This window comes from Lactuca saligna, chromosome 8 (assembly GCF_052625555.1).
Source record: "Lactuca saligna cultivar CGN05327 chromosome 8, ASM5262555v1, whole genome shotgun sequence".
Taxonomy (NCBI): Eukaryota; Viridiplantae; Streptophyta; class Magnoliopsida; order Asterales; family Asteraceae; genus Lactuca; species Lactuca saligna.
The window spans coordinates 164,759,502-164,831,590 of NC_136424.1; positions in this window are offsets into that span (position 1 = coordinate 164,759,502).

Sequence of the window (72,089 nt, forward strand, 5' to 3'; positions counted from 1 at the left end):
CTAGAGTTTCGATGATCTATTGGTTCCTTAGTCAAGGCAACGGTCCTTCATTATGGCAGAAATTTTCCCTTAGCTCCTAAATGGTTGGGATAACTCCAATATTTTTGATGAAGTTCTTCAACTAAGATGAATCCTTAGATGATTCACTTGCATCTATGTACTATGATTCACATTCTGAATCAACCACCATATCCTGTTTGGAACTCTTCTAAGTTAATGATCCACCATATAGAGTGAACACCCAGCCTGACTGAGAACAAAAGTTGTATCTGTTTGTCTGAAGGATGGTGTTAGTTTACCCACTCACTCTCAATGTGTCACTTCCACCAAGGACTAGAATCTTGTCCTTTGACGTACATAAATACTTGAGAATGTTCTTAAACGATGTCCAATGAACACTACCATTATTTCCCTGATAGTGATTGACCGTGCTCAAGGAAAATGACACATCAGGGCGAGTACATGTCATTGCATACATGATCGACCCTACAATCGGAGAGTAATGTACCCGAATCATATAAAATATCTCTTGATATGTACAAGGGATTTGAGTCTTCCTCAATATGTTATTGCTCTAGATAGGTAGCTCTCCTTTCTTGGAATTTTCCAAACTAAACCTCTTTAGTAGTTTATCCAAGTATGTACTTTGACTAAGTCCAATTAGTCTCATCTTTCTAACTATCAAGATTCTTATCTCGAGAATATAGGCTGCTTCTCCATGGTCTTTCATGGAAAAACACTTTCCAAACCCAAACATAACTTCTTGTAAGGTTGGAATGTCGTTTTCCATGAGTGGTATGTCATCGACATACAACACCAGAAATGTCACTATACTCCCACTAGCCTTGATATAAACACAGGACTCATCTTCACTCCTAGAGAAACCAAACTCTTTTACTTTCTCATGGAAGCAAAGATTCCAGTTGCAAGATGATTTATAAATCCATAGATGGATTTCTCAAGCTTGCAAACTCTATTTAAAAACTTTGCATCTAAAAAACCCTCTGGCTGACTCATGTAAACATCTTCAACCAACTTACCGTTAAGGGAAGCAGTTTTGACATCCATCTACCATATTTTATAGTCATGAAAGGCAGCTATGGCAAACATTATCCTAATAGATTTTATCTTGGATACTGACAAAAAGGTCTCATCATAGTCAATCCTCAGGGTTTGAGTGAATCTATTTGCAACCAATCGAGCCTTGAAGGTGTCTAGTTTTCCATCCATGTCGGTTTTCTTCTTGAAGATCCACTTGCACCCAACTATCTTTCAACCTGGTACATGATCAACCAAATTCCAAACTTGGTTGTCATACATGGAATTTCTCTTGCTATCCATTTAGCAGCCTCAAGGGCTGCCATTACTTACTTGTAGCTAGCTGGCTCATCCAAATTTATCAGCTTCCTATCACTGACAAACATGTCACCATCTGTAGTAATATGGAAGCTATATAACTCAGGTGGCATGCTAACTCTACTGGAACACCTAAGAGGTAATGACTGGTCTATCGGGTCAACATGAACTTCTTCATCTGGTTGAGTACTAGTATCTTTTAAGGTTCCTTCATTGGTTGACTCTTGGTACCACTGATAGGATTTAGGTAAAAAAACTAAACTTAAAACCCTTAAGTTTGCATGCAAACTATATATGATCTATCTTTTCCCCATTAATCTTATAACTAAGAACATCAAATAAGAAACCCAAACAACCCTAGGTAATTTATTAAAAATACAGATTAGGGTTTAGGATTACATACATTAATTGTTATTATAGTAAATGACAATGATTCTTTCTTTTAGATCTCTTGGAAGCAAGCACCACAAGTGTCATGCCTCTAAAGTTTCGCACCCAAGCTAGCAAGAGGATGACTTAAGAAAGAGGATTGGGGAGAGTAACAGTTTTCGTCCAAGCCTTAGGGAAGAGAGGAATGGATGAAATATGGGGCTAGGGATGACCTTATATAGTTAAGGAATCTTGGGACAAAGCTAGGGTTCAAGGGATAAGCTCTAGATTGATTTACTTGGTGACCAAGAAGCCCAATCTCCTTATCCAAGGAGACTTGGATGAAATCTTCTAGGCTTGCACTAGAGGATTTCCGTATACCTCATCCTATGAGGTTCTAGAGCCTTCATTCTTCAACTTTCAATAAATAAATAAACAATCCCTTCACATTTAATTAATCCAATTAATCGTAAAATTAATTTCTGATTAATTATTAATTAAATAACATTATCTAATAAATATATTATTTCCATAATACCTTAATAGCTTTATTTTAATTTATTAATCATATAATTAATTAATCACTCTATAAAAGTCATCTTGTCCAATTGCTAGGTTCGAGGGAAACCTAAAAGGATTGTGCTACTATCAGTTCAAGTATATACGAATCTTAGTTATGGGCTTAGACACCTAATCCAACATCATCATCATGCATTTTACCCTGATTAGATTCATAAAAGTCGCTGATAGCACTAGCTTTTTCTTTCATGGAGACCAAAGCAATATATTTTTCTTTATTAGAGTCTCTCATGATGTCTTTACAAAAATTATTATTATTTTTTTAGTTTTGTAGGTTTCCAAACATAGAATTGAAATCCATGTAGTTGATTTTCTCTCTATTTTTTAGAACATCAGCATGATGTTCCCAGCTTTTCCCAAGCGAGTCCAAAAACTTCAGAACCAACTGAGACGAGTGTTTGGTGATGCCTAAACTACGCATATCATTTAGCAAACAGTTAAACTTGTTAAAGGTTTGGGTTAGAGACTCACCTTGCTGAGTGAAAAAAACATTCATACTGCCGGTTAAGGTTATTGATGGTGGTTACATGAACTTTCACAGTGCCTTCATAGGCCACAATTAGCATCTCCATCATCTCCTGAGTAGACTGTGCCAGTTTTGAATAAGATGATAGACATGATAAGGAAGAGAAATTCCTATGGCCGCCCTTACTCTTACATCAGGAGCTATAAGTCTTTGGATTTTGCATCTTCGGACCAGTTTCTTCATTCTCAAACTTATGTTGATACAAGGGAACATGCGGACTATGTTCGATGATATCGAGCATGTCATAGTCCAAGGTCTCGAGAGCAACCATGGATTTTGTTATCCACATGGCTAAGTTATGCTCATCAAATGGGGGGGGGGGGGATCTTGTTTAGTACATAAGACTTTGGATTATATGAAGAGTACATGATAACTTGAATGTATCAAAAAAGTGCTCTGATACTACTTGAAGGTATGCTTGATCGGATACAAACAAGTATAACCACAAAGAATAGTATTAGAAAATAGAAAAGAAAAAGAATAAAGACTATCACAATGACAGTTTTTCACTAACAAAAACGTTCTCACAAACAGAATAAGGGTGCACAAAGCGGTTAAAAATATGACCACACAGATGCATTAGGGTTTGACCCTAATTCATGACTATATATGAATTTTAGGGATGTTATCTAATCTACATATAGTCTAATCCATATCACTAAGATTACGGATCAAATATCTACTTTATATATACAAAAGTATCTATAATTACGACGGGTTTGACCGACTATTATACAAAAAATATCGAACTATTATACAAAAGATCACACTTTCATTGATACAATGTAGATGTTGGCGCTAACGCTGATACTTAGGTTGGTGCAGGCGCTGATGCAGGCGTTGGTAAACAACGTTTACATAATGTTTAACTCATCAAATCAAAAGGTGTGACCTTACAAGATTTATTTTCAAATAGCTTTTTGAAGGATGATTTTCTATAGATGGTTTCATGAGTTTTTTCATATGTATTAAGAATTTTTTTTATTTTTTTATTTTTTTATTTTTAAATTTGCAGGTTAGTTTTTTATATAAGTTATAGATAACTAATGATAAAAGGTAATTGAGAAAAAAAAACTATTTTAAGTTAAAAAAACAGTGTATTTTAATTTCAGTTATCTTAACAATGTAAAAAGTTTAAAAATAAACAATCTTTTTATTTGCATATTGCATACGTTTAATCCACGTCTTCTTAAGTAGATGTCTGCAGACTATACATTACCTCTTAAAAATAAACAACAAATATATATATATATATATATATATATATATATATATATATATATATATATATATATATATATATATATATATATATATAGAGAGAGAGAGAGAGAGAGAGAGAGAGGAATGATCATTTGAGAACTTAAAGTTTCCCGACAACCCGAGAACTAATTTTAGACTGTTAGATCAAAAAATAGACGGATGAGAATTCTTATGGCAATTTTGTAAATAACTGGGAAAAAAAGACATGGGGGTACCTATGTTTTTTTTTGACCTAAGGGTGTCATTGGCAATTATCCCTAAATTGCTAAATTTAAGGAACCAAATTTCCAAACACTTTCTTTCTCATAGTAAAAAATCAATGTTGCACCTCCAAATCTTCAGCGATCTCTCCTCTTTTCCCTCTGCAATGCCTTCTAATCACTAGCTCCCTCTTCTCTTCAATGGCTACCACTACCACTGTCGACTTCCAATTCACACTCTTTAATATCTGATAATGAATCCACAAACCAAAAAATGATTCAACCTTGTATTGCAGATGAGCAATTGGTTGGGATTCAGTTTCTCCAAGTTGAATTCTTCAAAATTGATTGTCGACATAGACATGCTACTGAAATAGAATATCATGCATTCGCCGGCTTGTTCTTAATGAAATCATATCCTATTTATTAATATTACATCATGCATGTTGGTATCTGAAGGGTTCTTCTCTTCTCCTAAAATCGATCATAGATGCTGGTCAAAATCAAATAGTATAGGCACACCTACCCTCACCTTTTGCAAAATTGATCGTAGGAGCCAAGGAAACAATAAAAAATCACAACTCACTTTGCGTACCTTCTTCCTGCTCTTGCTTCAAGCGATCACATATAAATCACATATGAATTAGATGTGATTCACATCTAATTCACATACGAATTACATATAATTCACATACGAATTACATGTAAATCACATGTAATTCACACATAAATCATATTCACATGTAAATCACAAGTGAATAACATATGATTTACGTGTGATTCACATTTAAATCACATGTGATTCACATGTAAATCACAAGTGAGTCACATATGAAATAAATGTGATTCACATGTAAATCATATGTAATTCACATGTAAATCACATATGATTCGCATGTGAATCACATGTGATTCATATTTGAATCACATATGATTTACATATGATGTCATCTGTAAATGAGATTCATATATGAATCACATGTGATTCATATGTTAATTACATGAAAATCACATATGTATTTTTGTGAGTATTTTTGCATCAATCATATATATATATATATATATATATATATATATATATATATATATATATATATATATATATATATATATATATATATATATTAATTTTCTTGTAGATTTGGAAGAAATTATGGTGAATATTGAAGAAGTGAAAATGATAAATTGAAGAAAATAAAAAATATTGACACGAACACATGAAAATGCATTGATATTTGTAGCGTTAGTGTTTTTTTTAATTTTATTTTGTATTGAATAAAATACTTGTACTATTATATTTATAGATTAATTAATAACAATGAGATTTTTTATGATTTACTTACGAATATTATAATATAAGAAAATATGCATATATGCACCTAAAAGTTTTATTTTTATTGTTAAAAAAATTAGAGTATTTTTTTTAAATATTCTAGTGCTTTTTTTTTTTAATTTATTGATTTTAAAATTTTACTTTTTAAAAAAGAATTGTAGTCTTTAAGAAAAAAATGAATTTTTTTTAAATGCAGTTTTAAAAAAAAAAAAAAATTGCAGTTTTTTTTTTTGAAAAAAACACAGCCTTTTTTTATTTAAAAATGCAATTAAAAAAATTGTCGTTTTTTTAAATGCGGTTTTCTTTAAAAAAAAATAGAAGTTTTATTTTTTGAAAAAAATGCAGTTTTTTTTCAAAAAAAAATGTAGTTTTTTGAAAAAATTTCACTTTAAAAAAAAGTAAAAAAAAAAACTATTTATAAAAGAATTCGAAAATTTGATTTATTATATAAATATTTAGACATTTATATTAATATATTCAATAACACAAAAAATTAAACATCAAATAAGATTTGTAAGATGACGATCATGTCCTCATTTAACGCCTGCTCAAGGTATCATTAAATTCTATAAGTTTTTAGGGTTTTGTGATAGGACTCGACGAGTTGGGGAGCTCCAACTCGTTGAGTAGAGATCATTTATGAAGACGCGAGATTTAGAACCTATTTAATGAGTCAGAAAGCCTTGGCTCGACGAGTAGGCGATGTCAAGGAAAACCCTAATTTTCAGGGTTTTATACCCTATTTAAGGAACTTCTGGCTCATTTATACCCTTTTTTTATCGTTCTTGCAGTCCAGATAGAAAACCTAGTAGCGTTTTGGTGCTTTTGTTGAGTGTGTGAGAGCTTTGGAGAGTGAATCTGGTGCTTTTTGGAAGGAAACTTGAAGGTTGAAGAGATTGAAGTGAGGAGAAGACTTTGGATTTCGCATTTATATGTTGTTAGCATCCATGTGGATATAAAAAGTTGCTACCTTGATATCTATTTTCTTAGATCCCATCTTGTGGAAGAATATGGTCACTTTTTGTGCAAAAAGGGATTCATACTCGGATTTGGACTTGTCATAAGGATATGGTTACAGATCTAGACACCTCTAGGTCTTTAATGACATAAATTTGGCCACTTTATCTCTGTTAGGCCCTTTCCATGCACTAAAACCTTGTATGAACCTTAGTTTTAGTGTTTTAGCCTTGTGAGGCCTTAAATGCACATAAAGCTTGCAACTTTACATGGTAACTACATAGTAAGGGGTTGGACCTATAGTTTAGAGCCTTGGAACCCACTAGAGAAGGACTGAACCCAAAAAGGGCTGAAGGGACTTGGCAAGTTGCTTAGCCAACTCGATGATTCGGGTAGTGTTTTCCTGTTTTTAGGATCCTGAGTGATTTCGCGGAGCTGATTAGAGATTTCGGTCAAGATATTTTGGTTTAGAGTTTTCAACCCTTGGACACTGAAGAAATCGATGAGTTACTCGGGTGAATCAGTGAATTTACTCGGGATTTTGGTTGTATAGACTTTGAAGGAACTCGACGAGTTGTTGGATGCACTCGACAAGTTGGGGTCAACATGGACTGTTGACCATGACTTTGACGGGGGTTGACTTTGAGAGTATTTATGGTATTTCGGGATTTCGATCTTATCTTGTCAATTCAGCATTTTTGAGAGTTGAGTCTCCTCACCATACCAATGGGCCTAAGGCACCAAGGTTGGCCCATTATTGTTATGAGTTATGACTAGTTGGTTATGGGATATGTGGTATGCTAGTTATTTGTGATACTCGCATGAAATACCTCGGGGGAGGGGGGGGGGGGTTCCTGAGGCGCTTGAGTGTAAGACCTTGGAGGGTTTCCATGGCATTCTAGTATATTTGCATTTGTGGTTTGTATGTTATTTCTTGGTAGTAAAGACCGTGTGGGGGTTCCCATGGCAGGAAGACCATGTGGGGGTTCCCATGGCAGGTAGTTAAGACCATGTGGGGGTTTCATTTGCATTAGGTGTAAGACCCTAGAAGGTTTCCATGGCTTCCTTATATGTTTGTATGCATGGCTTATGTAGGTTTTATAGCTAATATGCTGATGTGATTATGTGGGTTGTGTAGGGTATGCTCTGGGGAACTCACTAAGCATTAGCTTACAATTTGTAGATTTTTTTCAGGTACATCTTAGCCTAAGGGCAAGGGCAAGGCTTGTTGACACGACATGCACGGTCTTTCAGGCATTTTTATAGGACACTCTGATGTTTGGAATAATATTATTGATGTTATGAATTTGAAAACAAATGTAATTGAGATTTTATGGTTTATTGTAAATGTTTTTGATTATATAAAAATGAAAATTTTCTTTTGAAAATTGGGTCGTTACAAGTTTGTATCAGAGCCTTGGTTTGAGTGATTCAGGCACACTCTCGGGTGTGTCAGGACTCAAAATAAGGAAATGGTAAATTTGTTTTCAAAAATCAAAGTTGAAATTTCTTAAAACGGAAAAGAGGAGAGTGCAATACGCGTGATCGGTCAATCCAAGTAAGTAGTTTCCCCAATATGTTAGCCGTACTATACTGATATATGAGTTATGATAATTTTATGAATCTTGCTATGTGTATGCTTTCAAAATTGTATACGGTTAGGGTCTTATAGGCTCAGAATGACTGATTTGGCCTTATTTCTTATTCCTTGTCTGGTTGCGGTCTTAGGGTAGAGTCTGTTATTTGAAAGTCTATTTGATCCTGCTCTGTGTATAATTTGCAAGCACAAGGCAACGTGTTATGATTGAGTTCTGGTTCGATATGGATGCAGGAAAACTTAGGTTAGCCTAGGAATTGAGCTATGTGGTATCCTGTGAGATATGATTTGTTCTGGGATGAATTGGAATTATTAGGTAGAGCCATGGTGAAGGTACTGGTAGGTGTGGAAGGTAGTATTGGGCCTATACTACTGAAAGCACAGGATCTGTACACGAACCAACGTTAGATCTGGAAACTCTAAGGATAACTGGTGTAGGAGGATCCCCTCTTTGGACATCCTGATCATTATGTTTTGTGGTATAGCAGTACATATGTGGTGACACGGTCTGGAGCAGGGGGATCAAGATTGGGATCAGAATCTAGATCTGGGACGGGTGACACTACTGAGCCCATTGATGAGAGGCTGCGTGAGCTTACTGCAGCCGAGGCTACGAGGGGCATCCGTGATGCTACCCCAGTGATTTTTGGGACGGTCAAGGAAGGTATGATGGAGATCATGGAGGAGAGGCTAGGGGCATTCAGAGTCGAGATTTCTGTGGGCCAGGTCGAGGCCTGAACTCCCTTGTTCCGGGAGTTCAAGGTGTGCGGGGCACCGGAGTTCTTCAGGGTCAGGGACCCCATAGTTAGCTAACATTTTTGAAGTACATAGAGAACGCCCGACACATGATTTCTTGCCCTGATGTGGCAAAGGTGGGCTTTGCTTCATGTATGCAAAGGGATCGAGCCCGAGATTGGAGTGGGGAGGTGACTGGCTAAGTGGGAGCATCTGGTGTGGATGAGATGATGTGGGTTGAGTTTTTCAAATGCTTTTATTTGGAGTTCACACCATCTATTGAGGTGCAGTGGTTGTTGAGGTAGTTTCATGAGCTCCAACAGACCGCCGAGACTGTGGCAAATATCACCACCATGTTTCGGGATCGGGAATTGTTGATCCTACAGTATGCTACCGATGAGTACATGAGGACTACGAGGTATCAATCCATGTAGATGGATGATATCCGTGAGTTTGTGAGCTTTACAGGGTGCAAAACCATCGATGAGATGGTAGAGAAGGCCCGTGAGTAGGAGATGGATTTGGAGTTCCGCACCAAGCGGAAGCCCGAGCAGGCACAGTCAACAATAGGTAAGGCTAAAAATCCTAAGACCTCGGATTCATCCATTAGCGGCCATCAGGTCCGTGGATGGTGTACCAGGTGTGAGAGATGTCATGGCGGAGCCTTCCGAAGGACGGGCCCGATATGTTATACGTGTGGTCAGCCAGACCACATCAGCAGGGATTTCCCCAAGAAGGGCCTGATTTGTTTCCATTGCAACCATACTAGCCATAAAAGGCTAATTATCCAAGGTTGTAGGGAGGAGGAGCATCCATGGTGATGCGTGCGCCCGCCACGATGAGGATTATCGATGGCCGCCTTGCTAAGCTAGATGCTTCACCAGTGAATGGCCATGCATTTCAGTTGACTACCGAGGAGGCTCGGGCAGCTCCAGACGTTGTGGCTGGTATGCGCTTTATCTTTCTTACTTGATATTGATTTTTATTACTTATATGTTTATATGTGCTCATTTATAGGGACCTTTTTGGTCAATGGTATGTCAGCTGACTTTCTATTCGATTCAGGTGCTACCCGATCGTTTGTATCTCTTATGCTTAGCAAGAAGTTTCGCGATGCGCCCAGAATTTGGGATTCCCCGATTGAGGTTGAGATTGCGGATGACCGTACTATGAGTGTTGAGAGGATGTATCAAAATTGTGTTCTAAATGTTCTTGGGTAGAGGTATCGTGTTGATCTATTCTTGATATCATTACGAGGGCTTAAGGTGATTGTCAGGGTGGACTGGTTCGGGGCTAATGGGGCCATGATTGATTGCGGCACCAGCTGATGAGGGTTTGAACCCCATGTGGGAGAATTGGTTATCCGTGGAGAAATGGCATCGCAGGGGACAACCCTCTGTTCAGCTGCGAGGACTAGGTGGCTTCTCCATCAGTGTTGTTCGAGATTTGTGGCATACATCTCAGATACGAGGGTTGAGCCTATGACGGATTTGGGTAGTGTGCCAGTTGTAAGAGATTTTCGGGATGACTTTCCCGAAGAGTTGTTGGGGGCGCCTCCGGAGAGGCAGGTAGAGTTTTGTATTGATTTGGTACCAGGTGCTGCTTCGATAGCGAAAGCACCATACCGGCTAGCTCCGCCCAAGATGCAGGAGCTATCTATGCAGCTTCAGGAGCTGCTAGTCTGAGGGTTTATCCGTTCAAGCAGTTGCCTGTAGAGAGCACCAATCCTGTTTGTGAAAAAGAAAGACGGATATCATAGGATGTGTATTGATTATCAGGATCTGAACAAGTTAACGGTGAAAAATCGTTATCCGCTTCCCATGATCAATGAAATGTTTGATTAGTTGCAGGGTGCATCTTGGGTTTCCAAGATTGATCTTCGGTTAGGGTACCATCAGATGAGGATTCTAGATGAGGATATACTGAAGACAACTTTCAGGAATCGGTATTGGCACTATGAGTTCGTGGTGATGCCATTTGGTCTCACCAATGCTCTAATAGAATTCATGGATCTCATGAACAGAGTGTATAGACCGATGCTTAATCGGTCGGTGATCCTTTTTATTGATGATATCCTGGTCTATTCTAAGACCAAGGAGCAACATGAGAAGCATTTGTGGGAGGTATTGAAGACACTTAGAACAAAAAGGTTGTATGCCAAGTTCTCAAACTGTGATTTCTGGTTGTGAGAGGTGCAGTTTTTGGGGCACATCATCAACCAGGAGGATATTTTAGTTGATCCAGCCAAGGTTGAGGTAGTGATGCGGTGGGAAGTACCAATGAATGCGTCTGAGATTCGTAGCTTGTTGGGTCTAGCGGGGTACTATCAGAGATTTATCCAGGATTTCTCCAAGATTATGGTGCCTCTGACCCACTTGACCAAGACTAATGTGACATTTTGATGGGGTCTGGATCAACAATTAGCTTTTGAGACCTTGAGGTAGAGGTTATGTGAGGCCCCGATTCTAGCACTACCAAAGGGCCTAGATGACTTGGTAGTGTATTGCGATGTGTCGATCTCAGGGTTAGGGGGTACTGAAGTAGAGGAGGCATGTGATTGCTTATGCCTCGAGGCAGTTGAAGCCTCATGAGGCAAATTACCCCACTCACGACCTGGAATTGGGGGCAGTGGTGTTTCCCCTCAAAATCTGGAGGCATTACTTTTATGGAGTGCGGTGCACTATTTATACTAATAACAAGAGTTTGAAGTATTTGATGGATCAGAAGAACCTCAACATGCGACAAAGGAAGTGGTTGGAAGTACTGAAAATTATGATTACGAGATCTTATACCATCCAGGGAGGGCCAACGTGGTGGCCTATGCCTTGAGCCGCAAGACGGCGGGTTCCCTAATCAGCAACGTTTGTTTGAGGATGACAGTGATCTCTCCATTGTTGGATATGATTAAGGAGGCTCAAGTGGAGTGTTTGAAGAGAGAAAATTGGAAGTTAGAACATATACATGGTCAGATTCCTTTGTATGCCCGGGATGGTCGGGGTCTCTTGACCCAGTGTGGCCGAGTGTGGATTCCAGCATCAGGAGGAGTGAGGCGAAGGGTACTTATGAGTATGGATGCAAGAGATATTTCAGAGGTTTGTCATTATAGGTTGAAAAAGTTTCATTAATCGGTCGGGTAAGGCGAAGGGTCTCTTTATAGCACATGAATTTGGTATGGTGAGGATCAAGCAAGTCCATGTCAAATGACGATGTTGGAACGTGTTATTACAATAGATGTTAAGTCGATTTGGAAGGGGGATGGAAATTGGTATGGTGAGGATCAAACAAATCTGTCACACCCCCAAACTAGAAAGCTACAACGTCTGGGGTTGGATGGAGTGTATATCATGTACAATATCATAACAGTTGAATATAAATGAAACAAAGCAACACAAACATTCATGCATTAATATTTCAAGTATTAAATTGTTTACAAAACTCTGTTTCTTCAAAAGTTGAGAACAAATAACTGAAAAGTAGAAAAAAAACATAAGACGACGACGTCGGCTCTTAAGAAGGGTTGAGTTCATAAGCATTTTATATCTCTTCCTTGTAAATGATAATGTATGTTTCCAGAAAATCCAATATTTTCTTATGCATGAACTGTAGATGGATGTATTTCCTTTATATACTTTCCTTATAATTGTAAAATGCATGTTCCCAGAAAATCCAATATTTTCTGATGTATGAAAACTGTACTCTTAAACCCTAAGACAAAAAAATGTATGAGTGTTGTTGTACTGAATAATAGTATGTAGTTATATCTTTTTAGCTAAAACTAATAAAATGTAAGCTTCCCGTAAACCAAGATAATATGTTAATCACTATGTGAGTTCTTATAACCATGCTAATACGACTGATATGCCTGAATGGCGTTCTTCAGGCATCAGAGCTAGTAAGACATTTGTCACCCTAGATTTGTCGGTCTAACTATAGCGAAGAACTGAGGTGTGGGGTTGTCAATCTCGTATAGATCTATACACAACGGTCTCGCTCTCCTTCAAGGACACTCTAGTTAAAATGCAGGACTTAAGGTGTACGCTAGGTAGGTACGGTGAAGAGAACGTCTCAAAAGAGTATTAACTGATTTAACTGAACTACTTCTCCTTTTTTTCTTGTAAAACGAAATAAATATATCTTTGAACAATATTATGTGTCTTCTAAAATGTAGGTGTAGTTTGTAACTTATAGACTATGCCAATTATAGCATATCTTCATTTGGTTGAAACTATTTGTATATTTTTTTATATAAATGCGGATTTTGTCTGAAATCAAGACATAATATTTTTAGGTTAAAAAACATCAAGTTGGTAAATGGCTATAATGTATTCATTTATGCTAGAAAATCTATCCTTTAGAAAAGTTTCCAAAACCATGTAGTTTTATAATCATAAGTTTTTTTATGGTTTTATATCAAGGATTATGTTTATTTTTAAAAATATGTATCTCACAAATATTTATTCTGAAGACTAGTATAAACCATGACTTATGCAAATAATATTTTACCTTTTAACATAAAGATGTAAACGTGAAATTATTTGTGAGATAAACAAAGTTTTACTTGTATTCCCCCCCCCCCCCCCCCAAACATGAAAAAGCTTGAAAATGTGGGGGTATGAACTTACCTTGGTGATTTTGGTGGGTTGTTGGAAAAAAGATGATGATGATGTCGAGCCTAGGATGAAGAGGATGAACTTGAGGAGCTTCTTGGATGCTAGTATCCTAGTGATTCAAAAATCCAAGGACCACTAATATGAGGAAGATTTTTGGAAAGAACCAAGCTTGTTCTTGAGAGTATTTGAAAACTTAAATCTCGAATGTTAAAGGAAATAAAGGAAGGAAAGAATGAAGGATGTTAGTAACTGGAAAGGGATCTCTTGTCGTGGATTAAATGGAATGAGTGACTATGGATATATGTCAGTTATTTGGGTGTTGTGCATGATAGTTTGTTGGGTAAATCTATGTAAAGATGAGATATCATCTTTTGAGGTCAGTACCTTATTATTTTAAGTAGTCACTTTTCTTGTCTTATCCCCATCTTATGACAGTAAACACTTCTAATTACTTTATGATTGTGGTCCTAGACCTTTTTCCAATGGAGATTTCGGCCTTAATGAACTTAGTTTTGGAGTTTACGCCCTTAGTGCTTTCCAGAATGGTGTTTTCGCCAACAATGATCCACTAAGGTAGTTTCCGGTCAAGGTGGTTAGTTTTGAGGATGATTTTGGTCTTAGGGTCCCACATGGAAGGTTTTTGCGGATCTAACTTGTCCCCACATAGTGTTTTCGGTTTTAATGTGTTATAGGGTGGGTGGGGTATTAGGCTAATTATTATAAAACCATGTTTTAAGTTTATGATTTCTATTCCACAATTTGAATAGTCTTGATGTGTTAAAATTTGTTTACCTTCTCACAATTATGCTTTCCATGATATATATATATATATATATATATATATATATATATATATATGTGTGTGTGTGTGTGTGTGTGTGTTTGTGTGTGTATGAACTTATATACATACACATGCCTCTAATGTCCTTATGGCTTTCAGAGTTTTATTGTAACGAGGTTACATTGTGAATTCACTTGCACAAGGCTACCATCTAGACCTTGCTTGTTCCATATCTTTCGGGTTGTCACATAATCCCCCCATTAGAGGGAATTTCATCCCGAAATTAGTATCTTGGACGGCTCTTGCAACTAGTAGAGCAGTTGCAGGTATTTCTGTTTCGTCTGGCCTCTTTGTCTCGAGGGGAAATTTAGGTCCTTGCTTGGTGTTCCGGCGGACCTTCACTACTAGTATTTAGCTTTATTTCATTCTCTTGATCTACTTACCTATGATCTCGCTTTTTGTAGGTTCTGGTTTATCTGGATTTCTTCGAGTGGGACTAGAAGATTTTCGGCGGACATACACTTCTTAAGTAGAATGGGGGATGTAGTTTGTTGAGTTCTTGTGGTAACCGAAGTCTATACACAATACCTTCCATGTGTCTCAGCTACGGAAGTGTGTCACAGATGAGGCTGTGGTTGTTCCTCTGGATGATATTCAGGTGGACGAGAGCCTGAACTACATTGAGAGGCCTGTTGCAATTCTAGATAGGAAGACCAAGGTTCTTCGAAACAAGGAGGTGAAGTTAGTAAAGGTGCAATGGCAACACTAAAGGGGCTCCAAATGGACATGGGAGCTGGAGGATGAGATGTGAGATCACTATCCGGACTTATTTGTGTCAGCAGACTTCGAGGACGAAGTCTAGTTCAAGTGGGGGAGATTTGTAACGCCTGTTCTAGGTATGATTTAATTCTATAAGTTTTTAGGGTTTTGTGCTAGGAATCGACGAATTTGGGAGTTCCAACTCGTCGAGTAGATATCAATTATGAGGATGTGGAATTTAGAACCTACTTCACGAGTCGGAAGGCCCCGACTCGACGAGTAGGCGCTGTAAAGGAAAACCCTAATTTTTAGGGGCTTGTACCCTATTTAAACAACTTATGGCTCATTTGTAGCCTCTTTCCTCGTTCTTACAGTCCAAAGAGAAACCCTAACCTGATTTTGGTGCTTTCTTGAGTGTCTGTGAGCTTTGTAGAGTGAATCTTGTGCTTTTTGGAAGGAAACTTGAAGGTTGAAGAGATTTAAGTGAGGAGAAGGCTTTGGATCTGACATTTACCTATTGTTAGCATCCATTTAGAAGTAAAAAGTTGCTACCTTGATCTATGTTTTCTTAGATCTTATCTTGTGGAAGAATATCATCACTTTTGGTTCAAAAGGGTATCTTACTAGAATTTTGACATGTCATATAGATATGGTTCCAGATCTGGATACCTCTAGGTCTTTAATGACATAATCTTGCACAATTTATCAAGTTTAGGCCCTTTCCATGCACTAAAACCTTGTCAGAACCTTAGTGTTAGTGTTTTACCCTTGTGAGGCCTTGCATGCACGTAAAGTTTTCAACTTTACGTGGTAACTACACCATAATGGGTTGGATCTATAGTTTGGAGCCTTGGAACCCACTAGAAAGGACTGAACACAAAAAGGGCTGAAGGGACTCGACGAATTGTTAACCAACTCGATGAGTTAGGTAGGGTTTCCCGTTTTCGGTATCCTGAGTGATTTCGGTGAGCTGATTAGAGATTTCTGCCCAGCATTTTTAGAGTTTATAGACCTTAGACACTAAAGAACTCGAAGACTTACTTTGGTGACTCGATGAGTTGACTCAGGATTTCGGTTGTATGGACTCTGAAGGAACTCGATGAGTTGGGGTCAACATAGACTGTTCACCTTGACTTTGACGAGAGTTGACTAGGGTTGACTTTGAGGGTATTTATGGTATTTCGGGATTTTGACAAATTGATCACATGATGATTATAGGCAGTTGAGTTGGAATAGTGCGTTGGGACTTATCCGATCTTATCTTATCAGTTCAGCATTTTCGAGAGGTGAGTGCTCTCATGATAGCAATGGGTCTAAGGCACCATGGTCAGCCCATTATTGTTATGAGTTATGACTAGTTGGTTATAGGATATGTGGTGTGCTAGTTATTTGTGATACTCGCATGAAACACCTCGGGGAGTTCCCGAGGCGCTTATGTGTAAGACGTTGGAGGGTTTCCATGGCATTCTAGTATATTTGCTTGTGTGGTTTGTATGTTATTTCTTGGAAGTAAAGACCGTGTGGGGGTCCCACGGAAGGAAGACCGTGTGGGCGTTCCCATGGAAGGAAGACCGTGTGGGGGTTCCCACGACAGGAAGACCATGTGGGGGTTCCCATGGGAGCTAGTTAATGTTGGATTGGTGTCTAATTTCATTACTATATTTGGTATGTACTTGAGCTAGTTGTAGCATGGTGCTTTCGGGTTGCCTTCACTGGAGCAACTTAACTGGATGATTAGTGTAGAGAGAGGATATTATGGTTTATTAATATATTATATGAATAATATATTAAAAAAGAAATCATATTGATTAATTAATACTTGTCAAAAATTAATTAAGAAATTAATTTTGTGATCAAAAGATATTAATTAAACTCAGGGGAATGGAATGGCAATTATAAGAGTATTGGATATTGGGTTGTGGATCATATGGATAAAGGGATGGACGAAATTAGGTTGAAAGCCCACCTTGAAATCGTTCAAGGCCTTATTCCAGAAAGTTCCATTGGACTGCTTAAGGCCTAAGCTATCCAATTAGGGTTTTGACTGAATCCCTAATAGCTACACTATATAAGGACCCATAGGGCTTCAGAAATCGGCCACCGGAAACCCTAAGAAATCTTAGAGCCGATTTTGAGCCTCTCACCCCCTCTCTCCAAGAGGCATGACATTTGAGGTGCTAGGTTCTCATATGCTAAAGATCTTCAAGCAACAATCAAGGTAACATTCTTAATGGTTATTTATGTTATTTACAAATTTTGTTGTATGCTAGATTAGGGTTTGTAAGCTTTGGATGATTTTCATGTATAATAGGGAAACCTAGATCCAAAGCTTTAAGGTTTGCATATGCACCATATGATTGATGTATTGCTCAAAACCCATAAGTGGTATCAGAGCCTTGACTGGTTTCTATTGTATTTGATTCATTGTATGATTATTCATTGCTTAAAATCAAAATTTTGTGTTTTCTGACTGGCAAAATCGACGAGTCACCTGATGAACACGACGAGTCAGATGAACTCGACGAGTCCAGGTGGTGACTCGGTGAGTCGAAGAGTCAGACAGAGGAAATTTCGAGATTTTGGCCTATTTTGACTTGGGATAATTACCAAAAAAAAAAATTATTGATAAAATCCGATTTTTATTAATATGATGTGATTATCCTTATCAAAATAGAAGATAATTGTCAATTAATTAGATAATTATTGCCTTATATGATAAACTTTAATTATTTAAATTATTTGAAAGAATTATCTAACCATGGAATTCGATTACGTCAAAATTAGATAATCACCAATTAATTGTATAATTAAATTATTTTAATTTTGATCTAGAAAGTTTTTGAAAAGTTTCAAAACTTGTTCTCAAGGTTTGGAATTTAAATTTTCATTAAAAAGTTTAATTGTGAAATATTTAAATTCTAACCCCTAGAATTCTACAAGTTTAAAATTCAACCCTTATACTATTATAATATTATAAGAATAATGATTATATATATATATATATATATATATATATATATATATATATATATATATATATATATATATATATATATATATATATATAAGATTAATGCTAGTCTTACCGTTAGTAGGCCTCATTCACGAAGTCGATCTGTAAGGGGGGGTATAAGGTTGCTGCCTATAAAATGGAAGTTTAATGGGTGTCCACTCTCACCCATCGTTTCCTTGATTGGTGAGGGTCGTTAGGCGAATGGGTATGATAAAGAAACTATTTCCTCATTAAAAGTTTAATGGTTAATAAAGTAACTGAATGTTATTTTATAAAATTCCAAATCTTAGTTACTTTAGGAAAAATGTAAAGATGATGCTATTCAATGAAATTACACTTTGTACCCTATCCAAGACGTTAGTGGAGCGTGTGTGGTTAACCGGCACACTAATTTGGGTCTAGCAAAATTGACAAAGTGTGAATCGATGTTAGTTATACATCAATGGAACGTGTGTGGCTAACCGGCACATTGATTAGGTGACTGTAACATTGAGGGCACCAAGTACATTTGCATGGTTTTTCATACCTTATTTGTGATCCACGATATCCCAGTCACAAACTTGAAGGGCATATCGAGATTTAAACATTCCATTTAAAAGTTCAATGAATCTCAAAAGATCTTGGAGTTTCAATACATTTAAAACTTAAATTTTTTTGTTTTTCATGGTGGCAATTAGTGAATTGTCATTCACTTACCTTCAAATTATTTGCGATTTAGATTACATCATCCCTCTTCTAAATTGTGAATAATGTTGTTGGATTCTAGCCCTAATTTCTCAGTTTGGTGTTTAACTTGGGATTCTTATCTAATCAAACTTTGTCTCTCTTCTTTTTCAGATGTCTACCTTAAACAACAACAACGCTTTTGGCTCGAACTCTTCCGGATGATTCACACTCATGAATTTGTGTGGGAAGGTGATTTTTGATGGGACCAATTTCAATTCTTGGATCCACAACATTCGAATGGTTACCCGCTACGAGGATAAGGAGTATGTCCTCGATAAGGAGCTGAAAGAAGTCAATGTCAACACTGCTACTCCCGAGGAGATCGATTCCTTTGAGGCTCATGAGTGCGATGCTACAAAAGTCCATTGCATCATGATCGCGACTATGACTGCCAAACTCCAAAATTCCTACCCTTATGAGATGCATCAGTATTTACTGGACAGGTACCACCAAAGTGCGATGCAGTAGAGTTACAATATCATCACTTTGATGATCACTACCAAGATGAATGACAGAGACTCCATCACGGTCCACCTGCAGAAAATGCAGAGATATGTCGACCGCCTGCTGAAGCTAAATGTTAAATTCGATGAGGAGCCGGCGAGTGATATCATTCTTCACTCCTTAACTCCTTGTTACAACCGGTTCCGTATGACCTACCACATGAACAAGGAGGAGGTCACTTTGAGTAATCTTCAACGCCTACTGAGGATTGCTGAAAGCAATATAAAGGAGAAATCTGTTGCATCAACTCCTGCTATTGCTGCCCCCGTCTTGGCTATTGGGCAGGGGAAGGGTAAGAAGAGGAAGGCTCCTTCCAAGAGCCACCATAATGGAAAGTCCCAAGTTAGCACGTCTTCTAGTGGAACCAACGTTGGTCCTGCTACACCCTCTTCCAAGCCGAAGGATGCAGAGCGCTACTACTGCCATGAGAGAGGGCATTAGAAACGAAGCTTCCAGAAGTATCTGCAAGACATTAAGGATGGAAAGATAAAACCATCCTTCGTAGGTACTTATACTATTCAATCTAACAACTCATCAAATGCTATTTCTTGGGTTCTCGATACAGGATGTGGTTTTCACATTTTTTCTGATTTGTAGGGCCTAAGAAGAAGTAGGGATGTGGAGCATGGGAAGATAAAAGTGATCATGGGGAATAGAAGAGCGTCACCTATCACCAAGATTGGAGTTTACTCTTTAGTGCTTACTAGTGGGTTAGGACTAGATTTGACTAATTGTTGGTATTCGCTAGAAATGGCAAGAAACATCATTTCTTTTCATTATTTATATAAAAAGGTTTTAGATTTTCGTTTGATAATGAAAAGGGTTCTATTAATGCTTTCTTTAATAGTGTTTTCCATTTTGAAGCATTACCTTGTAATGGAATATATGAAATTGTGATGGTTGTAGACATTTTAGAAAATGATGTGTTGTATATCAATTCTTCCAATGATTTGGATAAAGCATGCTTGTGGCATTGTCGTCTTGGACATGTCAACAACAAACGCATAGCCTAAATCCAAAAGGATGGAGTGTTGGAGTAGTTCGACCTTTGTAATGCCCCGATCCTGGTACGTATTTATTTTGATTAAATGTCCCTTTTTAGAAGAGCTACTCGACGAGTTGTAGCCCTAACTCGCCGAGTAGATGTCGAGTTGGATGCGGGCTTTAAGTGATCTACTCGACGAGTCCACGCTTGGACTCGGCGAGTAGGACAGTCAGGAGGGGACCCTAATCCTTAGGGTTTGCACCCTATTTAAACCTCCTTATATCCCTATCTCAGCCTCCATCACCCTCAGAGCATTACTTACCGAAACCCTAGCCTCTATTGGTAAGATTGAGTGATTTTTGCCTTGTGAAGGGACTTTTGGTGCACATTAGAGCAAGTGAAATAAGGGAGAGGTTGAAGAGGTCAACAAAGGGGACTTAGATCCAGAACACATTCGTTTGCGGTCATCCATTCTGGTAATAAAGTTTCCATCTTGATTATTCATCTATTAGATCTTGTTTGTCCATAAATTGTTGCTTTTAAGCCCTAAAACCTCAAATCCTTGTAGAGAAACCTTATGGTTGGCTTATACTTCAGATATGGACTCTCATTGCCTTCTAGAAGTGTTAAGTTTCAGTCATATTGGTGATCAAGGTCCCTCTTGAGCTTAGAACCCCATTAAGAGCTTAGTTTGGACATTTGAAGCCCCTAGAGCCATGCATGCACGTAAACTTTGCAACTTTACATGATAACGATGCCCTAGAAGCCTAGACCTGTGGTTTGGAGCCGCTGCATGGCTCAAATCAGGTCTGTACGGAAAAAGGACTGAATGAACTCAGCGAGTAGAACTTTGGACTCGGCGAGTCCTATGAAGATAGCCGTGGACTCGACGAGTTGGATGAGCAACTCGGCGAGTCCGATGAAGATTGCCTTAGACTCGACGAGTCGGATGAACTTGGACTTAGTATGTGTGCATCGAAGAAGAACACATCGAGTCTTCGCTAAGCTTGACGAGTAGAAACGGGTAAAGAACTAGAACAGATGGAAGGGACTCGGCGAGTCCGGTCAACCAGGAAGTTGACTTTGACCAAGAAGTTGACTTTGAATAGGGGTAAAAAAGTCATTTTACACTAAGATTAGTTATTAGTATTTGACTTAGTGTTTATGGAAATTGTAGCTGGGGAGTTCCAGTTCAGCAGTCGGGCGCTCAGCAAGTAGACTTTCAGTAGCTACTTCGAGGTGAGTTACCTTCTAGTAGGAGTGGGTCTAAGCCCACAATGCCATCCTACTAGTAGGAATTGTATAATTAGATGATTGTCTCTGTGATATTCATCTAGGGTTGCCACTACCTGTGTTATGTTTACGTGTTTGTACGATATGATGCTATGTGCTAGCGATAGTAGGGGAGATAGTCCCCAGGTTACTGGTCGATAGGGTCGAAGGGGTAGTCATGCCCAACCATGCTAAATAGATTATGTGATACGTGTTATGTGGTAGTGGTAGGGGGTGAAATAGTCCCCAGTATCCAGTCGAAAGGACCGAAGGGGAGACCAGCACCCATATATGCTAGTCAGTATCCGGTCGAAAGAACCGAAGGGGAGACTAGTACCTAGATATGCTAGTCAGTATCCAGTCAAAAGACTGAAGGGGAGACCAACACCTAGATATGCTAGTCAGTATCCGGTCGAGAGGACCGAAGGGGAGACCAGCACCCATATCTGCTAGTCAGTATCCGGTCGAGAGGACCGAAGGGGTAGGTCGGGCATCCAGATATGCCTGACAATATTTGTATGTTATGTGGTTATTTGGTATGCGGTACGATGGGGGAAGTCACTAAGCTTCGTGCTTACGGTTTTTAGTTGTTGTTTCAGGTACCTCTCAGCCAAGGGGAAGGAGCTGGCACGGTAGCAGCATATCACACACACGCTCTTGTTTTTCCGCACTATGAGACATTCTGGGATTTGTACTTTGATATTATTATGATTTACGTTCTGGTTTACAAACGCGAGACATGTTTTATTAAATGATACGGTCGAATGATATTTTGTTACAAACGTTTTGCAAATCACTTAATTAAAAATGAAATTTTTGGTGCATAATTTTTGGGATGTTACAAGTTGGTATCAGAGCCCTGGTTTGAGGGATTCGGGCACACCTTCAGGGGTGTCTGAACTCGAATCAAGGGATCAAAAGATTTTGAAAAAGAAAAATATTTTCTGAAAGGTTAAGTAAAGAGTTTTAAGAAGGAACAAAGTGTGTGATGTGCGCGATCGGCCGAGCTCAAGTATGTATTCGCCAATGTACCCATACAATTTTATGTATGTTTATCAGTTTCAGTAGAACAACATGGTAAAATAAAACTAAGGATCTAGGAGTGATGCCGTCTGTGCCTGCTTTATGTGCTTCAGTATATGAAAATTGCATGCTAGGATTGAGTAGACAACAGTAGGATAGCCTGTTTAGGTTATGCCTGATAACATGAGCTTAGCATTGTATGCTAGTACAATTTCCCCATTATGAGGATAGAATTTCTTGAGTAGTCTCCTATGTCTAAATGCTTCTTGCTTTGTGCTTTGTGGGAATCTAAGTGGTTGGAGTTAGCCATTAGGTGAATGCGTCACGTCACATGCAAACAGGGTTGAATAATCTCAGAGTGCTAGACTTGGCCGTATTGCGCAGCTCTTGTCCGAGTCTAACCACTATAGGGATGAGACTTTCACTTGAAGGAATATTTGCGCCTCGCCGCATGTTATGGTATTCAGGTGATGGCTAATTGGCATCACAAGGAGGCTTTCAGCAACTGAGGACTGGATCAGGTATAGTAAGAGAATTCCCTAGGGCAAGACTAGGATGGGGGTAGCAGAGATTATTAGCAGTGATAGTGACTTGGTGGAGTCAAGGCGGTACTCTAGGAAAGTACGGATAGATGTGGAAGGTAGTATGGGCCCTTACTACCGGAAGCAGAGGATCAGTACTCGAATCAGGGAAAGCTGAGATGAGATCAGGAAGCTTGTCGTAGTAGTGATTCCTTGAGATATATCAGTGTTCCTGACGTTTATTACGTTGTGTTTCAGAACGGTGGTATTACGCCCTAGACCAGCAGTTGGCAGTTTAGGAGAGGGATCTAGTTCGGGATCAGGTTACGAGCTGGTGGATGAGGGGCTACACGATTTCATCACGTCAGAGATCACCAGGGGCATCCTTGAGTCGACACCCATTATCTTCGGGTCGATCAAGGAAGGGATAGTTGAGCTGATGGAGGATCGCCTTCGGGCATTCAGGAGCGACATGGCATCCGTCCAGTCGGGATCTCGGACACTGTTCTTTAAGGACTTCAGGGGCATTGGTGCACCGGATTTTCACAGGGCGAAGGACCCCATAGCTGCATGGTGATGGATTGCATACATTGAGTCTGCACAGTTGACTAGCTTCTGCCCTGAGGGTCGAAGGTGAGATTTGCAGCAGGATGTTTGAGGGATCGAGATAGGGATTGGTGGGAGTCCGTTGGTGACTCGTTGGGAGCCTAAGCTGTCGAGGCTAGGACCTGGTCGGACTTCGTGACCAGGTTCAGGGCAGAGTTTGCACCAACTGTCAAGCTTCAGCACCTGGCCACGAAATTTTTAGATATGAGGTAGACGACGAAGACGGTGGCGGAGATCACCGCCAAGTTCTGGCAGAGGGCGTCGTTGGTGCCCTAGTACGCAGGTGATGAGGATATGAGGAGGAACCACTATCATGACATGTTATGAGTTGATATTCGGGAGCATGTCAGTTTTTCCGCTTGCCCTACCCTGGACTCTATGATTGCTAGGGCAAGGGAGAGGGATTGTACTGCCCCTGCGCCTGTGATACAGATGTCTGAGTTGCTATGTTTCCATTGCAACCAGAGGGGCCACAAGAAGTCCAGTTGCCCCTAGTTGACAACATCATTAGCGCCAGTAAAGGCGCCAGCTCCAGCAACCCTGTGGATCACGAATGGCTGGAAGGGCAAGGCAGAAGCTCTAGTGGTGAGGAGCTGGGCATTTCAGCTAACTACTGAGGAGGCACGCGCCGCACCCGATGTGGTGATAGGTATGGTTCTTTTCCCTCTATTTTATTTATATGATGTTATGATATTGATGTGTGCTCTGTGTATATGCATTAGGATCGTTCCATGTGAACGGTATCCCAGTTCAGGTATTGTTTGACTCGGGTGCCACCCGATCGTTTGTTTTTCTTGCGCTTAGCAAGAAGTTTTCTGAGTCTTCGGCCATGTTGGATTGCCCTCTAGAGGTAGAGATTGCCGATGATCGATCGGTGCGCGCATCAGCAGTGTTCAGGAATTGTGTTCTAAGCTTGTTGGAGGAGCGCTTTTTGGTGGACTTGGTTCCCATTCCATTGCGTGGGAACAAGGTGATCATAGGCATGGATTGGTTGAGCCCTAATGGGGCAGTGATAGATTACGCACAGCAGCTGGTGCGGATCAGGACCCCTAGTGGGGGAGAGTTGGTGATCCACAGCGTAGACCCACAGTATGTTCAGCAGCGAGAGCTAGGCGCTACCTTCAGCAGGGTTGCGCGGGTTATGTCGCGTATGTTATGAATACCCGGGAGGCGGGTAGGGTGACGGTGAGCGAGGTTCCAGTGGTACGAGACTACGCAGATGTGTTCCCAGAGGAGTTTACTGGGATACCTCCGGACCGTCAGGTAGAGTTCAGGATCGACCTAGTCCCTGGTGCGGCTCCGATAGCCAAGGCACCGTACCGGTTGGCTCCTCCCGAGATGAAGGAGTTGTCTACGCAGTTGCAGGAGCTGCTAGACAAGGGATTTATCAGGCCGAGCAGTTCACCCAGGGGAGCCCCGATTTTGTTTGTGAAGAAGAAGGACAGGGTCGCATCGGATGTGTATAGACTATCGGGAGCTGAACAAGGTAACGGTGAAGAACCGTTACCCACTCCCGAGGATTGATGATCTCTTTGAGCAGTTACAGGGAGCATCTTGGTTCTCCAAGATCGATTTGCATTCAGGTTACCATCAGATGAGGGTTAGAGAGGGGGATGTGCAGAAGATCGCGTTTCAAACACGTTATGGCCATTATGAGTTCGTGGTGATGCCTTTTGGGCTCACCAATGCTCTTGCCGCGTTCATGGACCTCATGAACCGCGTGTGCAGATCGATGCTAGATCAGTCTGTGATAGTTTTCATCGATGATATCTTGGTTTACTCCAAGATGCAGGAGGAGAACGAGGAGCATCTGAGAGAGATTTTGGAAACCCTAAGGAGGGAGAGCTTGTACGCCAAGTTCTCCAAGTAGGAGTTTTGGTTGCGCGAGGTGCAATTCCTGGGGCACCTTGTCAACCAGAACGGCATATTGGTTGACCCGGCCAAAATAGAGGCTGTGATGAGATGGGAGATTCCAAAATCTCCATCTGAGATTCAGAGTTTCCTAGGTTTAGCGGGCTACTATCGGAGATTCATTCAAGACTTCTCCAAGATAGCTATACCCCTGACACGGGTGACTAAGAAAGCCGTAGTCTTTTGATGGGGGCCTGAGCAGCAGGAAACATTCGGGGTTCTGAGGCAGAGATTGTGCGAGGCGTCAATCTTAGCCCTACCAGAGGGCGTAGAGGATTTTGTGGTATATTGTGACGTGACCATTTCGGGATTGGGCGCGGTACTGATGCAGAGAGGGCACGTCATTACCTACACTTCGAGGCAACTGAGGCCTCAAGAGGCGAACTACCCGACACATGATTTAGAGTTGGGGACGGTGGTCTTCGCCCTCAAGATTTGGCGACATTACCTCCACGGGGTTCGGTGTACCATTTACATGGACCACAAGAGTTTGAGGTACCTCATGGATTAACCAAATTTGAACATGAGGCAGCATCAGTGGCTTGATGTGGTGAAGGATTATGATTATGAGATCCTTTACCACCCGGGGAAGGCCAATGTGGTGGCCGATGTGCTTAGCTGCAAGGCGGCGCTGATCAGGGATATTTGCATGTGGATGACAGTGGTGACTCCGCTTTTGGAGCGGATTCGGGAGGCCTAGCAGGAGGCCCTGAAGCAGGAACATCGAAAGATTGAGCGCATAGTGGGTCAGGTTTCCTCCTTTGACTATGACATCAGGGGATTATTGACATTACACCGTAGGGTATAGGTGCCATACCTCGGAGGTGTGCGCCTGATTTTGATGGAGGAGGCGCACAAATCCTGATTCTCCATTCATCCCGGGGCGACAAAGATGTATAGGGATCTTCTTCTGGACTATTGGTGGCCCTTCATAAAGCGGGATATTGCTTGGTTCGCGAGCGGTGCTTGACCTACAGGAAGGTCAAGGCCGAGCATCAAAGACCGCACATCAAGATGCAACCGTTGGAAATCACGTTGTCGAAGTGGGAGGATATTACGATGGATTTTATCACGAAGCTTCCCAGGACCGCGCGAGGAGTGGATTCTATATGGGTCATAGTGGATCGATTGACCAAGTGCGCCCATTTTATCCCGATTTAGGAGAGCATCTCGGCCGGGAAGTTGGCTGACATCTATATCAGGGAGATAGTGGCGAGCCACGAGGTGCCAGTGTCAGTGATTTCAGACAGAGATGTGCATTTTACTTCCAGGTTTTGGAAGAAGTTTCATGATGAGTTGGGCACTCGTCTACATCTTAGCACTGCCTTCCACCCGCAGACGGATGGTCAGAGTGAGAAGACCATCCAGACTCTTTATGATATGTTGCGGGCATGCATGCAAGATTTAGATGGCAGTTGAGATACGTATCTTCCGTTCGCCGAATTTTCGTATAACAACAGTTACCATGCGAGTATCGACCGCCCTCCTTTCGAGATGCTCTATGGGAGAAAGTGTAGGACCCCGATTTGTTGGGGCGAGGTCGGTCAGCGTGTCATTGGGAGCACCGAAGTAGTGCTCAAGATGAAAGAGTTGATCCAGTAGGTTCGTAGTAGACTGCAGACTGCTAAGAGTCGGCAGAAGAATTATGACGACAGGAGGCATTCAGACTTGGAGTTTCAGGTGGGTGACATGGTCCTCCTGAAGGTATCACCCTGGAAGGGTGTCATTAGGTTCCAGAAGAGGGGCAAGTTGGGCTCCAAGTTCATTGGTCCTTTTAGGGTTTTGGCACGGGTAGGTCGGGTCGCCTATCAATTGGATCTTCCAGCAGAGCTTAGCCAGATCCACAACACTTTCCATGTTTCTTAGTTGAGAAAGTTTTTGGTGGACGAGTTAGCAGTTGTACCCTTGGAGGATATTCAGGTTGATAGCAACCTAAATTATATCGAGAGACCAGTTGCGATCTTAGATCGAAAGGCGAAGACCTTGAGGAACAAGGTGGTTCAGTTGGTGAATGTGTAGTGGCAGAACCGGAGGGGTTCAGAGTGGACATGGGAGGCGGAGGAGGAGATGAGGGAGCACTACCTAGAGTTGTTTCTGGAGACAACAGACTTCGAGGAAGAAGTCTAAGATAAGCGGGGGAGAATTGTCAACGCCCTGAGCCTGGTACGTATTTATTTTTGTAGGGTTTCAAAGCACTCCATGGATGATGACAATGGGCCCGTTGATGAAGTATAGGTTAAAAGCCCAATATTTGTCTTTTCCCTATAAATAGTCATGTATTATTCATAATTAGGGTTAAGAGTGAGGCAAAATGTACCCGCCACGTTGTGAGGTTTCTATAGAGTTAGATTCTTATTTATTAAGTGTAATTTGTTCCTCACAATTCAATAAATCGAGTGATCATTCGACCTAATCTTCATATTTTTGTTTGTTCATATTTTTCGCATCTTGTTCATCAAATCTCAATTAAGGTTTTAATCCCAACAAGTGGTATCAGAGCGTGTCTTTGAAGATCTATTGATTTTTGAAGTATCGTTTCTTGATTTGATGATTTTCTGCACAAGTTATCGAAGATTTTGATGTTTTGGCGGTATGGAATCAAGATTTCTGTTCAACTTACTGTTTATGGGGATTTATGTTGTTCATTTACTGTTCATCGTGGTACATTTTTTTTCTTCCCTCTTTGGATCTGATTAATTTGTCTTCACATCAATGAATCACATTTGAGGCCATATAATCGACTCTTATTCCATTTTATCACACTATTGATTTGATCCAATAATGTTCCTTTGGCCCAATTATTCGATCTATCACTGTTGATGCGTGTATTTGATGATGATCCAGCTTTTTCTTTGGCCCTAATATTATATCTGGTTTTCGATTGTGTCTTCTATGTTCAACTTGAATATCGATCGTTTCTTTGATGTCATCGTCTTCGACTTCATCTTTCTTCTTTCATTCTTAAGCCGTAATCTATTAACGGTTTTATTGTCAAAATCAATTTTTGATTTTATTTGATTTTGGGTAAAATCTTATTAGTCCGTTCTTTCATTGATTACCGATTTTATTTCATGATTGTATTGATACGAGGATGTTGATTTTCGTATTTGTTAATAATCGGTTTTGATGGTCAAAGTATGAAAACTCAAAATTGGAACAAATGTTTATCTTGTGAATGTAATCAGAAATAAGGTCTGGGAATCGTGACTCATATTTGCGATCGGAATCGAGCATGTGTTTGGAAGTGTGATGTTCAAGGCGAATGGAATCATGATTGGGATTATGGGTTCACGCTCATATCCTCTCGATTGTATATTTGGAGCATGTAATACTTGCATTCAGTGGTCACAATGATTTGCAGGAACTTCAAATGGTTAATTTGGGTTGGAAGGTTTCATTGCTAACATTATTGGATCTGCAATTAGAAGTCAAACGAAAAGTCAAAATTGGAGTTATAGATTTATGAGTGCAATCGGATATGAAGGTTGAATAGATTTGCTAATGATAGTCGGTCTCTTTTTTGTTTATCGTGATTCTGGACTCTGGCTTCTGATTCAAACTCGATGGGTCAAAGGATAAAGTCAAAATTGATCATGGTTCAGTGTGAATAATGAGCGAACGCTAAACCGGTGAACGTTCGCCTCTGATTAGATTCGTTTTTGTGGATTCTATTTGGGGTATAATCGACGAACCTGGAATGATTTAGTGTTCGCGTGTTTGTGCTAGAAACGAAAAACAAGCCTATTCTTGAAATGTTGGGGCTTAAATCGGATGTATGGTCATACCTCAAATTCAAGATTGGAACGAATGAAGAACGAATCGATCTCATCTGGATGAACTGTTGGTCAAAATTGAAAAGTCAAAACTGCTGTGAATCTCTTTTACCTGGAATGTTCAACTCGCACTCGTTATTGCTCGAAACTATTGAATATTTTAGTGTTGCGTCTTGGGTTATTTGTTTTGTAATCGGATTGGGCTTATCCATCTGTAGTTATCTAGAATAGTTTCCTTTATCTAGATAAGTTGTTAGGGTTTTATGATAAATATATGCATGCATGTATGCGTATATAAGAGATTAGTCGTTCACGTTGATTTTTGTAACCCTAATTTTTTACCTCTACAGATTGAAGTTCTTAATCGATCTCTTCTGGGGTATTTTGCATTAATCATTCGACATCTTCATTGCAATACTTGTGTTCTTATTTACGCTCTTATTAATATTTTGCTTAGAATCATACGATCCTGATAGAACTTTGTTCTAACAATTGGTATCAGAGCAGGAGATTGTGTTCGTCGATACACTTCTGTTCTGTATTCACAAATAGTTAGGGTTTCCGCTTTTATCGAAGTCGTCGTCTTCTTAACGACGATTACTCCACTTTTGATAAAACCCTAATCTTAAGTTTACAGGTAAGATTCTAGCAGCTCACCATGTCTCATGAAGATACACATTCAAACCCTATTAACATCTCAAACAGCATCGGTTCTACAACTAGAGTACCCATACTCTACACTCAAGAATACGAAGTATGGGCTCATCACTTTGAAGATTACGTGGTTGGATCCGAGGATAATGGCTATCTCATCTGGGAAGCTATTGTTCTTGGACCGTTCGTGCACTCAGAAACAAACACCATCGTCAAGACACGGAAAGATTACAACAAGTTGGTAACAGATGTTCAAAAGATGCCGCAAGATGAGACGGACAAGATAATGTGTAATGTCAAAGCCATGCGAAAGATTTGACACCTTTCGGCTTGTAGGCTCTTGCACAACTGCTAAGGAAATCTGGGATAGGTTGAAGGAACTCTACTCAACTGATGAGGATCTGGAACATTCCATTTAAACTCTGTTGCTATCAGAATTCAGAGCATTTGAACAGAAACCTGAGGAGAAGCTCATTCAGACCTTTGATCGGTTCAATCATCTTTTTAAGTAAGATGATCAAGCATGGAATTGAAAGGAAGGTGATCGAACAGAAAGTTACATTCATGAACGGGCTCAGACCAGAATGGATGGATGTGGTTTCCACTGTGAAGGCGCATGAATTTAAGGAAGATGATGTTATAGCAGAGTGTGAATCAGAAGTTTCCTCTAAAGAAACATCCATGTCATATAGGCTAGGTTTAGATAAGATAGAAACTTTCATCGATTCTAAGGAACATAAAAGTATGTTAAGAGATATCTTAGATGAAAATGATAGGATGAATATTAAAATCGAAACTATACAAACATTCGATGAATCAAATGCCAAAATCGTCAAGGATAATAAAATTATAATAGATAATATTTCTGAATTTGAAACAGAGAGTGAGATGAGTGAAATCTCAGTAGAGGATGTTGTTGATTGTTCTGAGTTTGTGAAATATGAAGCCAAGAGTGGAAAACCTCTTATTTCAGAAAACCCAGTTGAGTTTGCTTGTCTGTCAAAGGAACAGAAACCTAAACTCAAAGAAAAGGCTATGGTTTATCAGAAGGTACAGACCATACCAAACCAAGTTTATGCTGTGACTGGAGTCACTCACAGAAAAACAACTGAATTAAGGATGATAGTTGAAGAGGATAATGCTGAAGGATGCGAAGACTATTTCTAGTCTGCTCCCATTGACAATGCAAATGAGACTGTGGGTCTGTCTGAGAGAACCACATGGAGAGTCAAAAGGTGATACATACCAGAACACATCAATAAACCTTCAAGTTTCGATATTCCCAGCACAAGCGGAACGAAAGATGTTCCTGAAGAACCATCAATGCAACCTGACGCTCCAATCGAAAGAAAAGAACAGAAAGGTCCACTCAAGAGACAAGAAGCATCGGCAGTTCAAACTAAGGAACGCACCGAAACCAGAGTGGAAGACAAGAGAATGAAGGAGAAATCAGAGTCAAGTTTCGATGTTCACAAATCTCAGAAGGAGCTAGCTAAACAAAAAAGACTCATAAATCAACGATATGCCTCGAATCTAAATGAACGGAAAAGGCATTGGAATTCTCAAAATCCTAACTATGAATCTCCTAGGAAAGAATCCATGGATAAAGGGAAACAAAAGTTAAAGGAAGATTTTACTCCTAAATCCTATTATTCCAAATCCCAAAACAAAAAGTCAAGTCTCGGTTCTAAACCAAGTTTCGGTTCTAAACCAAGATTCGGTTCTCAACTGAGTTTCGGTTCTAAACCAAGATTCGGTTCTCAACCGAGTGTCGGTTCTAAACCAAGATTCGGTTCTCAACCGAGGTTCGGTCCTAAACCAGGTTTTCGTCATCAACCCAAGTTCAGTCCTTACAGCAAATTCAGTTCTGACACCGGGTTCGGTCCCAATACTAGATATGGATCCTCCACGTTCCAATATAAACATAAGTGATCCTCCCCTAACCCTAAGAATCAAACGAAAACACTAAACTAACTAATAAAGATACCTTAAAATTTAAAGAAGATAAAACAAAAATCAAGGTATTTACTATCAAAAGAAAAGATCAAACAACTCTCGTCAAAAGAACTTATTTTGTTGATGCTTCTATTGTAATTCCTTTTTCTGTGAAAAACTCACCAGGACCCAAGAAACTTTGGGTTCCTAAATCTGCTTGAAATTGCAGGTAATCAGTGACGAGCAGTTTGACGACGAATGGTATATAGACAGTGGCTACTCACGTCACATGACAGGAAGAAAGGAGGAATTCAGGGAGTTTCGGTCTCTAAAGGATGGCTGTTCGGTGAAATTTGGAACCAACTCCTATGGAACAATCAAAGGATACGAGATGATAACTAATGGAGACTTTTCCATCAGAAAGGGGGCTTATGTGGAGGGATTGCAGCACAACCTCATAAGTGTCTCGCAATTAGTTGTGGGCACAGGCTTGAAGGTATCATTCGATGATACAAGATCTGATATTATCGAAAAACAAACCAAGAAAGTTCTGCTAAAATCAGCACAAAAAGGAGAAATGTATCCTCTGAATCTTAATCCTATTCGAGGGACACCAGCTATCTGTCTGCTATCAAAGGCAAACACTGATTAAAGTTGGCTTTGGCATCGACGTCTATCTCACCTGAACTTCAAAGATATCAACAAACTGGTAATTGGTGATCACGTTCGAGGTCTTCATCTTCTAAAGTTCGAAAAGGAGAATTTGTGTGCAGCATGTGAAATGGGAAAGCAAAGCAGAAAAAGCCACCCAACATGCATTAATACCAAGATCGTGGAAGCACTTGAATTGTTACATATCGATTTGTGTGGAACATCTGCTATAGAGAGTATCGGAGGAAGTAAGTATATTCTAGTAATTGTAGATGATTTTTCATGTTTCACGTGGGTTTTCTTTCTTAGACAGAAATCAGATGCAACTCCCAAGCTGAAGATGTTTATCAAGCAAGTGGAAGTTCAATTAAAGAAGACGGTGAGAAACATCAGAAGTGACAATGGGCTGGAATTCAAAAATAAGGATTTCGAAGTCTTTCTAGCCGATAAGGGGATCACACACAACTTTTCGGCTCCTTATACTCCACAGCAAAACGGAATCGTTGAAAGACGAAACCGATCGTTGTGTGAAGCAGCCAGGACCATGCTCAGTTATGCCTCTCTTCCTCTATACTTCTGGGCTGATGCCATTGCTGCGGCCTGTTATACTCAGAATCGGTCCCTCCTCAACAAGCGATTCTCATTAAGTCCTTATGAGATTTTAAACAATCGGAAACCAAACGTCAAGTTTTTCCACATATTCGGTTCCAGGTGCTTTATCCTTAACTCTAAAGAAAATCGAAATAAGTTTGACGTTAAAGCCAATGAGGGGATCTTTCTGGGTTATTCTCTGTCATCAAAAGCATAACGAGTACTGAACAAGCGTTCCAAAAGAATAGAAGAGACTTACTATGTCACCTTTGACGACAATTACATGAAAAAGGTTCAACGGACAAAAGATGCCTCTAGAGACATCTTTCCCGCATCTGGACAGGTCTCGGTTCCAATATCAAATATGTTTGATGAATACATTCGGTTGTTCGATGAACCGGAAAAGGTAATCCATTCGGAAGTAACAGCAGCAGACAACAAGGTAGATAATCTGATGAAAGTTATAGACGAAGCTGCCAAATCATTGGAAACCGAAACACCTACTCCTAAACCATCACCTAATACTTCAAACTCCGATTCAACGTTGCAGGGGGAGAACGATAACACTTTCTAACCATCTGGAGTTTCTATCGAGGGGAGAATTACCATTCCGCCACATCTGATACTCAAACAACTGAACCAAAATTAACAAGCATAACTCCAATCGAGGGGGAGACTCCTACTGCTGATTCTATTGAAGACATAGGCTACACTTCGCCAGTCGAGGGGGAGAAGGTGAGAACAAGTGATTGTTCAACTGACGAAGGTGAAGGGGATAATTCAGATGTTGAAATTGAAGTTGAAGCAGAATTAAATCCAGAATATGATCCAAGCTATCCTCTGCTAGTAAAATGGACAAAAAACCATCCCAAAGAGCAAATTATTGGTGAATCGTCTGAAAGTGTTCTTACTAGATCTCAACTGAAGGCAAAACAAACAACATTATTCTCTAAAGTGGAATTTTGTATGTTTAACTCTTTTATCTCCAAAATAGAGCCGAAAACAGTAAATGCTACACTCGATCATTCTGATTGGGTTCAAGCGATGTAGGATGAGCTCAATGAATTTGAAAGAAACAGAGTTTGGAGATTGATTCCTACACCGAAAGATGCCTTTGTTGTTGGATTGAGATGGGTATTTAGAAATAAGCTAGATAAAGAAGGAAATGTCATTCGTAACAAGGCTCGGTTGGTTGTAAAAGGCTACTGTCAAGAAGAAGGAATTGATTATGAAGAAACGTTTGCTCCTGTGGCACGGTTAGAGTCTGTTCGAATTTTCCTAGCATATGCTGCTCACAAGAACTTCGAAGTTTTCCAAATGGATGTCAAATGTGCATTCTTGAATGGAGAATTAGAAGAAATTGTCTATGTTGAGAAACTACCCAGATTTGTGAATGAAAGGTACCTGAATCATTGCTACGTACTAGATAAACCTGTCTATGGGCTAAAGCAAGCACAAGGAGCCTGGTATGAAACTCTTACTCGCTTTCTAAAAATGTCAAAGTTTAAACAAGGTTCGGTTGACCCAACCTTCTTTCGAAAGATGGAAGGAGAACATCTAATGATTGTTCAGATTTATATCGATGATATCATCTTCGGCTCTACAAATCCTAGCTTAACCGCTGAATTCAGAAAGTTGATGGCGACTAAATTTGAAATGAGCACAATGGGTCCGATTAACTTTTACCTTGGTTTGAATATTAGATAGAGACCAGAGGGCATCTTTATAAACCAGGAAGCATACACCAAAAATCTGCTGACTAAGTTTGGAATGAAGGGTGATTCAAAAGTAAAGGTTCCAATGGAATTCGGTACCAAGCTGACCCCATCTCTGGAGAAACCGGCTGTAGACATAACTCTTTATCGACAAATGATAGGATCCCTTATGTCTCTAACAGCTAGTAGACCAGATATCATGTTCTCTGTCTGTTATTGTGCTAGGTTTCAAGCTAATCCAAGAGAACCCCACATGACTGCTGTAAATAATATTTTCCGATATCTGAAGAAGACATCAACTCTTGGTCTCTGGTATCCCGCAAGATCTGGATTCTTCATACAAGCCTTTTCAGATGTTGATCTTGGAGGATGTGGATTGGACAGGAAAAGCACTACCGGAGGATGTCAATTCCTTGATGGAAAACTTGTCAGTTGGCAATCAAAGAAGCAAACCTGTGTTTCCTTGTCCACCGCAGAAGCAGAATACATCACTGCCGCATCTTGTACCTCTCAGGTTGTTTGGATTCAAAGTCAGTTGAGAGATTATGGGCTGAGTATGAAAAATATCCCTCTCTACTGTGACTTTGAAAGTGCAATCCGGATTTGTCATAATCCAGTGCAACATTCGAAAACTAAGCACATAGCACTAAGGTATCATTTCATCAAGGATCATGTAGAAGACGGGAACGTTGAAGTTCATTTTGTTCGTTCTGCTGATCAACTGGCCGACATCTTTACTAAAGCCTTACTAGAAACAACCTTCAATAAAATCTTACAAGGCTTGGGTATGATGGAAATATAGTCGGTACCGAATCTTCAATTTTCTCCTTAAAATAAGGACGACAGAGATAGACGGAGCGCTCGGTCTATCTCTGCTCTAGTCTTTTTGAAATAAACAGACCGCTCTGTATATCTCATCTCCGTAAATCTCGGCTTCGCTATGTCTGCTCTCACTATTAAGACAAGGTTTCGGTTATACATATTTTATCTTTCTGTGTTTATTTTTTTTTTCAGAAAATATCCAAAAATCCAAAAATATTTTATCTTTCTGTTTTTTTTTCAGAAAATATCAAAAAATCCAAAAATATATTTTTTTTCTTTTTGTTGCTTGTTTGTTTTGTTATTAATAGGTAAAACACAAGAATAACCGTTGAAAATTCTCAAAGCAGGTATGATTTAACTTTTATACAAACTAGTTAAGTGTCCCTAGAAGCATGCTGTTGTTTGTTGTCATAAAGCCTCTATGATCTCGAGTAAGCCTTAATGATTCGATTGATACCCATCGTTTCTTCCAAATCAGGCCATTTTAACTCACTCGATCTAGAGCTACCTTACTCTTCTCATTTGAGTAAAGAGTTTCTCTGCTCTGTCACGCTTATCTAGCAGAAGGTACATTCGGTTCCTTAACCACCTACTTATATTCTCCATCTACCTTCGGTTCACTTATGTAACCCTTGAGACTCTCGGTCTTTACCACTAAGGTTTATGGTTACACAAAATCTGTGTTAATGATCTTAGATACGATTACCACGTTCTAAGTGAAACCCAAAATTCAACACCAATAATGAATTGACGGTGAGTGAAATACTCAAGCTTTAACTGGTTACCTAAGGAAGTCTTTTTTATTTTGCGTGATCTTTTACGAAATCGTCTACAGCTAAGACATTTCTTCCCAAAGAGATCCAATTTATTTTTTTTAGATTTCTACTTCCTATAAGTCATAAACATAATATATCCCACCTACCTATTCAATAGATCACATCGGTCTCACAGGTACCTCTACCAACGATCGATTTTATGTTAAAACTCGATATTTGGTTGGAGGAAAGCCACCCAATGCATATGATTAAAAGAAGCCTTTCATTGTTTATTGACAAACAGTTGGTCGTATTTTCGGGAAACCGCAGAAGCACTTCAATTCTCTCTTGACTTTGAAGGAAGTGATTCTTGCCCGGAATCCTCTGCTTTCTGTTCTCTAAAAGGACATCACTCACACCCAATAAATACTTGTTTTATTTCTTTATCTTTCACACTCTTATGCACGAAAATTAATATTTTCCAACATTCTAATTACTGATTGGTATAAGTTTTGGTTATCCGTTGTAACCAAACATGGGGTAACAGGGAATTTCAAACGGTTTGAAGATAAGATTTGGGCGCGTGAATTTGATCCGTTTCAAACCCACACGTGCTTATGTTTTCCTGGGATTAACCACCCTGTCAAATCGCACTTTTTTAGGCGACGTTTTAGCAACCTCATCATCACGCTTTCTCTCTCCAGGCAACCATATAAATAGGGGTGATCGTTTTCTTTGTCATTTACCAAGTCACAGATTATCTCTCTCACACAAAGATTAAACTGTTCATCTTCTTCTTTGTTCAACAATGGCGACATCCTTGCTTACAATACGACCCAACCAAAATCTGATAATCGAACTCATATATGTTGCATGTGGTGGAGTGTCTGAAGTTTTCCCCACTGGTAATGGCCCTAACCCTAGTCGAAGCAGTTCCAATGTCGCTACTTTGTCAAGTGTACTCATCAGCGACATATGACAAGAATAAGGATCGCATCTACTTCAATATTCACGATAAGAAATCCTCGATTTCAAAGTCGAAGTTTTGTTCCCTTTTAGGGCTTGCAGTTGATTCCTCCATCATCTCTCCAGACTTCATCACTATAACCCAAATCTTCACAATGTTGTACGAAATGGGGTACACCGACATCCTTACAACGGTGGCGAAGGTCAAGAAGTCCTACTTACCATCGCAGTGGAATGGGTTGCTGACCCTGCTCATCAAGGGTTTGGCGGAAAGAAGTGGTGGTTCTGATACCACAAGCAAAGGCTTTCTCACCCTTCTTTATGGTCTATATAACCGGATCAATCTGGATTATGGCACAATCATCTGGTCCCAAGTGGTGTAGAGTTTGAATACCACAACCCGTCACTCCGAAATTTCATGTGGCCGATTCTCGACTGTGATTACAAGGAAAGCTATGGATTCTTTGGAGATTCCGGTTATGAAAGACGCTCTTCTTGCCTCTATCGCTACATATCACACCTCGAAGATTATTCTCTCTGATCCACGTAAGTTTCCTCATTATGGATCAATTCCTAAATCGATGTACAGGTGTGTCACAACACAAAGCACGATGATGGACGATTACCGAAAATTGTCTCCAGTTGGTCCAAGGGTCTTGTCTGCAGAACAACAAGCTGCACTAGATCCTTTCGAACAACCTGCACCCAGAGGCAAGCGGGTGGTGAAAACAGAGAAAAAAGAAGTCAAGGAGAAAAAGCCGAAAATTTCTAAGCGAAAGGCTGGTGACGAAGCTTCTTCTCAAACAAAGTCGAAAAAGATTAAGAAGATGGCTAAAAGGCCCAAGAGAAATGTGTCTCCTGAACCTGACACCCTTGAAGCCCAAGAAGTAGAAACTGAGAATCCTCTAGTGTTCACCAGAGAGCCTACACCACCGAGATCTCAAACCCCACCTCCATCTCCTCAACCCACAAAAATTTCCACTCCAACCCAATAACCAAAACAGAAAGCTCCACTTTCTGTTCCCACAGATATACCAACCTTTCCTGTTGAAACCTCTTGTCTACCAACTTCAACTACCTATACCTCTATTCCTATCTCCACTACACCTATCTCAACTCCTCTTGCAACAGAATCCATCACCACCACCATTCCCCAGATCCCAGTTGAAGTCAACGTATCTGATACAGGGGCTACTCCTGTGTATGATCCACCTGTTTCTAAACCACCATCTGCCACCCCATCTTCCAACTCTGGTGCCACTTTGGGAGGAGATGACGAAGAGTATGATTCATTATACTTTAGTCCTTACCGGCTTCCAACTGATACAGATGCTGATGCTCCTGCCAATAATCAACAGCTTCAAGACATTAATGACAAGCTTGACCGACTGCTTGCAGACAGCAAAGCTTATAGTGGGGTTGTCAAGAAAGCTTTTGTGGAAACTGCTATTCAGCAATATACTGAAGCCATTGACCAATCTACTGCTGCAGTAAACAAGTCCACAACTTCATGTTCCGAGGCCACAGAGAAGGTTACTGAGGTTGTTCATACAACTCAGATTTTCCTTGATTCACTCGAAGCTCACGCTGATACTAATGCAGCAAAGTACCAAGCTTTTGTTGACTCCTTTTCTCACACTCTTCAAGAAGAGACTACTAAGTTTGATGCCCTTCATTATGATCTCAAAACAGAATCCACATCCTTTCTTCAATCCTTGGATTCTCGTTTTACTACTTTAACTGCAGAAAGCACATTGAAGGAAGACTTGATAAAACACCAGGCAACTATTGATCTGCAGAAAGTACAACTGGCCTAGAATGAAAAAGAGATCTCTCTGCTCAAGACTCAAAGGGCTGTTTTTCAAAGTTGTGCTGGTGATGTGAAGAATATGTTGACTGCTCTTCTCGAAGCCCATGATCCGATTCTGACTTTAACTATTCGGAAGCATCTCCAAACTAAACTTCTTCCTACCATTTCTCTTCTCAGTGAAATGAAAGGTGTATCAGAGAAAGTCTTTCTTCCGACACAAGGGGGAGAGGAGAGTAAAGTCAAAACAGAACCGAAGGTTAATGTAGCTTCGGTTTCTGTAAAGAAAATTGTAGACGACAGTGAATCTGATCCTGAAGAGACTATTGTCGAAGCTCTCAAGCAAAAGAAACAAGACAGAGAGCTTGATGAGACTATGAAGGTGGCAAGAGAGGCTAAAGAGAAGGAGAAAAAGTCTAACGAGGCAGAGGAGATCTTACAGTGTAAAAAGACTCTGTTTCCTGAGTGGGATAGAGATACTCTTATCACCCAAGCGATTGAGTTTCCTTCCATGTATTGGTTGGAACCGATTGCTTCTTTTGAATGTGAAAACTCAAAGGACTCGCAGTTTGACATGCCAATCACTAAAAGAGCATTTACTTATCATTGCTTTGTGGTCACTGCTGAGGTTCCTTTTCCCAACTTGAAGGTTGACAGGGAGCTAGTTGATTTTTACTTGAAGAACGGTCAACCGCAGTACTTGACTTGGAATGCACAGAAGATTACAAGAGTCAAGGTACTGAACTCATCACTTGCTGGGAGATTTATGAATGTACATTTCACGATTAACCGTGGTACTGCAAACACAGAATATTTCATATCTCTAGCAGATCTTCCCAATCTTAATCCTCATGATTGGATCTTGCTATACAACATTTTGCTCTCTAATTAACGAGAGTATGAGCCGATTTTGAAACATCTTAAAAGGATGTTGGCCTCCTATATCCATGAGCTTGCCACAATGGATCAGGAGATAGCAAGGGTGATGAATAAGAAGCCGACAGTCAAGCCAACATCTAAGCCCGGTGATGTAAATAAAATGAAGTTGGGGCAGATTGATTCAACTAACTTGACTGTCATGTTCACTAAGGGTGACATGCTTAAGTTTCTGTTTGCATTGGTTGACAAGCATCTATTTTCAACAGATAGTTTGGAGCATATTATCAACATCATTCATCAATGCAAGTAGAACTCATCATCAGATAAGAAAAATGTTACAAATATGCTTCGGTGGTATATAACATTTAGACAACATGTTCTGGCCATTATACCGAGGATATTTGAAACGGTGAAAAAGCCCACTGGTGTGAAAAGAGAATAGAGTTTCTGCTCCAAAGACGCAAAGGGGAAGATTGTTGAATATTTTAGTGTTGCGTCTTGGGTTATTTGTTTTGTAATCAGATTGGGCTTATCCATCCGTAGTTATCTAGAATAGTTTCCTTTATCTAAATAAGTTGTTAGGGTTTTATTATAAATATATGCATGCATGTATGCGTATATAAGAGATTAGTCGTTCACGTTGATTCTTGTAACCCTAATTTTTTACCTCTACAGATTGAAGTTCTTAATCGATCTCTTCTAGGGTATTTTGCATTAATCATTCGGCATCTTCATTGCAATACTTGTGTTCTTATTTACGCTCTTATTAATATTTTGCTTAGAATCATACGATCCTGATAGAACTTTGTTCTAACAAAAACGAACATATGAATGAGTTCGTGTGATTGTGCTTGGAATGAAAGAGGAGAGGACTGAAAGCAAACCTATGATTGGGTTTGTTTGTTTGCCCTGGAACGAAATTGAGTTCGATTGGTAGCTCTTGGAATGAAAGCACTTGGAAAAAAAGTAATGTAACGAAAGGGGGATGGACCGTAAGCGAAGCTGTGCTCGGACCGAACATGGTTTCGGTTCAATGAACCTGGAGCAAACCTAGGTTCGGTTGCTTGTGCTTGAAACAAATGTGACTCAGAATCTGTCACACCCCCAAACCAAGGATGGCGGAAACATCCGGGGGTGGAGGACTTCATGTATAGTATCATAACCACAATTTCAATAGTAATTTAAGCAAACACAACCAACATATATATAATTGAAAAAGTTACATCACTTGTATGAATTACATGTTTCAAAATCAATTACAATATGTTGACAAAATATGAAAAGTTTGACGCCTTAACGTCCCATCCTCAAAAGCACTTGATTACCTGTTTAGTGATTTCCTGAGAATACAAGTTGTTTGAAAAGTGTCATCACAAAGGTTGGTGAGTTCATAATTTTTTGCTATTAAACTTAATAGAAGTCTTTCTCATGTAAATGTCGCGTTTGTTTCAAAAAAATCCGATATTTTCCTTAAAATCCGTATAATGTAGCCTTATGACCAAAGACCAAAATGTATAAGAAATCATTCTTACGTAGTAGAAATGTCATGAGTTTGAATTGATATAAAAAGTGAATTTAAATCAACCTAAAACCTACTTAGGTTTTATGAAATCTCATAAACTTTATGAATTGTTATCTCCCTATGTGAGTCGCTATAATCATACTATGACTATGTGAACCTGCCACGACGTTTCTCAGGCGTCGCGAAAATGAAATGACATTTGTCACCCGTAGACCTGCAGGTCCCACTGTAGCTAGCAGCAAGGTGTGGGGTGTCAAACCCAATATAGATCTATATACAATTATCATGGTCTCCCTCCAGGAGACTCTGATTATAACTACCAGGAATTATATTCCGCACTCGGACGTACGGAAAGAGAGATTGTCTCACAATTTAGGGTAACAAGTTTACGTATAATGTATGTGAGTGTAAATCATTTATGTATGAATGTACCCTTTTAGTACGAGTGTGTTATGCAGTATATCATAAACTATACCTATTATGGTTTATCTAAAACGTTTGTAATATGTAAGAACTCTTTTATGGAAATGTATTAGTGTTATGAATTCATTAAACTATACTTTTTATATTTAATATACGTGTTCTAAAATGAATGAATAATATTTATTATGAATGACTTAGTTTCAGTTCATGATGATAAACTAAAAAAGAAACACATTCGGTAATTAGAACTTATGATTATACACTTTGCTCAACATAATACAAAGTGTTATGATATTTACATGATGTTGGCTAACTTTAGCCATTCTGCACTTGTTTGGAAAAATCATAGAAAAATCATACGAAGTCGAAAACTAGATCTGTAAATTCTGAGAGTTCACAAAATGTGTCTAGTTTACTCATAATTTTTATCACGATTTTTAATGACCTCCACCTTGGGTGAAAAAATCCATAATCACAAACTGGTCTGGATTGTTGTTTGAAATGATAGGCAGTTTTGTAAAAATCACCATAAATTGTAGAAAAATCGTATGGAGATGTGCAAGTAGTCATTTTAAATCTAAGAACTTGAACTATTTGCGCCTTGTACAGTTTTGAAAAAAAAAATGTTTAAGATGCCCAAAATAGTCCGTGAATGGAGTTGAACTTTTCTGATGAAGGCTGTTAGAAAATTTTAGTTATATTCTTGGTGTTTTAAGTTGTATTCCCCCCCCCCTTAAAAACTTGAGAAAACATGAAAATGTAGGGGTATGAACTCACCTTAAGTGATTTCAGTAGATGATTGTTGAAGAATGGAAGTGTTTAACCCAAGAACACCTGGAGATGCCTTGAAGATTTTCGAGAATCTAACATCATAGTTATGGAGTTTGTGTAAGCAATCAATGATTTGAGGTAGAATGAAGTGAAATAATTATAAGGAGGATGAATTATACTTACTAAGAGTGGAAGAACACTTGAAAATCAGCCTTGAATCTCGAATTTGGTAGAGAAAAAGTTTGAGAGAAAAGTGATGTTTGATACTTAGTGAAAGGAGAGCAAATGAGAGAAATGAGGAGAGAGGATGTTTGTTCCAGCACTAAAAACGTGGGAATAAGTGGAAATTAAGTGAAAGGGACATTGAAGTGACCTAGGTAAGGTGGGGAGGTGTGGCTGGTCATAGAGTGGGTGTGGGGTGGTTACTTGTGACATAAGTTAAGGTAAGGTCAACACTCCACCTTAAATAAATCCCCCATTAGATCTTTATTATTTAGATAATGATTTTCATCAAAATATGTTTAAATTATGAATATTTAGGGTTTATTATGTTAAAATATAATTTCTATAGAAAATTCCGCTTTAAAATCACGAAAAACAGGCTTAAAATGTTAATAATATCAAAAAGGGGCTAAAAGTGACACAATTCCGAACTTTGGCCGAGTTTCGGTCTTCTGATGCTGAAACCGAGAGGAGAGAGGGCAGAAACCAAGAGGGCAGGAGAAACCGGGAGAAGAGAAGAGAGGGAGCAGAGACCGAGAGGTGGGAGAAGAGAGAATAGAGACCGAGAGAAGGGAAGAGAGAACAGAGAGGCGCGAAGACGCAGAGAGGAGAGAAGAGACAGAGAGGAGAGAAGGAGACAGAGACCGAGAGGTGGGAGAAGAGAGAACAGAGACCGAGAGGAGGGAAGAGAGAACAGAGAGGCGCGAAGAGACAGAGAGGAGAGAAGGAGACAGAGACCGATAGGGGAAGAAACAGAGACCAAGAGGGGAAGAGACAGAGACCGAGAGGGGAAGAGCTACAGTGGTTCGGTTCTCCGGGTTTGGCCAAGCAGAGGCTCGGTTCGGTCTAGGTTCTCGGCCTCAAGGAGCTTCGGCTCCTTGAGAAGTGTTTCGGTTCCTAAGGTCCATTTTTCTGGTTTTTACTCCGTTTTAAGCCGTTTTTGACCCGGTTAAGGGTCGGAATGGCCCGAATGATTCTAAAAAGTTACGGGAAACTTTTGAGAGAGATTTCACATACTTGGAGAGATTTGGGAGAGATTTGACATCCTTGGAGAGATTTCTCATACAAAGAGATATTTGAGAGAGATTTTAGAAACTTGGATAGATTTGGGAGAGATTTGACATTCTTGGAGAGATTTCTCATACAAGGAGATATTTGAGAGAGGTTTCACATACTTGGAGAGATTTCACATAGAGAGAGATAGAATGAAAACGATTGAGAGAGGTTCCATGTGTGACAATTGTGAGTGTTTGGCCCCGCAATGCAAGGTTCTTGAGCCCCGTTAAGTCATGATTAAGGATCCTACACACTCCCGATGAGTATGCAACATGGTTTTTATCAGTTTAGTTCATTGATTAGCATTAAGGCTCAGAAAATTTTAACACAAGACTTTTCCCAAGTGATGTTTTCCTATTAATATAGTAAGTTATACAGTATGTACATAACACAAACCCTAATACACAAGGTTTAATCAAGTTGACCGATTTGACTTGATGACTTGACTTGACTCAAGATTGACGATTGTCACATCATCCCCTCGTTAGAGGGAATTTCATCCCGAAATTTAAATTCGGCTGGGACTTCAAGGGTTTGGGAAAAGATGCGAATACTTTTGCTTCATTTGATCTTCGCGTTCCCAAGTAAACTCAGGCCCTCGTTTCGCGTTCCAACGAACCTTCACTATGGGAATGCGACTATGTTTCGTTCTCTTGATCTCTCGATCCATGATCTGGACGGGTTCCTCCACAAAGTGGAGATTTTCACTAACTTCGATTTCGTTGAGCGGTATTATGAGTGTCTCGTCAGATAGACACTTCTTTAAGTTGGATACGTGGAAGGTAGGGTGTACGTTACTAAGTTCTTGTGGTAGTCGGAGTTTGTACGCCACAGGACCAATCCTGGCAAGGATTTCGAGCGGTCTAATGTACCTTGGGTTTAGTTTCCCACGTTTACCGAAACGTATCATCCCTTTCCAGGGGGAAACTTTTAGTAGTACTCGATCTCCGACCTGGAATTCTAAAGGTTTGCGTCGCTTATCCGCGTAATTCTTTTGTCGATCACGAGACGCCTTCAGTCTTTCCCAAATTTGAATGATCTTTTCTGTGGTTTCCCTTATGATTTCAGACCCAGTAAGGGTGCTATCAGGGATTTTCCCTCTGGCTAGCTGAGTATCCCCGACTTCGGCCCAACACAGAGGTGATCTACACTTGCGACCGTAGAGACCTTTGAATGGAGCGACTCCAATGCTAGTGTGATAGCTGTTATTATAAGAGAATTTGATAAGCGGCAGATGGATATCCCATGCCTTACCGAAATCTATCACACAGGCTCTCAGCATGTCTTCCAATGTCTGGATAGTTCTCTCGCTTTTCCCGTCAGTTTGTGGATGGTAGGCCGTACTCAGGTCAAGCCTAGTTCCCAGAGACTTTTGTAGGGACGGCCAGAACCGCGAGGTGAATCTACTATCTCGGTTAGAGATAATGGATATTGGTACACCATGCAGTCGCACGATCTCTTTAATGTACGTCCTAGTTAACTTATCCATCTTTTCTGGTTCCTTTATTGGCAGAAAGTGCGCAGACTTGGTCAATCTGTCCACGACAACCCATATGGTGTCCAGCCCCCCTGATGTCTTAGGCAGTTTGGTTATGAAGTCCATGGTTATTCGCTCCCACTTCCACTCGGGTATATCCGGTTGTTGAAGTAGTCCTGATGGCTTCTGATATTCTACCTTTACCTTGGCGCAAGTGAGGCACTTGCTCACATAAGCAGTAATTTCAGCCTTCATGTTTGGCCACCAGTATAACCTTTTGAGGTCTAGATACATCTTATCTGACCCAGGATGAATGGAGTATCGAGCCTTGTGGGCCTCGTTCATTACAACATCTCGGTACCCACCGAACTTCGGTGTCCAGATTCGGTTCATGAGATAACGAGTTCCATCCTCTTTGACTTCCAAGTTCTTGTCCATCCCTCTTAGTGCTTCATTTGTCACGTTTTCTGGTTTCAAGGCTTCTAACTGGGCATCCTTGATCTGCGTGGCCAGTTGGGAGTGGATGGTCATGACTAGGGATTTTACTCGGCGACCTGAGTATTCTTTCCTGCTTAAGGCATCGGCTACTACATTGGCCTTGCCCGAGTGGTAGCGAATTTCACATTCGTAGTCATTCAGCAATTCTACCCATCTTCTTTGGCGCATGTTCAGTTCTTTCTGATTGAGAATATGCTGAAGACGTTTGTGATCAGTGAAGATGGTGCACTTGGTGTCGTAGAGGTAGTGCCTCTAGATTTTCAGGGCGAACACCACTGCTCCCAGTTCAAGGTCGTGGGTGGTATAATTAACTTCGTGTGTCTTAATTTGCCTTGATGCGTAAGCGATGACTTTTCCCCTTTGCATGAGCACACAACTGAGGCCTTGATTCGAAGCATCGCAATACACCACAAAATCATCGGTTCCTTCTGGAAGAGACAAGACTGGTGCGCTGCATAGTGCTTGCTTTAGTGTCTGGAAGGTGACTTCTTGTTTATCTTCCCATTTGAACACCATGCCTTTCGGTGTCAAGGTGGTAAGGGGCTTAGCGATCTTGGAGAAGTTTTGTATGAATCTTCGATAGTAGCCTGCGAGTCCTAAAAATTGTCGGATTTCTGTTGGTGTTGTAGGTGCTGACCAATCTTCGATTGCTTTGAACTTTGAGGAATCCACATGTATTCCTTCCTAGCTTACTACGCGGCCAAGGAATCCTACTTCACGGAGCCAAAATTCACACTTTGAGAACTTGGCGTAAAGCTTCTCAGTTCTTAAAATCTCCAGAACTAGTCGTAGGTGTTGTCTGTGCTCTTCTTCGCTTCTCGAATAGACCAAGATATCGTCGATGAATACTCTGACGAATTTATCCAAGAAGGGTCGACACACTCGGTTCATCAAATCCATGAACACCGCAGGCGCGTTTGTTAATCCGAATGGAATCAATACAAATTTGTAGTGTCCATAGCGAGTTCTGAATTCCCTCTTGGGGATATCCTCTTCTTGAACTCGTAGTTGATGATAGCCCGACCTCAGATCGATTTTTGAAAAGTAGCTGGCTCCTTGGAGCTGGTCGAAGTGGTCATCGATTCGGGGTAGGGGATAACGGTTCTTGATAGTGAGTTTGTTTAGTTCTCGGTAGTCTATACACATGCGAAAAGATCCATCCTTCTTCTTTACAAATAGGACTGGTGCTCCCCAGGGTGAGAAGCTTGGCCTGATGAATCCTTTGCTCAACAGTTCATTCAACTGGCTGGACAGTTCTTGCATTTCTGCCGGTGCTAAAGCTTTTACAGAGAAGTATCCTTTACAGGGGAAGTTCTTCATCGAGCTCTGCTAAAGCTTTTATAGAGAAGTATCCTTTACAGCGGAAGTTCTTTATCGAGCTCTGCTAAGGACTTGTTATATCTCCGACTTCTTGTATTTTCTCGATCAAGTGGCGTTACGAATCTTAAAGTTTGGGTTGTTAAATGATATTTTTTCATGACTTATATCATTAGCTTATTTAAAGATCATTGTGACTTGGAGGGGGAGCTCTTCAAAGACAAGAAGTGATTCGGTTTCTTTGTTCTGAAATGGGTTTTTATGGCGGGTTTGGTTTTCATGAAGATTCTTTGGGATTACATTCGAAAATGAAGTTTAAAGACATTACTTCAGTGCTTGATTTATATATCCTAGAGCCCGTGTTTGAAGACTATTGAAGATTCAAGATTCGTGGATTGCTTCATATATTCCTCGTTGCATATCTTTTTATTTGCTAGATGCTTGTTTTAGAAGTTAAAGCATTGTCATCCATTCCATACTTTGAGGGGGAGATTGTAGGGTTTCAAAGCACTCCATGGATGATGACAATGGGCCCCTTGATGAAGTATAGGTTAAAAACCCAAGACTTGTCTTTTCCCTATAAATAGTCATGTATTATTCATAATTAGGGTTAAGAGTGAGGCAAAATGTAGCCGCCACCTTGTGAGATTTCTATAGAGTTAGATTCTTATTTCTTATGTGTAATTTGTTCCTCACAATTCAATAAATCGAGTGATCATTTGACCTAATCTTCATATTTGTGTTTGTTCATATTTTCCGCATCTTGTTCATCAAATCTCAATTAGGGTTTTAATCCCAACAATTTTGATTAAATGTTCCTTTTTGGAAGAGCTACTCGGCGAGTTGTAGCCCTAACTTGCCGAGTAGATGTCTACTTGGATGCGGGCTTTAAGTGATCTACTCGGCGAGTCCACGCCTGGACTCAGCAAGTAGGCCAGTTAGGAGGGGACCCTAATCCTTAGGGTTTGCATCATATTTAAACCTCCTTATAGCCCCATCTCAGCCTCCATCACCCTCAGAGCATTCCTTACCAAAACCCTAGCCTCCATTGGTAACTTTGGGTGATTGTTGCCTTGTGAATGGACTTTTGGTGCACATTGGAGCAAGTGAAAGAAGGTAGAGGTTGAAGAGGTCAAGGAAGGGGACTCAGATCCATAACCCATTCGTTTGTGGTCATCCGTTCTGGTAATAAAGTTTGCATCTTGATTATTGATCTATTAGATCTTGTTTGTCCCTAAATTGTTACTTTTAAGCCCTAAAACCCCAAATCCTTGTAGAGAAACCTTATGGTTGGGTTATACTTCAGATATGGACTCTCATTGCCTTCTAGAAGTGTTAAGTTTCAATCATATTGGTGATTAAGGTCCCTCTTGAGCTTAGAACCCCATTAAGAGCTTAGTTTGGACATTTGAAGCCCCTAAAGCCATGCATGCACGTAAAGTTTGCAACTTTACGTGATAACCATGCCCTAGAAGCCTAGATATGTGGTTTGGGGCCGCTGCATGGCTCAAATCAGGTATGTATGGAAAAAGGACTGAATGAACTCGGCGAGTAGAACTTTGGACTCGACAAGTCCTATGAAGATAGCCGTGGACTCGGCGAGTTGGATGAGCAACTCGGTGAGTCCGATGAAGATTGCCTTAGACTCGACGAGTTGTTCTTCAACTCGGCGAGTCAGATGAACTTGGACATAGTATGTGTACATCGAAGAAGAACGAGTCGAGTCTTCGCTAAGCTCGACGAGTAGAAACGGGTATAGAACTAGAAGAGATGGAAGGAACTCGGCGAGTTGGCGAGCCAGCTTGGCGAGTCCGGTCAACCAGGAAGTTGACTTTGACCAGGAAGTTGACTTTGAACAGGGGTAAAATAGTCATTTTACCCTAAGATTAGTTATCAGTATCTGACTTAGTGTTTATGGAAATTGTAGCCGGGGAGTTTCGGTTGAGCAGTCGGGCTCTCAGCAAGCAGACTTTTAGCAGCTACTTCGAGATGAGTTACCTTCCAGTAGTAGTGGGTCTAAGGCCACAATGTTGGCCCACTAGTAGGAATTGTATGATTAGATGATTTTCTATGTGATATTTATCTAGGGTTGCCACTACCTGTGTTATGTTTATGTGTTTGTACGATATGATGCTATGTGCTAGCGACAGTAGGGGAGATAGTCCCCACGTTACCGGTCGATAGGGCCGAAGGGGCAGTCATGCCCAGCCATGCTAAATAGATTATGAGATACGTGTTATGTGGTAGTGGTAGGGGTGAAATAGTCCCCAGTATCCGGTCGAAAGGACCGAAGGGGAGACCAGCACCCAGATATGCTAATCAGTATCCGATCGAAACGACCGAAGGGGAGACCAGCACCCAGATATGATAGTCAGTATCCAGTCGAAAGGACCAAAGGGGAGACCAGCACCAAGATATGATAGTTAGTATCCGATTGAGAGGAGCGAAGGGTAGACCCGCACCCAGATATGCTAGTCAGTATCCGGTCGAGAAGACCGAAGGGGTAGGTCGGGTACCCAGATACGCCTGACAATATTTGTATGTTATGTGGTTATTTGGTATGCGGTACAATGGGGGAACTTACTAAGCTTCGTGCTTACGGTTTTTAGTTGTTGTTTCAGGTACCTCTTCAGCCAAGGGGAAGGAGCTGGCGCGGTTGCGGCATATCACACACACGCTCTTTTTTTTCCGCACTATGAGACATTCTGGGATTTGTACTCTAATATTATTATGATTTACATTCTGGTTTACAAACGTGAGACATGTTTTATTAAATGATATGGTCGAATGATATTTTTTTACAAACGTTTTGCAAATCACTTAATAAAAATGAAATTTTTGGTCCATAATTTTTGGGATGTTACAACCTTAGGGATGATGATGTGTGCGAGTCTTGTTTACTTGGAAAGATGACCAAGTCACCCTTCACTGGTACTTGTGAAACGGGTGAGGGTTATTGGATCTCATACACACCAAGGAGTTTGGGCCCTTTAGATCCACCACAAGGGATGTCAGCCACTTCTATGTGACTTTCACCAATGATTATAGCAGATATGGTATATCTACATAATCAAGCACAAGTCAGAAACCTTTGAAAAGTTCAAAGAGTTTAAGCAGGAAGTGGAGAATCAGCTAGGCGGGAAAATTAAGATGCTCCGATCCGATCGAGGTGGTGAGTATCTTAGTCTTGAATTGCACGACTAACTTAAGGAATGTGTAGTCATTTCACAATTGATGCCACCTAGGACACCACAGTTGAATGGTGTCGTTGAGAGGCGTAATTGAACCTTGTTGGACATGGTTCATTCCATGATGAGTCGTGCTTCATTACATGTCTCACTCTTTTGGTATGCCTTAGAGACTGCCGCATATATCATTAACCTGGTCCCTATGAAGAAGATTGCCAAAACACCTCACGAGATGTGGACAGGGAAAGCTCACTCATTGACACATATCAAGGTTTGGGGTTGCGAGGCTTTCGTAAAACGAGAGACTCACGACAAGATCCAACCTCGTAGTGAGCGGTGTATTTTCATCGGCTATCCACAAAATACCTTTGGATATATCTTGTATAGACCGAGTGACAATGTTGTCTTCATAGCGAGGAGAGGAGTTTTCCGAGAGCGACAACTCATAAGCAAAGGGGACAGTGGGAAGCAAATTGATCTTGAAGAGCTTCAAGAACCAAACAATGAAGGAACCTCTAAACTGGCGTTCAACCTTAGGAGGAAACTCTTGTTGAACCTTTTGACGTGTCCCTACCTTTTAGATATTCCAGTAGAGTTAGTGTTCCACTAAAGTTTTATAGTTTTCATATTACTACTAAAGGTGATACGTTTATTAGTGATAGTACAATAGTAAATTTGGATGAACCTAACAGCTGGAAGGAAGCCATGGTAGGCCCGAAGTCTACAAAATGGAAAGAGGCTATGGATAGCCATATTTAGTCCATCTATGACAACCAAGTTTGGAATTTGGTTGACAATGTGCCAGGTCCTGTTGGGTTTTTAGCCATAAGAACTTTCCTATGTGCGCATGCAAAACCCTATTGCTTGGATCTAGGCTTTCTAATAACTATGCTTTTAAATCCAAGACTTCTAATGGCTAATTAGTTTAAACAACAGTATTAAAACAGATCTAGAATCATACCTTTGAATCCCTTGTTGATCTTGTTTGTCTTGGAGCTTCTAGAGTCACAATTGTCACTCCTCTAATGGCTTACAAACACCAATAGCAAGCAAGATGATCTAGGAGAGAGGAGAGGGGAGGAATTCGACCAGAGGTTCCTTGCTTAAGGTTGTGTGTCGAACTCCCACATCCATAGTGTCTATTTATACTATCAGACTCCTTAAGGTTTCACCCTAAACCCTAGTTGGATAATCTTCTCTTAAGGCTATCCAAATCCATTCCATAGATATCCCTATGGACGATTTTGAGCTATCCTAAAGCTCTTAGAATCCGTCCAAGGTGTATCCTAATGGATTTATAGTCTAAAGTCTAACTATCAAACAATTGATAGTTGATACCCTCTTATTTAATTAATCTCTTTAAGTCACCAAATTAATACCAATTAATTTATAACTTATATTAATCAAATAGCCAAATATTATTCCTTATAATATTTACTCTCTCTTAACAAATCATCCTTCAAGTTGCTATGGTGAAGGCAACCCAAAAGGACCATGCACCACCGAATATAGTTATAGCCTTAAACACTATTCCAACAGTCTCCCACTTGGATAAGTCTAATAACTATACAAGTACAATACGGTTTGCAATCGTAGCTCTCAAAGACGCTGTCAACTCTGTCTAATCAATCTTGTCCTTTAGATAAGGGATCGTACAGTCCTCTGTTAGATATCATGCTGACAATCCTATGGAATGGTTAGTCTAGCATTTAGATTTCTCGATCTTCGATTTATTTGACATAGAACTTAATCGAACACATCAATTCAGTTCTGACCGGGCCCGGCACATAAGTCAAATCAAATCATCGAGTGGCCAAGATATCTCTTCTATCCTCTTAGGATAAAATCTATAGATAAACTTCGACTTATATGCATTTACTTATTCATTAACCAACTATACACAACAATGCGTTTTATAACATCAAGTTACTGATGCGTTTTCGCATTATCAATGCACAATCAATTAACAAATAATAAACCATATATCTAGGTTTTAAGACCATATGATATTATCGTCTTGCGATCACCTTTTATATCGTATTCCATAAGGTGATTCCAGCAAGCGCGGGTTTATTCCAATGCTCAAAACCAGTTCATAAGCACTCATGAACGTTGCAGCAACCCTTGCCATGTCTAACACCATTTAGACATTCTACACACCAATTCATGACAATCTTCATTCATATCTACTCCCAACATATGAACGATTGTGGACCATTTGAATAATTCGATTATTCCTAATAAACTCAATTATTCTGGAAGTCAAAACATGCAAAGTGAAACAATAGTTAAACAACTAACATGTGACAGTAACTTTACTCATAAATAAAACTCCTTTATTTAATCATCAAATGTTAATTACATTTATCTATTATACGTTTCTAATACTATCTAATCTATACTAATATCATCCTTCAGCCCAATACTCCTAGCATGCTGCAAGTGCTTAACCCTACTCAGTCCCTTCGTAAGCGGGTCTGCTGGGTTATCTTCTGATGATATCCTCTTCACTACGAGTTGTCCTTCAATAACACGATGTCTAATGAAGTGATATTTTCTGTCGATATGTCGAGATCTACCATGATCCCTCGGTTCCTTGGTCAAGGCAACCGCACCTTCGTTATCACAGAAAATCTCCATGGGCTCCTTTATGGCCGGCACAACTCCAAGATCACCGATGAAGTTCTTCAGCCATATTTCCTCCTTCGACGCTTCGCTCACTGCGATGTACTCTGATTCGCACGTTGAATCAGCTACGGTTTCCTGCTTGGAACTTTTCCATGTCACTGCTCCTCCATGTCACTGCTCCTCCATTTAGGGTAAAGACCCAGCCCGACTGCGAACGGTAGTTGTCCCTGTCGGTCTGAAAGCTGGCGTCACTATACCCTCGCACCTTCAAGTCATCACTCCCTCCAAGGACTAAGAACCATTCTTTCGTCCTCCGAAGGTACTTAAGGATGTTCTTCACCGCAATCCAATGTGCTTTGCCAGGGTTCCCTTGATATCTGCTAACCATGCTCAAAGAGAAGGCTACATCAGGGCGAGTACAAGTCATAGCGTACATGATTGAGCCAACTGCGGAAGCGTATGATACTCGGCTCATTTCTGCTATCTCAGCTTCGGTACTCGGACTTTGAGTCTTACTCAACTTGGCATTTCCTTGTATCGGTAGTTCTCCCTTCTTTGAGTTTTCCATACTAAAACGTTTTAGTACCTTCTCCAAGTAAGTATTCTGACTAAGTCCAATTAGTCTCTTACTTCTTTCTCTTACTATCCTTATTCCCAAAATGTAAGAAGCCTCTCCGAGGTCCTTCATAGCGAAGCACTTCCCGAGCCAGGACTTAACCTCCTGCAGAGTCGGGATGTCGTTTCCTATGAGTAATATGTCATCGACATATAGAACGAGGAAGCTTATTATACTCCCACTGGCTTTGACATATACACAAGATTCGTCTTCGCTTCGTACAAATCCAAACTCTTTGACTTTCTCATCGAAGCAAAGATTCCATCTGCGAGACGCTTGCTTAAGTCCATAAATGGATTTCTCAAGCTTACACACTCTATTCGGATGCTTCGGATCCACAAACCCCTCTGGCTGAGCCATGTAAACATCCTCAGCCAACTTTCCGTTAAGGAAAGCGGTCTTGACATCCATTTGCCAAATCTCATAATTATGAAATGCGGCAATTGCTAGCATCACTCTAATAGATTTAATCTTCGCAACTGGTGAGAAGGTCTCATCATAGTCAACTCCGGGAGTTTGAGTAAAGCCCTTCGCAACCAATCGCGCTTTATATGTGTGTACGTTCCCATCCACGTCGGTCTTCTTCTTGAAGATCTACTTGCACCCTACGGTCTTACGTTCGGGCACGTAATCAACCAAATTCCAAACTTGGTTATCGTACATGGATTGGATCTCGCTATCCATCGCCTCTTTCCATTTCGCAGACTCCGGGCCTGCCATGGCTTCCTTATAGCTATTAGGTTCATCAAGATTTACCAGTGTACCATCACTAATATACGTGTCCCCTTCGGTAGTAATATGAAAACCATAAAACTGGGGATGAACTCTAACTCTATCGGAATGTCTAAGAGGTAAGGATTCGTCAATTGGTTCAACCGGAGTTTCCTCCTCGGGTTGAATGCCAGCGGTAGAGGTTCCTTCATCTATCGACTCTTGAATCTCTTCAAGTTCGATTTACCTCCCACTGTCACCTTGGCTTATGAGTTCTCGCTCTCAGAAAACTCCTCTCATCGCAAAAAATATAACATTATCTTTCGGTCTATAGAAGAGATATCCAAAGGAAGTTTACGGGTAGCCGATGAAAATACATCGCTCACTTCGAGGTTCAAGCTTGTCGTGAGTATCTCGTCTTACGAAAGCCTCACAACCCCAAACCTTGATATGTGCCAACGAGGGAGCTTTCCCCGTCCACATCTCGTGAGGTGTTTTGGTAACCTTCTTAGTAGGGACTCGGTTAAGGATATGGGCGGCAGTCTTTAAGGCATACCCCCAAAAGAAGATAGGTAGTGAAGCACGACTCATCATAGAGCGAACCATATCCAATAAGGTTCGATTACGCCTTTCTGCCACACCATTCAACTGCGGTGTCCTAGGAGGCGTCAATTGCGAAACTATTCCACACTCCTTGAGATAATCGTGGAATTCAAGACTTAGGTACTCTCCTCCTCGATCGGATCGAAGCATCTTGATTTTCCTGCCCAATTGATTCTCCACTTCATTCTTGAACTCTTTGAACTTTTCAAAGGTTTCTGACTTTTGCTTGATTAAATAGATATACCCATAGCTACTATAATCATCGGTAAAAGTCACATAGAAGCGGTTCCCATCCTTCGTGGTTGATCTAAAAGGTCCACATACATCGGTATGTATTAGGTCCAATAGTCCCTCACCCCTCTCACAAGTACTCGTGAAGGGTGACTTAGTCACCTTTCCAAGTAAACAAGACTCGCATGTGTCATCTTCCCTAAGGTCGAATGACTCCAACACTCCATCCTTTTGGAGTTGGGCTATGCGTTTCTTGTTGACATGTCCAAGACGATAATGCCACAAGGATGCTTTATCCATACTAGTGGAAGAATCAATATTCAAAACATCATTTCCTAAGTTATCAACAATCATAACAGTTTCATATATTCCATTACATGGTATAGCTTCAAAGTAAAAGACACCATTTAGATAAGCCAAAATAGAACCATTCTCATTATTAAAAGAAAATCTAAATCCTTGTCTATATAAACCATGAAATGAAATGATGTTTCAAGCCATTTCTGGCGAATAGCAACAATTGTTCAAATCCAAAACTAAACTATTCTTAAGCACTAAAGAATACACTCCAATCTTGGTCACAGGCGGCGATCTTCTGTTCCCCATGATTAGATTGATCCTTCCTTGCTCCACATCCCTACTTCTTCTTAGTCCCTGCACATTAGAACAAATGTGATAACCACAACCGGTGTCAAGAACCCAAGAAATAGCATGATTAGAATCGTTAGATTTGATTGTGTATATACCTGCGAAAGATGGCTTGATCTTTCCTTCCTTGATGGCTTGCAGGTAATCCGGGCAGCTTCTCTTCCAATGTCCTATCTTGTGGCAGTGGTGGCACTCTGCCTCCTTCTGGTTAGAGCAGGGCTTAGAGGGATCAACTTTGGTCCCACTAGAAGAGGAACCATCTCGGGCTTTCACCTTTCGATAGTTATTTGAAGAAGCTTTCCTCTTCTTTCCCTTCCCTTGACCAATAGCCAAGACAGGAGCAGCGGATGGATTGGGAGTTGGTGCAACAGACTTGTCCTTGAAATTGCTCTCAGCAACCGTCAAGAGACCTTGGAGTTTACTTAGAGTGACCTCCTCTTTGTTCATGTGGTAGGTCATCCTAAATTGATTATACATCGGAGGCAAAGAGTGAAGCACCATATCGATCGCCAAGTCTTCGCCGAAGTCAACATTTAACTTGCGAAGGCGGTCGACATACCTTTGCTTCTTTTGCAAGTGCACGGTAAGAGATTCTCCATGACCCATCTTCGCGGAAATCATGTTAGTGAAGATCTCGTAACGCTATTGTCTCGCGTTTTGGTGGTACCTCTCCAACAAGTCTTGATGCATCTCGTATGGATACATGTCCTCGTAGGACTTTTGGAATTCGGAGTTCATGGTGGCGATCATGATGCAATGTACTTTCGTTGCATCTCGCTCATGAGTTTCAAAGGCGGTGATTTCGGCGGGAGTAGCAACTTCGGGGTTGATTTTCTCGAGCTTCTCGTCGAGGACATACTCTTTATCCTCATAGCGAGCAATGGTGCGAATGTATCTTATCCATTCGCCAAAGTTCGTTCCATCGAAGGTGACCTTTTGGCAAAGGCTCATCAACGTGAAAGAACTAGCAGCAGCGTTGTTTGCGTTTGACATCTATAGAAAGGACAAAGATAGATTAGAACAAGAATCCCTAATTATCACCCAATAAGAAAAATTAGGGCTAGGATCCAACAATAACATTTACATACTAGAAAAGGGATGCCGTAATCTATCATGCAAATAAATTGAAGGTAAGTGAATGACGATTCACTAATTCTCCATCACAAAACTTAAACTTTTAGTCCTAAGTGTTTTTGAGAATTCCTAGATTCGGATGAGATTCATTGAACTATTCAATGGCATGTTTAAATCTCGATATGCCCCTCTTGTTTGTGACTGGGATGCCGAGGATCACAAAGCGGGTGTGAATTACCATGCAAATTCACATGGTGCCTTCATTGTAACGATCACCTATTCGATGTGCCGGTAAACCACACACGCTCCATCGAACTATGATGAACAATGAATCACCCTTTGCCACCTTCGCTTAGAACCAATTAGTGTGCCGGTAAACCACACACGCTCCACTAACATCTTAGCAAGGTGCAAAGTGTAATTTCATGGGATTGCATCAATTCACTTTTCCTAAAGTAACTAAGATTGGGAAATTTTAAAAAATTTTAGTTACTTCGTATTTCTTATTATACTTTTAATGAGAGGATGAGGTTGCCCTATCCTACCCGTTCGGCTAACGACCCTCCACCAATCAAGCAAGCGGTGGGTGTGAGTGTACACCCATTAAGCACCATTTTATAGGCCGCAACCTTATACCCACCTTATAGATCGGCTTCGTGAATGAGGCCTACTAGCGGTAAGACTAGCATTTAGTTATACATATATATATTATTCTAGTAATATCATATAAGTATAGGGTTGCATTTTAAACTTTTCAAAATCTAGGGTTTGAAATTTAAGTTGTCTAAAATTAAAACTTTTTAATCACAAATATAAATTTCAAAACTTTAGGGTGGGTTTTAAACATTTAAAACATGAAGGATCAAATAACAAATAATTCCAATTAACAATTAATATTCTAATTATCCTTATTTGATTTATCTTGATTTCTTTGAAGATAATTACCAAAATAATTAATTATTATCATATAAGGAAATTAAAATTTTATTAGATGATAAATATCTTTAATTAGATCAAGATAATAGTCATATTTATAAAAAAAACGGATATAGATTGATCTAATATGATTAAGGTAAGTTTCCATAAGATAATTATGAAAAAATCCCGAATATGGCCCTTCCTGACGCCTGGACTCACCGAGTGGACAAGGGGACTCGCCGAGTCAGGCCTACTCGACGATTCCACCTTGGAACTCGACGAGTCAGTGACTCAAAACCCAAAAAATCGAATTTTGCAGGTTTGTTTCAGTTATTCAAGCAACAATATAAAGAAAACCAATCTAGGCTCTGATACCACTGTTGGGTTTTTAGCCATAAGAACTTTCCTATGTGCGCATGCAAAACCCTATTACTTGGATCTAGGCTTTCTAATAACTATGCTTTTGAATCCAAGACTTCTAATGGCTAATTAGGTTAAACAACAGTATTAAAACAGATCTAGAATCATACCTTTGAATCCCTTGTTGATCTTGTTTGTCTTGGAGCTTCTAGAGTCACAATTGTCACTCCTCTAATGGCTTACAAACACCAATAGCAAGCAAGATGATCTAGGAGAGAGGAGAGGGGAGGAATTCGACCAGAGGTTCCTTGCTTAAGGTTGTGTGTCGAACTCCCACATCCATAGGGTCTATTTATACTATCAGGCTCCTTAAGGTTTCACCCTAAACCCTAATTGGATAATCTTCTCTTAAGGCTATCCAAATCCATTCCATAGATATCCCTATGGACGATTTTGAGCTATCCTAAAGCTCTTAGAATCCGTCCAAGGTGTATCCTAATGGATTTATAGTCTAAAGTCTAACTATCAAACAATTGACAGTTTATACCCTCTTATTTAATTAATCTCTTTAAGTCACCAAATTAATACCAATTAATTTATAACTTATATTAATCAAATAGCCAAATATTATTCCTTATAATATTTACTCTCTCTTAACAAATCATCCTTCAAGTTGCTATGGTGAAGGCAACCCAAAAGGACCATGCACCACCGAATATAGTTATAGCCTTAGACACTATTCCAACAGTAAGACGGTCGGGTGCAAATGGATCTTCACGAAGAAGACCGACATGGATGGGAAGATACACACTTATAAGGCGCGATTGGTTGCGAAGGTCTTTACTCAACCTCCTGGAGTTGACTATGATGACACCTTCTCACCAGTTGCGAAGATAAAATCTATTAGGGTTATGCTATCCATAGTTGCGTTTCATGATTATGAAATATGGCAGATGGATGTCAAAACCGCTTTCCTTAATGGGAAGTTGGTTAAGGATGTCTACATGAGTCAGCAAGAGGGTTTTGTGGATGCAAAACATCCTAATCCTAATAGAGTGTGTAAGATTGAGAAATCCATTTATGGATTGAAACAAGCATCTTGCAGATGGAATCTTTGTTTCGATGAGAAAGTCAAAGAGTTTGGAGTCATGTGTATATGTCAAAGTCAGTGGGAGTATAGTTAGCTTCCTCGTATTGTATGTCGATGACATACTGATCATAGGATACAACATCCCAACCCTACAGGAGTTTAAATCCTGGCTTGGGAAGTGATTCACTATGAAGGATCTTAGAGAGGCTGTCTATATTCTGGGAATAAGGATAGTGAGAAAAAAGGAGTAAAAAGCTAACAGGACTTAGTCAAAATACTTACTTGGATAAGGTACTAAAATGTTTTAGTATGGAGAATTCCAAGAAGGGGAATTTTCCGATCCAAAGCAATACCAAGTTGAGTAAGACTCAAAGCCCGAGTACTGAAGCCGAGATAGAAGAGATGAGTCGAGTACCTCACGCTTCCGCGATTGGATCGATCATGTATGCTATGACTTGTACTCGCCCTGATGTGGCCTTTGCTTTGAGCATGGTCAGCAGATATCAAGGGAACCCTGGTAGAGCGCATTGAACCACAATCAAGAATATTCTTAAGTACCTTAGGAGGACCAAGGAATGGTTTCTTATCCTTGGTAGGAGTGATGACTTAAGGGTATGAGGGTATAGTGATGCTGGTTTTCAGACCGACTGAGACAACTTCCGCTCTCAGTCGGGCTGGGCCTTTACCCTGAATGGAAAAGCAGTGACTTGGAAAAGTTCCAAGCAAGACACCGTGGCTGATTCAACATGCGAATCAGAGTACATAGCAGCAAGCAAAGCGTCGAAGGAGGCAATATGGTTAAAGAACTTCATTTGAGATCTTGGTGTTGTACCAGTCACAAAGGAGCCTGTGGAAATTTTTTGCAAAAACGAAGGTGCGGTTACCTTAACCAAGGAACCAAGGGATCATGGCAGATACAAGCATATCGACAGGAAATATCACTTTATTAGAGATCGGGTAGAAGAGGGATGCCTTGTAGTAAAGAGGGTATCGTCATAAGAGAACCCAGCAAATCCCCTTACGAAGAGACTGAGTAGGGTTAAGCACTTGTAGCACTCTAGGAGCATTGGGCTGAAGGACGATATAAGTTTTAGTGATTAGATAGTTTTGAAACGTGTAATAGATAAATTGTAATTAACATTTGATGATTATATAAAGAAGTATTATTCATAAGTAAAGTTAATGTCATGTGTTAATTATTTACCTAGTGTTTCACTTGGAATGTTTTGACTTCCTGAATAATAAGATTATTCGAACAGTCCACATTCGTTCATACGATAGAAGTAGATATGAAAGAAGAGTGTCGTGAATTGGTTTGTAGACTGTCTAAAGTGTATTAGACATAGAAAAAGTTTGTTGCAATGTTCATCAATGCTTATGAAATAAGATTTGAGCATTGGATTAAACTCGCACTTACCTGTATCACTTCAGGGAATTTATCACGAGTCATCATAAGACGATAATATCATATAGTCTTTACACCTAGATATATGGTTTATAGTTTGCGAGTTAGTTATGCATTGAAAATGCTTAAACACATCAATAACTTAATGTTATAAAATGCATTGTTATGTATGATTTGATGAGTGAATAGTAAATGCATATAAGTCAAAGTTTATCGGTTCATTTTATCCTAAGAGGTTAAAAGTGATATTTAGGCCCCTCGATGATTTGGTTTGACTTATGTGCCAGGATCGTTCAAAACTGAGTTGATGTGTTTAAATAAGTTTTATGTCAGACAAATTAGAGATCGAGAAACAAACTATTGGACAATAAGTATGACTATGTTCCATGTAATTGTCCGCGCGACATCTTGAGAACAAAGGATTATACGATCCCTTATCTAAAGGATGAGTCAAAGTTCGACAACGGTTTTTGAGAGCTACGATTGCTAATAGGATTTTGGATCCATACATGCATCTATAGTTATTAGACTTATCTAAGTGGGAGACTGTTGGATTAGTTTCTAAGTCCATAACTATATTTGGTATGTACTTGATCCGGCTGTAGCATGGTCCTTTTGGGTTTCCATCACCAGAGCAACTTGACTAGATGATTAGTGGAGAAAGAGGATATTATGGTTTATTAATATATTATATGAATAATATATTAAAAGAGAAATCATATTGATTAATTAATATTGGTCAAGAATTAATTAAGAAATTAATTTTGTGATCAAAAGATATTAATTAAACTTATGGGACTGGAACTGCAATTATAAGATAATTGGATTTTGGGTTGTGGATCATATGGACAAAGGGGTGGACAAAATTAGGGTGGAAGCCCACCTTGAAATCATTCAAGGCCTTATTCCAGAAGGTTCCATTGGACTGCTTAAGGCCTAAGCTGTCCAATTAGGGTTTTGACTAAAACCCTAGCAGCTACACTATATAAGGACCGCTAGGGCTTCAGAAATCGGCCACTAGAAACCCTAAGAAGTCTTAGAGCTGATTTTAAGCCTCTCATCCTCTATCTCCATGATCATACAGTTTTCTTTGGTGTTGCTGATCCATTAGAGCCATCACATTTGAGGTTCTAGGTTCTCATAAGCTAAAGATCTTCAAGCAACAATCAAGCTAACATTCTTATTGGTTATTTATGTTATTTTCAAAAAAAAAATTGTATGCTAGATTACGGTTTGTAAGCTTTGGATTATTTTTATGTACAATAAATAAACCTAGATCCAAAGCTATAGGGTTTGCATGTGCTCCTTAGGATTTAGGGATGAGCGTGGGATAAAACCGGTACCGACTCGTACCGTTCCCGATTTCCCGAATACCGAATTTGGTTGAAAGTCAATCCCAAGTACCGAACTGAATTAACATCACTGGTACCGGTACTGGGAATGGTACCGGTTTTCGGTACTAGTACTGGTATCGACGGTACCGATTCCCGAATTTCATGTATTTGGATTACCAAGTACCATCCCATATCTTTACATTCAGTACGGTTCGGTACCGATTTCGGTACGGTACCGGTACGGGATTTGGATTTGGGACAAACTGCTCATCCCTAATAGGATTGATGTATTACTCAAAACCCATCAGTTAAGACCACGTGGGGGTTCCAGTGGCACTAGGGGTAAGACCTTGGAGGGTTTCCATGGCTTCCCTATAAATTTGTATGCATGAATTATGTAGTTTATGTAGCTTTTATAGCTAATAAGATTATCTGATTATGTGGGTTGTGTGGGGAATGCTCTGAGGAACTCACTAAGCATTAGTTTACAGTTTGTGGATTTGTTTAAGGTACATCTACACCTAAGGGGAAGGGCAAGGCTTGATGACACGACATGCACTCTCTCTCGAGGGTTTTTATAGGACACTCTGATGTTTGGAATAATATTGTTGATGTTATGAATTTGAAAACAAATGTACTTGAGATTTTATGGTTTACTGGAAATGTTTTTGACTACTTAAAAATGAAAATTTTCTTTTGAAAATTGGGTCGTTACACCTTAATGCATTAAGATTGATCTAATGCTTCACTTTTAGTTCTCGGGTTCTCGGGAAATTATGAGTTCTCAACCGATCACACCCTTATATATATATATATATATATATATATATATATATATATATATATATATATATATATATATATATATATATATATGATTGTATGCTTCATTGATAGAACCCAACTAATAACTTCAAATGTGTTCATATTTTTACATTTTTAGTAGGCTTGACAAAAAAAATGTTCATTATCACTAGTACAAAACTGATCTTTGGCCAAAAAAAATCTATCACTATAGACATGTTATGACATTTTTTTTCATTTAAAGTGAAAAGGAAATAGCGCATCATTAATGGTAAGTTATGGAGAGGTTTAATTATTGGTGACTATAACCCATAAAAGTCGTTACTATAGGTAAAAACCGTCACCATATGATACCAATTTTTTAGTTTTTTCAATAATTTTTGATAACGAACACCATAAACTACTTTCCTTCACAAGTTGTTTTTTTCGTGACTATTACTTACTTTTAACGACAAATAATAGATTAAAGTGTGATCGTAAACTATGTTTAGTCACACATTTTTTTCATTTGTCTTGACCATTTTTAACTTTTAGTGACTTGTAATATATTAAATCATGACCATAAACTACTATTAGTCACACATTTTTTCATTTTTCAAGACGATTGTTGACTTTTAGTGGTATGTAATATATTAAAATGTGACCGTGAGCTACTATTACTTACATGTTTCTTTCCTTTGCCATGATTATTGTTGACTTTTTGTAACACATAATATATTAAACTATGACCATAAACTACTTTTAATCACATGTTTTTTTTTCGTTTTACATTACTATTGTTGTATTTTAGTGACACACAATATATTAAACGGTGATTATTGTTGACATTTAGTCACACTTTTTTGTTTTTCATGGCTATTGTTGAACAACCTAAAATCACTTTTATGCCAAATATTAATCACTTAATATCATGTATATTGTTTTGTTAAACAACTTAAGTTGATAAACATACTATACAAATTGTCTCAAACATTAAAAATGTCTAATACAATTACACACATAATGTAATAAATGTTTAACAGCTTAATTTTAAAACAAAAAACTAAGAACCATCTGTGGAATTACCGAGTGGTTGTTAAATTATCTCATAAAACCCACCAATTGTATTTTAATTTGCATCCATCCATTACTATATTTTTTCCAATATAATAACAATGTACTAACATTTCTCTACCCATAGAAATTGATACCTACTAGTTTGAATTACTAAAGGGATACCAGTTGAACCAGAGGCTAATGCTGAAAAATAATACAAGTATATAACTAACCATATAAATAAAGTTCTCTTGTCAATCACAAAGTTCACTAACCTTCACCATCCACCTTCTAAGGATATTCTCTCCTCATCAAATTTGTTAAAAAATAATTGAAATTTATAAGTAGATATAAATCATACTTACGTGTAGGGTTTGGTTAGGAATAGGCCATTCCAAAGGGCTTTATTGGCTATATCTCCAATCAGGAACTAGATATTTATTGGATTTTTTAGGCGTTTGAAAATTTCTCCCCTGTCCTTTTTCAAGTGTGTTCTCTGGTTATTAATTTCTGGTTGTTGTGTTTTGGTTGGTCTACCTTGGTGCCACTAGATATATAACATAGGTAATGAATTAAAGAGCCATGTAGTATCAGGTGACGCAACCTGCATCATATATAAATGTTCAAAAGATGCTGAAAAACCAATTTAGAAATGCTTAACAGATGCGAACAAATGCTTAACAACTTAAGTCCTTAACAAATGCTAATAGATTTCAGCTGAAGTCTTACAGATGCTATAAACTTAAGTGTTTAACATATTTCAGATGTTAACATATAATAAGCTTAAGTTCTTAATATATTTTAAATGCTAACAACTTAAGTTCATTTTTAATAGCAAAGTAATATATTTGAAACATGAGGGAACTACAATAACACCTAACTACCTAAGTGTAGCAATTCCTAGATGAAGCTCCATAAGTTGACCACGTGAAGGTGCATCCCATATTGACATAAAACCAATGACATAATCAAGAAAGTAGGTTGTCTAACAAACATATCATTTACAACATTAGGCTCCAACACTTTGTAAACTATGTTTAGTAACACATTTTTTTCATTTGTCTTGACCATTTTTAACTTTTAGTGACTTGTAATATATTAAATCATGACCATAAACTACTATTAGTCACACATTTTTTCATTTTTCAAGACGATTGTTGACTTTTAGTGGTATGTAATATATTAAAATGTGACCGTGAGCTACTATTACTTACATGTTTCTTTCCTTTGCCATGATTATTGTTGACTTTTTGTAACACATAATATATTAAACTATGACCATAAACTACTTTTAATCACATGTTTTTTTTTCGTTTTACATTACTATTGTTGTATTTTAGTGACACACAATATATTAAACGGTGATTATTGTTGACATTTAGTCACACTTTTTTGTTTTTCATGGCTATTGTTGAACAACCTAAAATCACTTTTATGCCAAATATTAATCACTTAATATCATGTATATTGTTTTGTTAAACAACTTAAGTTGATAAACATACTATACAAATTGTCTCAAACATTAAAAATGTCTAATACAATTACACACATAATGTAATAAATGTTTAACAGCTTAATTTTAAAACAAAAAACTAAGAACCATCTGTGGAATTACCGAGTGGTTGTTAAATTATCTCATAAAACCCACCAATTGTATTTTAATTTGCATCCATCCATTACTATATTTTTTCCAATATAATAACAATGTACTAACATTTCTCTACCCATAGAAATTGATACCTACTAGTTTGAATTACTAAAGGGATACCAGTTGAACCAGAGGCTAATGCTGAAAAATAATACAAGTATATAACTAACCATATAAATAAAGTTCTCTTGTCAATCACAAAGTTCACTAACCTTCACCATCCACCTTCTAAGGATATTCTCTCCTCATCAAATTTGTTAAAAAATAATTGAAATTTATAAGTAGATATAAATCATACTTACGTGTAGGGTTTGGTTAGGAATAGGCCATTCCAAAGGGCTTTATTGGCTATATCTCCAATCAGGAACTAGATATTTATTGGATTTTTTAGGCGTTTGAAAATTTCTCCCCTGTCCTTTTTCAAGTGTGTTCTCTGGTTATTAATTTCTGGTTGTTGTGTTTTGGTTGGTCTACCTTGGTGCCACTAGATATATAACATAGGTAATGAATTAAAGAGCCATGTAGTATCAGGTGACGCAACCTGCATCATATATAAATGTTCAAAAGATGCTGAAAAACCAATTTAGAAATGCTTAACAGATGCGAACAAATGCTTAACAACTTAAGTCCTTAACAAATGCTAATAGATTTCAGCTGAAGTCTTACAGATGCTATAAACTTAAGTGTTTAACATATTTCAGATGTTAACATATAATAAGCTTAAGTTCTTAATATATTTTAAATGCTAACAACTTAAGTTCATTTTTAATAGCAAAGTAATATATTTGAAACATGAGGGAACTACAATAACACCTAACTACCTAAGTGTAGCAATTCCTAGATGAAGCTCCATAAGTTGACCACGTGAAGGTGCATCCCATATTGACATAAAACCAATGACATAATCAAGAAAGTAGGTTGTCTAACAAACATATCATTTACAACATTAGGCTCCAACACTTTGTAAACTATGTTTAGTCACACATTTTTTTCATTTGTCTTGACCATTTTTAACTTTTAGTGACTTGTAATATATTAAATCATGACCATAAACTACTATTAGTCACACATTTTTTCATTTTTCAAGACGATTGTTGACTTTTAGTGGTATGTAATATATTAAAATGTGACCGTGAGCTACTATTACTTACATGTTTCTTTCCTTTGCCATGATTATTGTTGACTTTTTGTAACACATAATATATTAAACTATGACCATAAACTACTTTTAATCACATGTTTTTTTTTCGTTTTACATTACTATTGTTGTATTTTAGTGACACACAATATATTAAACGGTGATTATTGTTGACATTTAGTCACACTTTTTTGTTTTTCATGGCTATTGTTGAACAACCTAAAATCACTTTTATGCCAAATATTAATCACTTAATATCATGTATATTGTTTTGTTAAACAACTTAAGTTGATAAACATACTATACAAATTGTCTCAAACATTAAAAATGTCTAATACAATTACACACATAATGTAATAAATGTTTAACAGCTTAATTTTAAAACAAAAAACTAAGAACCATCTGTGGAATTACCGAGTGGTTGTTAAATTATCTCATAAAACCCACCAATTGTATTTTAATTTGCATCCATCCATTACTATATTTTTTCCAATATAATAACAATGTACTAACATTTCTCTACCCATAGAAATTGATACCTACTAGTTTGAATTACTAAAGGGATACCAGTTGAACCAGAGGCTAATGCTGAAAAATAATACAAGTATATAACTAACCATATAAATAAAGTTCGCTTGTCAATCACAAAGTTCACTAACCTTCACCATCCACCTTCTAAGGATATTCTCTCCTCATCAAATTTGTTAAAAAATAATTGAAATTTATAAGTAGATATAAATCATACTTACGTGTAGGGTTTGGTTAGGAATAGGCCATTCCAAAGGGCTTTATTGGCTATATCTCCAATCAGGAACTAGATATTTATTGGATTTTTTAGGCGTTTGAAAATTTCTCCCCTGTCCTTTTTCAAGTGTGTTCTCTGGTTATTAATTTCTGGTTGTTGTGTTTTGGTTGGTCTACCTTGGTGCCACTAGATATATAACATAGGTAATGAATTAAAGAGCCATGTAGTATCAGGTGACGCAACCTGCATCATATATAAATGTTCAAAAGATGCTGAAAAACCAATTTAGAAATGCTTAACAGATGCGAACAAATGCTTAACAACTTAAGTCCTTAACAAATGCTAATAGATTTCAGCTGAAGTCTTACAGATGCTATAAACTTAAGTGTTTAACATATTTCAGATGTTAACATATAATAAGCTTAAGTTCTTAATATATTTTAAATGCTAACAACTTAAGTTCATTTTTAATAGCAAAGTAATATATTTGAAACATGAGGGAACTACAATAACACCTAACTACCTAAGTGTAGCAATTCCTATATGAAGCTCCATAAGTTGACCACGTGAAGGTGCATCCCATATTGACATAAAACCAATGACATAATCAAGAAAGTAGGTTGTCTAACAAACATATCATTTACAACATTAGGCTCCAACACTTTGTAATGAATCAATCATTCTCCAGTATTCGAGACATATAACCTATCTCAATTGTTATAACCTATGAATGGAGAAGGATTAACTTTCACAGGGAAAAGAAGATTAATATGCATGGTATAAAAAGAAAATTAGCTATAGACTTGACATTTGAATGGTTTATTATAAGAAAAAAAAAGAATATAGACAAAAAAACCTCTTGAAATAGAATAACAACAAGATCCCTAGTGTAGACATGCTGAAATATCCATATCATTGTTGGACTAAACTTCAGAGGGATTTAAGAGGAGTTGGGGATATCGGAGACTGTTGTGTTTGGCTGGAGGAAATCAAGAATCATACCTGAAACCAATGTGAAAAGGTTGTGGTGGTAGGGGAAGCATCAGCGAAGGAGTAGAATCTCTTGTTTGGAAATTGAAATTAATGGTTTAGTGCTAATATAGGGTTCTAAATCAACACCGAAATCAGAATAAATACTTGAATGGCTTCAAGAGTTTTTTTGTAGTGATGGGGGTAGCGTCGGTAGTCATGTAGGGATGCATAGGTGATGGTGTGTGGAATCAACGAATTTAGGGAGAACAAAAAAAGAAACAAGGTTTTTAGTTTTCTATGTCGTAGACATATGATATTGCCATATTTATACACATTTTTAGGCAATACTTTAATACATTTTAAGTAATATTTTGGATAATTGCAAAGATATGTGATACTTATTAAGTACAGCCAAATAGGACACTCTTGAAGAATAAAGACCAGAAGTGACAAGCATTGGTACATTGGATGATTGAAGCTTAAAATAAGAAGAATTTAGCAAAAAAAACCAAAGTCACAACATGAGACATCAATTCTCATGACGTGAGGAGAGATTTTCTAGAAGATTAATATGCGGAAGCCAAAATTCTCGCACGACACGAATATCTACCGAGCTCACGATGCGAGGTATCAATTCTCACGACGTGAGCCATGATTTTGTTAAAACAATATATATATATATATATATATATATATATATATATATATATATATATATATATATATATATATATATATATATATATATATATATATATATATATATATATATATATCCCTTTACATTATCAATTGAAAGAGATTTTGGGATGAAGGATATTCGGAGATACTCAAATTTTGAGGTTAGAAACTTGAAATAAAACATATTTGGAAGGAGAGATCACTTGAAGATTAAGAATTTGAAGATTAAAATTATTACCCTCGGTTTGCATTATTTAATCATGTCAATTTCTTATGAACTTGTGTTTTTGATTTCATTTATGAATAGCTAAACTAGTTTACTTTAATTTAGCTAGATGAAACCTTAGTAATATGATTTACTTTATTATTTTATGGATTTAGAAAGTTCGATTTATGCTTGTGATTGATTGTCATTACCTAGCATGTTAAAGTTTGTATCTTTGTTGCTTAAATTAAAGTTTAGTGTAGTTTAGAGACCATTAAATTGCATGAACTTGTTTACTTAGTAGTTTAGTGACCATTAAATTGCTAGAGCTAAGAGTGACCACATCTTAGATAAGTGATAAAAGTAACAACTTTAGTTATGTTGGAGAACGTAATTGTGATCATAATTGTGTTTGATTAATTGCCTTAGATAAATCTTACATAGCTAAACGAGCAACAATTAGTGTTGATCTTCTACGATGGGGTGAATGTAAAGACAAGGAAACTTCTTTATTCTCAAGGACCTTTAAAAAAGAATAATCCCTCTGAAATTATGGAATTAATCGAAGAATTTTCAAGTCATTCACGAGAGTACCATAACCCACATAATGATGGAGCTAAGGGAATCAGAAATGGTGCTTCAGAAGACATGTTGACTGTTTTGGCAATGTTGAGTAACATGGATCGAAGAATGACGAAGATGGACCAATCCATACACACAATACGCGTGGGTTGTGAAAATTGCAATAGGACACATTTGACAAAAGATTTCCATTTAGATGAAAACAGGAATAGCAAAGCTCAAGTTTGTTACTCTAGTGGAGACCTCTATAACGAAGATTGGAGAAAGCCAAAGAAAGAATAGTTGTTGTATGAGGAGTATAAGAAGGAAAAAGAAGAAAAATATAGGCAAACGGGACGGGGATTTTACCAAAAGGAACAACCCCAACCCTAGAAAAAGTGGACTTAGATTCAATGCTTCATAGGTTCATGGAAGTTTCTGAAAAACATCACAATGCATCTGATGCCACCATGAGAAATCATCAAGCTTGCATTAAAAATATTGAGCCTCAACTCAGGAAATTAACTACATTAGTTAACAAACAGTTACCTCCTAAAAATCCGGATAATAAACCACAACCACATGTCATGGCCATAAACACTAAAGAAGACACTATTTATGAGTTCTTTGATGCATTAGAAGAAGAAAAAAAAGAAACCAAAATCATATCTGGAGCGGAATAAAATTGATGAAAAATGGTTTTGAAAAGCCGACCTCACGATGTGTGGATTTAACACTCATGATGTGGGCTTGATCTGGGCAAAATTTCTTTTTGGTGCTCAAGCTTATCAACCTCCTTTACCATTTCCTTCTTGAGCAAGAGTGCATCCTTTGAAACAAGTACATAAAAAGTTTATGCACTAATTCAAGGGTATTCCAATCAATACACCATTTATTGAGTCCTTAGCCAAAGTTCCTGAATATGCAAAATTTCTTCAAGATTTACTCAAAACTCGCCAACAATTAGAGTAGACTTCTATGGTAGTTCTTAGTGAGCAAAGTTCCATGGTTATTATGGAGGGAATACCAAGGAAAATTGGAGATCCCGAACGCCTTACACTTCCATGTGAGCTTGGAAATTTCACAAAGATATTTACCTTAGCCGATTCTAGAGCGAGTATTAATTTGATGCCTTATTCATTTTACCAAAAACTCAACTTTCAGAATTGAAGGCTACAAGGATGACAATTCATATGAAAAATCGTTTGGTGACTCATCCTCAAAGCATAATTAGGGACATATTGGTAAAAATTGGAAATTTTATTTTTCCAATCGACTATGTGATGCTAGACATGAAGGAGGATAATAATGTCCCTATTATCCTTGGACTCCCATTACTTAATACCGTGTGAGCCTTGGTGGATAGTCATGAGTTAAAGCTTAGATTGCGAGTGAGAAATGAAGAGAGGACATTTTGAGTTGAAGACGAGTTCAAGAAGGATAATGTTCAAAATGAAGTGTTCTATATCGATGAAGAAAATGAACTTGAGTAGTTAGAAAAATTGATGGAAGAAGAAATTCATACAAGAGAAAAATTCAAGCATACCAAGCCAAGAGCTTTAATTCCAATGGTTTTTTAGGTTTTCGATTTTAAAACACCAAAGTCTCCAGTGAGTGAAGAAAGTGAACAAACTATTTTCTTAAGTGATGACGAATTAAGTAAAAATGAGATTACACAAAATTTTAGCAAGACAACTCTAGAGAAGGTAGATGTTGAAGCTAGGGAACTACAAAAAGAAAAGAAGAATCTACACTTGTTACAAGTAATAAAGGGTTGAATCATAAACACAAGGAAGGCGATGCTAAAACAAAGAAGGAAAATTCTAAAAATGCCTATTTAAGAAGGGTGCAAGCTTACAAGAAAAGATGGAAGGAATAGAAGGTGCAACTGGAGATCGTATCTCCAAACAATACCACATAAGGCGGGACAGAGGCCGACTCATAACTCCATAAAAAACGATTCTTGGGAGGCAACATGAGCTCGGTTTGCATTTTTTTTGCATTTTTCTTTTAGTTTTTGCATTTTCATTTTAG